Source organism: Eptesicus fuscus, chromosome 11 (assembly GCF_027574615.1).
Source record: "Eptesicus fuscus isolate TK198812 chromosome 11, DD_ASM_mEF_20220401, whole genome shotgun sequence".
In the NCBI taxonomy this organism is placed as follows: Eukaryota; Metazoa; Chordata; class Mammalia; order Chiroptera; family Vespertilionidae; genus Eptesicus; species Eptesicus fuscus.
The window spans coordinates 1,081,379-1,153,110 of NC_072483.1; the positions used below are offsets into that span (position 1 = coordinate 1,081,379).

The 71,732-nt window shown below is 43.0% G+C and overlaps 1 protein-coding gene across 7 annotated transcripts; it reads left to right on the top strand.

Moving 5' to 3' along the window:
• The first annotated feature begins 7,881 nt into the window (after positions 1 to 7,881).
• Positions 7,882 to 53,162, top strand: IWS1 (interacts with SUPT6H, CTD assembly factor 1). 7 transcript variants are annotated; one of them, XR_008557395.1, is made up of 15 exons: positions 7,884 to 7,978; positions 9,634 to 9,749; positions 25,337 to 26,405; positions 27,248 to 27,437; positions 27,993 to 28,050; positions 34,035 to 34,132; positions 35,212 to 35,362; positions 36,670 to 36,752; positions 40,356 to 40,485; positions 41,352 to 41,469; positions 43,304 to 43,415; positions 43,950 to 44,006; positions 45,190 to 45,301; positions 45,646 to 45,842; positions 52,800 to 52,866. XR_008557395.1 is itself a non-coding variant. In XM_054722772.1 (15 exons), exons 1-14 carry the CDS (start codon positions 7,945 to 7,947, stop codon positions 45,772 to 45,774), a joined length of 2,457 nt encoding a protein of 818 aa, XP_054578747.1. In that variant the 5' UTR covers positions 7,884 to 7,944; the 3' UTR covers positions 45,775 to 45,803; positions 52,800 to 52,875. The 7 variants fall into 7 exon arrangements, 6 of the variants coding, with proteins under 6 accessions (XP_054578752.1, XP_054578749.1, XP_054578751.1 ...); XM_054722772.1 differs by having other exon boundaries at positions 45,646 to 45,803; positions 52,800 to 52,875; XM_008158136.3 differs by lacking the exon at positions 45,646 to 45,842 and having other exon boundaries at positions 7,886 to 7,978; positions 52,800 to 53,162.
• Positions 53,163 to 71,732: the final 18,570 nt, after the last annotated feature.

Here is a 71,732-nt window from a genome sequence, read left to right on the forward strand (position 1 = left end):
CTGGAGGCTGGCTGGGGGCCTGGGGGTGGGCTGCAGGGCAGAGAGAAGGAGACACCATTCCGCAACCTGTCTTCCTCCCTCCAGGGACCCCCGTTCGTAATTTTTATAAATATTTCCAAATGGCTTCCTGTAGACGGCTGTACCAATATACTCCCACCAGTGCCTTCTGAGAAGGTCTCTTTCTCCATGTCCCTCACCAATGGAATGTTACCAGATTTTTGCAATCTGAGAAGTGAAAAATAGTATCGATATGATTTTAATTTGCTTTCATCTTATTTATTTTAGGGTGAATACCTTTTCATGTATCTTAGATCTACTAATAATTTCTTTTCCGTGAACTGTCATATCCTTTGCCCATTTTTCCATTATTACTCTTCTTACTGATTTCTAGGGGCTCTATGCTAATTAGGGAGAGATCAGCCCTTAGTCTATGATAGGAGCAGAAAACATTTTTTTAAATTTCCTGTTCATTTATGTTTTGGTTTTGCTAAGCTGTGTTGTCTCTACCATGCATGCTTTTTTTAAGTGTTGTGTTTTTTTTAAAATATATTTTTATTGATTTCAGAGAGGAAGGGAGAGGGAGAGAGAGATCGAAACATCAATGATGAGAGAATCATTGATTGGATACCTCCTGCAAGCCCCCTACTGGGGATCGAGCCCACAACCTGGACATGTGCCCTTGGCCGGAATTGAACCTGGGACCCTTCAGTCCGCAGGCAGATGCTCTATCCACTCGTCCAAACCGGCGAGGGCAAGTGTTTGTTTTTATGTAGTCGAACTTGTCAGTCTTCTATGGTGTTTCAATCTTTGCTGTGAAGTCCTTTTCCCTCCACACTATGAAAGAATTCTTGGCTTGTTTTTGTGTGTGCTTCTTCTTCACCCTTTGGGTGGTCACATAAACAAAGTTACACCATTTATAGCAGGCTGTGACTTTTGTCACTTAATGTATTCTGGACATCCTTCCATGCGAGAGCTAAAGACCCACTTCAGTTGTATTAATAGCTGCATAGTGTGCCATGGCACGTGATTCACTGTCCACTATGGATGGGCTTTCAAGTGAGTCCCTGTTTTCAGTATTAAAAACACATCTTGCTTTTGCCGAAACCGGTTTGGCTCAGTGGATAGAGCGTCGGCCTGCGGACTCAAGGGTCCCGGGTTCGATTCCGGTCAAGGGCATGTACATTGGTTGCAGGCACATCTCCGGTAGGGGGTTTGCAAGAGGCAGCTGGTCGATGTTTCTCTCTCATCGATGTTTCTAGCTCTCTCTCCCTCTCCTTTCCTCTCTGTAAAAAATCAATAAAATATATTAAAAAAAACAAACCAAAAAAAACACATCTTGCAACGGTCCTATGGGTTGTGAGGCTGGGACCTGCGAGGAGGTGGGCGGCCACCAGGGGAGCAAGCGTCCGTGTACTTGCTCTTATCTGTTTCTTCGCGGGCAGCGCCCCCTAGTGGCTCAAGCACAGGAAAAACGTTCAGGCCTTGAAATTTTCTGATTCAACTCCCTCCTTGGACACAGGGGAAACGGAGACTCCGAGAAGGCTGGCTGCTTGTCCCACGCCCCAAGCACACCAAGCCCAGGCCCAGGGCTCTCCGCGCCGGTCTGCACCTGTACCAGTGCCCGGCTGTTTCTCCTACCGTGTGATCTCACACACCCCAGCGTGTTCAGCAAGTGACGGTGTCTCAAAGGCTGGCCAAATACATCTTGCATTCACTTGGGGAAATCAGTCCCTCTGGGTCATCATCAGTCAAGGGAAAGAGAGCACTGGACTGCTGCAAGTTCGTCTCTTCTTTCTCCTTTCTGGCTTTTGTGTCCTCGGTGGGAAAAGCAACCTCCTGTGGGCGCCTCGTCCCCTCCGCCCCCACCAGCATGGCGGAGTGGGAGAGCTCCAGGGCACTGGCAAGATGGCAGTCCTCAAAGTTCAAGGCCGCCCAGACAAAGGAAGGCCTGTCTGTGCTGCGCTAGCATTGCTCAGTCAGGCCCTGAGGGCAGCCAGCTGGTAAAAGGGGCTCTGGGGACTGGCCTGGAGCTGTGTTTGCATTGACAAGCACGTTGCTTTAACGACACTGTTTGTTTCAAAGGTGTGTCCTGCTTCGCTAACAATGGTTGGCTTCTTTTGTACAAAAACTCCTCTGCAGCCTTTCGGGGTCAGCTCGTTGCTGTGTTCGGTCTGCTTCTCTCTCTGTGTCACGGAGGCGGGCCTGAAATGAGGCCCCTAAGCGCTCTGTGACCTGCAGGCTCCTGACTTCGCACAGGAAAATGTTCTAAAGCAACTCTGTGTGAAAGCAAAAGCAGTTTTATTCAGGTGGAGAGAAAGATGCCAGCACGGGTGTTCCTAGAGACAGGTCAGGGAGGAAGCCCAGGACAAGCTGCTGCCACCCACTGTCCCCTGGTGGGGGTGCCGCTGTGCAAGAAGCAAAATGCACCTGAGTGGGCACAGGCGAACTCACCAGTGAGTCGCGCGCTGCAGTCAGTCAGTCCTGGGAGATTACGTGTTTCCAGGGCCGGGTTGTTCCTAAACTTTGTAGTGCCAAGTTCTATTTCTGCCTTCTGGTTGGGAGGGGGTCTTGTTCTAATATGGTCTGTTCTCAAGTGTAATGGTATTCTCCTTCCCCAGTTCTTCTACTTGAGGTGTCAGTTTTCGTTATAATGAGAGTACAACGAATGGGTCCCTGTCTGGTCAATTTTCTCCATCTTGGATGGATCTGGTTTTAGCCAGCGCCCGCTGTGGACTCCGTGTGGCCACCACAGGAACTGCCTGTCGTAAACAGTTCCCCGTTGGTCCTGCGTGGAGTGGGGCTCTGGGGAGAGGACCTAGCAGCTTATCAGCAGGTGTTGTCCAACCTACTTCCTCATTCCACTTGTCAGGAACTTGCCCCAACTTCTTTCTATCCTGCTTTATCTCCACTCTCCAAACCACCAGGACAGTTAGAATCTTTATTTTTAAAATTCACTAATTATTCTCTTGTAATTGCAGTGTTTATTCCAATGTCTTGCATGGCCATTGTTCTTGTGCCTCTGCTGAAATCCAAGATCCTTATTAGCAGGATTTGTCCTGGATTACCTTTCATTAAACCTCTTCCTGGAGTTCTGTCCTATTCACCGTGCCTTATCTCACTCTCTTTAGAAGAGAGCTTCGATCCTAGGCCCTTTTCCATCAAATGGAGAGAAATAAGTATTTATATTTTGTATGTTTGGTTCCTTTCCTTGCTCTTCTGATTCTCACAACAGCCTGATAAGATGTCATTTCCACAGCTAAAGGGGCAGACTTGTATTTCAAAGTTGTTTCCACTCACAGGGCAAGTTATACCCATGAATTCTCTTTTAAGAAAACTAGAGGCCCGATGCACGAAATTCTTGCAGGAGTGGGTGGGTCCCTCAGCCCGGCCTGCACGCTCTCACAATCCGGGACCCTTTGGGGGATGTCCGACCCTCACTACTAACCGCCTGCCTGCTCACTTCTTACCACTTGGCTCACCACTCCTTAGTCCTGCTGCAGAGGCGGGAGAGGCTCCTGCCACCGCCGCTGCACTCACCAGCCGTGAGCCCGGCTTCTGGCTGAGCAGCGCTTCCACTGTGGGAGTGCACTGATCACCAGGGGGCAGCTCCTGCATTGAGTGTCTGCCCCCTGGTGGTCAGTGTGCATCATAGCGACTGGTCATTCTGGTTGTCCAGTCATTCCACCATAACAGTCACTGGGCTTTTATATATATAGACTAGAGGCCCGGTGCACGAAATTCGTGCATGGGGGTGGTGTCCCCCAGCCCAGCCTGCACCCTTTCCAATCTGGGATCCCTCTCACAATCCAGGACTGCTGGCTCCCAACTGCTCGCCTGCCTGCCTTCCTGATTGCCCCTAACCGCTTCTGCCTGATCACCCCCTAACCACTCCCCTGCCAGCCTGATTGATGCCTAACGGCTCCCCTGCCAGCCTGATTGCCCTTAACTGCCCTCCCCTGCAGGCCTGGTCACCCCTAACTGCCATCCCGTACAGGCCTGGTCCCCCCAACTGCCCTCCCCTTCAGGCCTTGTCCCCCCCCCAAGTGCTCTCCCCTGCAGGCCTGAGTCCCCCCCAACTGCCCTCCTCTGCTGGCCTGGTCACCCCTAACTGCCCTCCCCTGCAGGCCTGATTGCCCCCAACTGCCCTCCCTTGTAGGCCTGGTCCCTCCCAACTTCCCTCCTCTGCTGGCCTGGTCACCCCTAACTGCCCTCCCCTGCAGGCTTGATTGCCCCCAACTGCCCTCCCTTGCAGGCCTGGTCCCTCCCAACTGCCCTCCCCTGCTGGCTATCTTGTGGCCATCTTGTGTCCACATGGGGGCAGCCATCTTTGACCACATGGGGGCAGCCATCTTGTGTGTTGGAGTGATGGTCAATTTGCATATTACTCTTTTTATTAGATAGGATAGAGGCCTGGTGCATGGGTGGGGGCCGGCTGGTTTGCCCTGAAGGGTGTCCTGAATCAGGGTGGGGGTTCCCTTGGGGCATGGGGTGGCCTGGGAGAGGGGCCTGTTGTGGTTTGCAGGCCAGCCACGCCCCCTGGCGACCCAAGCGGAGGCCCTGGTATCTGGGATTTACTTATCTTCTATAATTTAAACTTTGTAGCCTTGAGCAGAGGCCAGGGAAGGCCAGGAAACTTGGCTTCCTCCATCGCCGGGGCAACCCAAGCCTCCTGCTTGCTCCGTGGCCTCAGCCATCTTGGTTGGGCGCATTTGCATACTTGCTCCTGATTGGCTGGTGGGAGTGGCTTGTGGGCATAGCAGAGGTACAGTCAATTTGCATGTTTCTCTTTTATTAGTGTAGATTAGTATTTCCAGAAAGAAACCACACCTCTTTCTTCTTTCCCTTCCCATACCCTTTTCTGAAGCCTAGACCTTTGTTCTGCCAGCATGCAAACTGGCTAACAATGGGTTCAAGGATGATTACAGCTGGGATGCGGCTTGACTCAGGGCACTCTGGGAGTTTGCAGCAGAGCTAGCAACAAAGAATCCCCATCTCTCAACTCTGAGGTAGGAGGTGGACCTCCCAGAGCACCAAATGAGGCCTTACAGCAGGCTAGGCATGCCTAGAAATTCCGTCCAAGATGCAAGTCAACTTTGCCAACTAACAAAAGACCCTATTTCTGCAAGTCTGCACCTCCTGGGGAATCTTTGCTTATACCTCCACTGTCCCTCCTCCAATCAAAAGGCAAGAAAATTCTCCTCTTTGTCTAAGACAAAAATAAACAAGTAAGGATATGGATTCTGTTCAGGACATTGCAATAGGGAGAGTACTCCAGTGTGGACGAAAGGGGGCCACATGCCAACCTAACAAGCTCAGGGGAGCCCTAGGTGGAGGCCTTGCAAATTCAGACCTAAAGTCACCCCAAAGGATGGTCTGAAATTAAAACTTTTTAAACTAAAAAGCAGTTTATGGTGGGTAGTCATGTCCTAGGCTGGTATTTTCCCTGACAAGGTGGATCTTTACCTTAGCTGAGCCTTCTATTGTCCTTTTGCATCTACCATCCTATCTAATAAAGAGGAAATATGCTAATTGACCATCACACCCTCACAAAGATGGCGGCACCCACAGCCAATAAGGAGAGACTATGCTAATTGCCATGCCCTCAAAGATGGCAGTGCCCACAGCCACAAGATGGTGGCACCCAGTCCCCTCAGCCCCACCGGGGCGGCAGGCACGTGGCACAGCTGGGCCCGCCCCCAGGCGGGTCCAGCCACTCTGCGCACCTGCCTCCGGAGCCCCCCAGGGCCGGCCTGAGGTGCAGGCAAGCCTCAGATGGCGGCTGCCCAGCCGTCCAGGGCCACCCAAGGCTCAGGTAACCAGGGTCGGCTGAGGTTTGCGCTGTTGGCAGCAGCAGCAGAGGGCTCCCCGACTGTGAGGGGGCAGGCCAGGCTGCGGGACCCTCCAGTGCATGGATTTTCATGCACCAGGCCTCTAGTAACACATAGTTGGAATGTCGTGATTTTCCTTTTTCTGGACCCCTCAAAGCACAGGCACAGCTCTGTGGAGATCACAAACCCCCTCATCGTGTGAGCTAATTGCTGACTGTTAATTATCCTGCACCCACCTGTGTAAAGGAAGTATGTCTATCCTTTTATTTTTTTCCCCAATCCCAGAGGGTTCCCTGCTTTGCCCTGGCCCCCCCCCCCCCCCAACAATCTATCACCAATGGATTTCATGTAATCCACTTACTCTTTTGATTATAATGTATAAACTGTTGAATCCTAAATCAGCGAGATAGATACAAGACACCTTAATGAGCCAATTAATTAGGAGTCATGGATTATTGCATGCAGCCCAGAGGGAGGTGTTTCTTCCAAATCTCTGAGCGAAGACACAGCGGAAGTTTCCCGTTTTATACCTCTCAGGCTCTTTGCCGATTTTACAAAGAGCTCTGTGTGTTATTGTTACAGTTTGTAATCTTGGATATATAAAGAACAAACATTTGGCATAAGAATATGGGAGTTACTATCAGTATTAGTCCATTATGTTAGATGGCTAGCTTGCAAGGTCAGACAGTTAGGTTTTTACCTTTTATTATTTAAACTAAAACAGTTATTTTATGGAATAAGAGACTGGCTAAAAATGACAGAGTTTACAGAACAAGGGACTATCCAACAATAGCAGAGAATTTCAAACAGGAGTTTTTATACAAGATGGAGGTTACTATGCTTCAAAACAAGGTGCAAAGCTGCCATTCTCGGAGCATTTTCTCAATCCATTGTCGACAGTTTGGCTCAAATAAACACACAAAAATTCTTCCCAGGTTTGAATGTTTCCCAGTTAACACCAGACATGAAGATCAGAGCATGCAGGCAGGTGGCTTTCCTTCGGCTGCCACAGGAGGAAGGTGGGCGGTTTGCAGTTGGGATTGTTTTGCAATCAGAACTGTCAGCCGGGTGAGCAGAAATGTCTCTGTCTGTCTATCTTCAGGGGAGCAAGGAGCTCTCATCTCAGCTAATCATTCATTAAAAAAGGCAGGGAGTGGGAGGGGGGTCTGAGAAAAGCAGCGGGTTCAGAAAAAAGGAAAGGTCTTCGTGGCCTTGGTCACGGGTAACCAGGGGCCCTCGGCAATCTCGCGGGCGGCCTGAGCGGCGAGTGCGTCTCAGCGGAGCGCGGGCGGGGCGCGGCGCCCACAGCGGCCTCCCAGCCGCCGGCCGCCGGGTCCCCGGAGCACAGGCAGGGCCACCCCTTCCGTCGGGATCTTTCTGGAAGCAAAACGCTGTACTTCCTGTTGACTACGGCTTCTAGAGACGGACTCTAAGTCGCTAAGGAACAGGGCAGAAAGATGCCCAGAGAGGAGACCTTTGACCAGGTCGCTCAGCGCCGCCTCGCAGCGCCCGGGCCGGGACTACAAGCACCAGGGAGCCCCGCGCCGCGTCCTGGGCGCCCGGGAGGGAGGCGGCGCTGCGGCATCCCGGGGCGCCGGGACCGGGCGGCAGGCCGGGGGGGGCACCCTCCGGGCCTCCGTCCTTCGGGGGAGTAACTCAGAAGTTCCTCCGCCGCGGCGCCAACACGGCCGTCACGTAGCACGCCCACCTCCACGGGCCACCGAGCCGGCCGCCCTCGGGGGGGCCGGGGCCGAGCTCCCGCGCACCTCCCGCGACCCCTTCCGTCTGGGCGGGCGTCCTGCTCGCCGCGCCTTCCCATTGGCCGGCGGAGGGGACGGCGCCTGCGCGCTGCCTCCCGCGGAGGGTCGGAAGCAGACGCCATCTTGGCCCGAGGTGCTTCTGGGAAGTGGAGCGGCGGCGCGCACGCTGCCTCCCGCCGGCCGGCGGCTCTCTTGCCGGGCGCGTAGGCCGGGTCCTGCTCTCCGCACCTTCCAGCCCCCAGGCGGGCGGGAACCCCCGCGCCCCGGACCGCGCCATCGGGGTGGGGGGTCACTCCGCCGGGAAGGAGGTGGCGGGGCGGCGCGGGCGCGGACACTCCCGCCGGGGGCCGCCTGCCATGGACCCGGATTATTACCGCGGCGACCAGTCAGGTGGGGCCGGGCCGGGCCGGGCGGGGGCGCGGGGCGGAGGGAGAGCTGTCTTCCGGGTCCGCGAAGGTTGGGGGGATGGGAGCCCCTCCGTGTGCGGGGTCAGGGCTCGCTGTGCGCGGGGTCGGGGGCGCCGGCGCCGGCTCCGGCTCCGAGCGGAGGTTGAGAACCCGGGCTGGTGGGTGGGCTGGGCGCGGCTCACCTGGGCTCTTCCCCCGCGGCCCCGGGTCCAGGCGGGAGAGCGAGGCGCTGTTGGAGCGCGTACGTGTTTCGGAGTAAACGTCTCGCTGCGTCTCGAGCAGTTCCTGGCGACGGCGCCTTTTCTCCGCCGGCAGGTCTTCCCGCTGCCTCCGCGGGCTTGGTCCCGCACGGCCCGCCCGGGCCCGGAGGTGCCGGGAGGCAGGACCGGGGAGAAAACGCGACGCCGGCTGAGCCGCTGTGCCCCGCCCCACGCGCTGTGCCCATCCAAGAGCCTGGATAATTGTCTGAGCCTCCACCTCCTTCCTGTCTTGAGTTCAGAGAATAGTTAAGACTACAAACGCTTTTCTAAGCATGCACTGCTGCTTTTCTGTAAATGTTTTCAAAATAGTGTTTCAGTTCATTTGAGGTTTTACATTGTTTCTTAGATAAGCAATTGTATGTAATACCTGTCTAAAGATTAAGTGCTGAAAACATGCAAAATAGCAGTTCCCTAACGTTACATTCTTTTTTGGTGTTACCTCCCCAGTCCTGACCCACGCTCTCTCTTGTTGCTCCATTTGTGGGCATTTGTATGGTCTGTTGTGGGAGGACAGAGTTGCATCTTAAGTGCCCTCTTCTCCCCCTGCCCTCACTGTTCAGTGTAATTGTTAAATTTCCAAGTTACTGGTTTATTATGACTACATATTCTTTACTCTTTAGCTGAGTAGCTCTGTATATGAGAGTGATCCCACTCTTCTGCAACTTTTTGTGTTCCTGTAGGTGACTGTTTCACTTAAAAGGATTCGTTTTTATTTTTAATAAACTTCCAACCAAGTCTTCCCATATCCTGCAACAGCCCTAAATTCCTCTCAATACACTTTTAACTTATATTTTTAAAGCAGTGGCGAAAGGGAGGGAGCAGCTCATGGCACATCTGTGAGAGTGTAGTACACGTTTTTCTTGAAGGAGATCACACTGCGGTACTTCTGACCTGCGCTTCCGTGTGCTCTTCACTCACAAGCACACGCTGAGCCTCAGGTACCAGGCAGTCAGGGCTCCAGGACTCCCCAGGGAACCACGTCCCTGCTGTTGTGGCGCTTTCATTCACGTGAGGGAAGCCACACGGAACAAGTCCATTAGGAGGGTAAGTGCTGCGGTCTCAATAGACTCAGCCATTACGGAAGTTGAAGTAGTCACGGAGCACACTGTTATTTAGAGGTTGTTGACTTGGTCCTCGGTATGTTTCTTAAGCTTCACATTCCTTTTATGGTGTATTTTTTCTGCCACGTGTGTCCAGTCCCTGTTATGATTGTTGGTATTTCTATGAGTGTTACACTGTTGTCTTGTTCACGACATTAGTTATGCTTCATCAGAGGTAACCTTTACTCTTATGTTATTCTTGATTCATTGTGTTCATTACACCTGGAGATGTCCTCCATCTTACACCTGAAGTGGGTTTTTGTTTTATTTTTAAGCAGATGATGGTGGCGCTACCCCAGTGCAGGATGAACGGGACTCAGGGTCAGACGTTGAGGAGGATGTAAATGAGCAGCACTCTGGATCAGACACGGGAAGTGTAGACCGTCACTCAGAGGTATTGGCTAAACCACGTCTTCGGGGAGCTTTTCCCGCGCATTATGTGCCATCTGTCTTCTGTAGGAGCGTAGAGACCCTGTCACAGGGCCTAGGCTTCAAACCCGGGGGAACAGAATTGTGAGTGTATAGAGAACTGCTGGAACAGTAAGCAGGGGTACGAGTCACAGGGAATTAAGTTCTGATCGGGTCCCATTTCAGGTGTTAGGCAGTCCTTGGCAGTTTTTGATGGAGAAAATAGGCCAGGCTTTTGATATTTGACTATGCTTCCCCGTTCCCAAAATGATGTCTTACTGGAGCAATGACCATTTGCAAACTGAAGATATTCCTAGTGAAATCAAAAGTTATGAGGGCTATCACCTGGCAAAAATTACATCAGAATTTGGCTTTGAGCTGTTCCAATGTACGAAATAACAAAGCACATGTCATTTAAAAAGCTGTTGTAGCTTAATAATACAGAGTTGTACTGGGTTTTGTGTATAGCATTTCAACATTTTTGCCTATTACATATTTTTCTATTGAGTTAGTGCTAATTTAATTTCTTTCTACAGTATTCTGTAGTATTAAGAGTAAAAGTTTTTTGTTAAACTCTTTCCTAACTTTTATTATTTTTTACTTATTGATTGATTTAAAGAGAGAGAGACATCTCATTGTTGTTCCACTTGTTTATGCATTCATTGGGTGATTCTTATATGTGCCCTGACTGGGGATTGAACCCATAACCTTGGCATATCGGGATGATGTTCTAAGCAACTGAGCTACCCGGCCAGGGGCATACATATTTTTTAAACTGTTTAATTTGCTTCCCTGGTTATATCATCTGTATTGCACAATGTTAACAAAATAAAACTGGGATACTTTTCAGTAAGTCAACTATGAGTTTTTGGTAAACACAAACTGAAACAAACACATAGGAATGATAAAGATGGCCAAATTTTCTTTTAAGAACTGATATGCCTTATATTTTGCTTGATTATGCATGTGCAGAAAATTGTCCAGTTTTTTTTAAGTGGTAGGTATAATTGTTAGAGATTGTATTATTGGCTCTGTTCTTTGACATGTCATTAGTATATTCATATCCTATCTAATAAAGAGGGAATATGCTAATTGTCACACCCTCAGAGACAGTGGCGCCCAGTCTCCTCAGCCACCCAGAGCCACCCGAGGCTTGTGCTGCCAGCAGTGGCAGCAGCAGAGGTGTGATGGGGTATCGCCTTCCCCTGATCGCCGAGTCACCTCCTGCCCCTGAGGGCTGCCGGGCTGAGGGACCCCCCTCCAGTGCATGAATTTTCATGCACCAGGCCTCTCGTATTCAATAAATATTTATTCAGCACCTGTTGTGTCTGGCTCTTTTGACATATCAGTGACTGAGGTCCCACTTTTAAAATTATATAGTTTGTTGGAAGGTAATAAACACTATAGAGAAAGGTAGAACAGAGTGAAGGATGCCAGGAGGAAGGGCAGGTTTTGGTGTTAAATAGGGGGTACAGTAGGCCTTTTTAAGAAAGTGACATTTGAATCAAGACCTGAAAGCGGGTGAGGGAATAGCCACTTGGCCATGTGGGGGAAGGACACTCCTAAGGTGGGACTGTGCTTGATGTCTTCAAGGACTACCCCAGAGCTAGTGTGGCTAGAGTGGAGTCAGGAGCAGGTGTGATCAGAAGGCTAGATGGACTGGGAGAAAGGCTTATCTTTTAGTTATTTTGATAACACTTAATTTTTTTGTATACCCTTAAACACTTAGACTAAATTCTAATTAATATGTTATTTGCTAGGTATAAATTACTTGATAATGTGAATATTGTTGTAGTATATTTAGCATGTAATATCAGAAGTTTCTTTGGCAAACAGTAGCAGGAGCTCCACAGTGGCCTCATGATTCAATTATAACCATCAAAAGGCATACCTTTTAGAACTTTAAGCTACCTGCTTGTAATGAGATGGATTCTAAATAATAAATGTGCATGTTGTCAAAATCTGGAAATTTTAAACGTTTAAAGAGAAAATTAAAATGACCATACTCCTATTACAGAAATGACTGTTAACTTTTTTATATTATTTCTCCTGCATGTTTATTCTCCCTCATGTATATAATAGGTGTATTTGTTTTAATTTACTTAAAAATTTATTATGTATTTACATATTTTGTCTTCTTTTCTGATTAAACCTTAAGTATTTCCCCATGTTATTAAAGATTCTCACTAGCATTACTTATTCAATAATTTTCTAATTTTTTAAAAAATTTAGTCATTATAAGTGGAGCTGCTATGAACATTTTTGAACATAAACATTGGTCCTTTTTTAAAAAATGTGTTTTTTTTGTTACTTATAAATCTGCCAGGAGAATTAACCAGAATAAAGAGACTAAGATATTTCAAAGCTTTTCATAGATATTTCCCTCCAGAAGCATTCTCCTAATTCGTCATAAAACTAGTTAGTAGTTTGAGAGTGCTAATTGTACTCTTAAGTGTTGCGTTCTGGATTAATGTTCTTTTGCCTGTTTAAAATGGCTTCTAAAGAGAAATTGTGGATTGTTTTTAGAAGCTAATGGGATGTTAAAAGAGAACAGTTATGTTCAAGTGAGCAGTGCGGATTACAGGGCCCACACCTAAAAGATGTGTATCGTTTCCTATTGATGTCTTAGAATGTGACACAGATCTTGTGGCTTAAACAACCAGTATGTGCTGTGGCTGGTGTGGCTCAGTTGGTCCCACGCTCCGAAAGGTCGCAGGTATGATTTCCTGTCAGGGCACATGCCCGGTCGCTGGTTCAGTCCTGGTTAGGGTGTGTACAGGAGGCAACCTAACGCTGTTTCTGTCTCACAGGGATGTTTCCTCTCCCCTTTTCTTTCTCTCACCTGAGGGTGTTTTTCCCATTGATTTTTATGGAAGGGAGGGAGGGGGAGAGAAAGAGAGAGAGACATCAATTGGTTGCCTCCCTCACGTGCTGGCACCCTGGGCTGGGGTCAAACCTGCAACCTAGGTATATGCCCCCTGACTGGGAATCAAACCCACAACCTTTCAGTCCACGGGCCAGCGCTCTAACCACTGAGCAACAGCTAGGGCAGATCCTTTATTTTTTAATTGGGCTCTGTTTTTTTATCATGGAGTTGTAAGAGTTGTTTTTTTTGTTTAAGTTTGGATACAAGTCCTTTATTAGATGACTGACTGGCAAATATTTGCATAGCATGATTTGTCTTTTCACATTGGTGTCCTTTAAAGCACTAGAGTTTTAAATTTGAAGTCCACTTTATCCAATTTTTCTTTTATTGCTTATGTTTTTAGTGACATCTCTAACAATCCTTTTCCAAATCCAGGCATGAAGATTTACCCCTCTGTTTTAAGAATTTTATAGATTTAGCTCTTATATTTAGGTATTTGATCTATTTTGAATTAATTTTTATATATACTTTGAGATAAGGATCCAGTTTTATTCTTCTGTACATGGCTATCCAGTTGTCCGCTAGGAAGGTCTTGGCACCGTATTAAAAATCAGTTGGCCTACAGGGGTGATAAGTGGAATGAGATTTGACCTTGGGTTATGAACACATGATACAATATATAGATGATATATTATAGAATTGTACACCTGAAACCTATATAGTTTTATTAACCAATGTCTCCCCAATAAATTTAATAAAAATTAAATTAGTAAATTTTAAATTTAGATGGTAAAAAAAAAATCTGTTGATCATAGGGTGTATGGGTTTATTTCTGGACTTTCAATTGTAATCCATTCATATCTGTGTCTATTTTTGTGCCATAGTGCTTTGAGTACGTTTTGATATTAGGAAGTGTGAGTCCCACTTTTTCCCCATATTGTGTTTTGTCTATTCTGGGTCCTTGCAATTACATATGTGCTTTAGAATCAACTTGTCAGTTTCTGCAAAGAAGTGAGCTGGGATTTTGGTAGGGATTGTTCTGAATCCGTAGAGCAGTTTGAGTGAGTCTTGTCATCTTGACAGTATGAGGTCTCTTGATCCATAATAAAATGTCTTTTTATTTAGGTCTGTAATTTGTTTCAACAATAAATTTTAGTTTTTCGTGTACAAATGTTGCATTTCTTTGTTAAATTTGTCCATAAGTGTGTTGTTTTCTTTAATGTTTATTAGTAGTAAGTGGACTTGTTTTATGAATTTTATATTTAGATTGTTCCCAAACATTTTTCTTATTATTAATTCTAATTTACTTCATTGTGGTCTTGAGGTTTGTTTTATGGCCTAGCATATGATTAATCTGGAGATGTTCCATATGTACTTAAGAAGATCATATATTCTGTCTTTGAATCTACAGTGTTATCTCCTGTGATCAACATATAGTTGGATCATTTCTTTAATCAAATCTCTGTCTCCTGATTGGCTTGCTAAGTTCATTCATGGGTAATGTTATTGATAGAGTTGGACTGTGCCATTTTACCATGTTTTCTATATGTCTCGTGTCTTTTTGTTGTTACTCTGTTCTTTACATTGTCACTAAGTGAATATTTTCTAATGTAGCATTTAAATTTTTTTAGGTCAAATTTCTTTTTATCATTGCAAAATAAGAGATTCTTTAAATTAGAGTAATTCAACTTAGTTATTGAATTTTGTACTGGACAAATAAGCTTATCCATTATGCTTTTTGGGATACTCAGTCCTCTTAAAAAGGTTCAGCCTTGTCAGTATGACTCAGTGGTTGAGCCAACGACCCATAAACCAAGAGGTCCCGGGTTCAGTTCTCAAGTTGGGGCATATGCCCAGGTTGGGGGCTCAATGCCCAGAGGGTGTGCAGGAGGCAGCCAGTGATATCTGTCTCTCTCTCATCAATGTTTCTACTTCTCTATTCCTCTCCCTTCCTCTCTCTCTAAAATCAATAAAAAACATTTTTTTAAAAGGTTCAAATCTTTTTTGAGGGGGGAGGACATGACATATATGCAATTTTTTTCCACCTTTTCTGAGATATGTTAACAAATAAGAGTATAAGATACTTAAAGTGTACATTGTGATATTTGATATACATATACATTGTCAAAGGATTCTTTCCATCTGGTTAATTAATTCATCACCTCACATACTTATCTGTGTGTGTGTGTGTGAGTGTGAGAGAGAGAGAGAGAGAGAGAGAGAACATTTAAGTTCTGTTTTCTTAGAAATTTTCTATTACACAGCACAGTGTTATCAACTATAGTAACCATGTTACACATTAGTTCCCAAGACCTTGTTCACCTTTAGGCTGAAAGTTTGTGTCCTTTACCAACTTCTCCCGATTTCCCCCCCTCCAACCCCGGCAACCACTTTTCTACCTTCAGTTTTTCTCTTTTGACTTCTTTTTTAGATCCTACATATAAGCATATCATGTAGTATTTGTTTTTCTCTTTCTGGCTTATTTGACTTAGCATAATGCCCTCATGGTCCATCCTTGTTGTTAAAATAGGTAAGGTTTTCTTCTTTTTTGGCTGAATATTCCATTGTATATATGTATATACCACATTTCATCCATTCATCGGTTGATGGACACAAGTTGTTTCCATTTCTGGACTGTAGTGAATAATGCTGCAGTAAACCTGGGAATACAGATAGCTCTTCAATCTCCTGTTTTCATTTCCTTAGGGCAGTGGTCGGCAAACTCCATTAGTCAACAGAGCCAAATATCAATAGTACAACGATTGAAATTTCTTTTGAGAGCCAAATTTTTTAAACTTAAACTTCTTCTAACGCCACTTCAAAATAGACTCGCCCAGGCCGTGGTATTTTGTGGAAGAGCCACACGCAAGGGGACAAAGAGCCGCATGTGGCTTGCGAGCCACGGTTTGCCGACCACTGACTTAGGGTATATATCCAGGAGTTGGATTGCTGGATCTTTTTTTTTTTTTTAATAGATTTTTACTGATTTCGGAGAGGAAGAGAGAAATAGAAACATCAACGATGACAGGTAATTATTGATCGGCTGCCTCCTGCAGGCATGCGGGGGATCAAGTCTGCAACCCGGGCTTATGCCCTGACGGAATAGAACCATGATCTCTGGCTCATAGGTCAACACTTAATTTTTTGAGGAACTTCTACATTATTTTCCATCGTGACTATCCTCTTGTTACCTCGCATTTTTTAAAAAATATATATTTTATTGATTTTTTTACAGAGAGGAAGGGAGAGGGATAGAGAGTTAGAAACATCGATGAGAGAGAAACATTGATCAGCTGCCTCTTGCACACCCCCCCACTGGGGATGTACCCGCAACCAAGGTATGTGCCCTTGACCGGAATCGAACCTGGGACCCTTGAGTCCGCAGGCCGACGCTCTATCCACTGAGCCAAACCGGTTAGGGCTCGCATTTTTTATGACATGCACTCCAGCAGGTTTTAGGTGATCTCATTGTGATTTGGATTTGCATTTCCCTAATGATTGCTGATGTGGAGCACATTTTCATGTACCTGTTGGCCATTTGTATGTCTTTGAGAAAATATCTCTTTAGCTCCTCTGCCCATTTTTTAATCCGATTGCTTTTTTTTTTCCTGTTGAGTTGTGTGGTTTTCATATCTATCTTGGTTATGGACCCTTTATCAGATATATTTGCAAATATTTTCTTCCATTCATTATGTTGCCTTTTCATTTTGTTGATGATTTCCTTTGCTGTGCAGAAACTTTGTAGTTTGATGTCTTCCCACTTGTTTATTGCTTGTATTGCCTTAGCTTTGGATGTTAAATACCAAAAAACTGCCACGACTGTTGTCAAGGAACTTACCTGCTGTCTTCTTCTAGGAGTTTTACAGATTTTAGGTCTTAAATTCAAGTTTTCAGTCATTTTTAGTTGATCTTTGTGTATGTGGCTGTCCACTTTTCCCAATACTATTTATTCATGAGACTGTCGTTTCACCATTGTATATTCTTGCCTCCTTTGTCATAAAATAATTGGCCATATATGCATGGGTTTATTTTGGGGCTGTCCTGTTCTGTTCCGTTGATCTTTGTGCCTGATTTTATGCCAATACCATGCTGTTTTGATTATGATAACTTTGTAATATAGTTTGAAATCAGGAAGTGTGATCCCTTCAGTGTTGTTCTTAAGATTGTTTTGTGTGTGTGTGTGTTTCCATGAAAATTTTAGGATTGTTTTATTCCTGTGAAAAAAACGCCATTGGAATTTTGATAGGGATTGCTTGGTAATAATGGACATTTTAACAATCTTAGTTCTTCCATCCATGAACATGAATATCTTTCCATTTATTTATGTGTTTAGTTTCTTTCACCAGTCTTATGGTTTTCAGTGTACAGCTCTTTCACTTTTGAGTAAATTTATTTCTAAGAATATTCTTTTTAGTGCAGTTGTAAATGAGATTGTTTTCTTCATTTCTCTGATAATTGTTAGTAGATTGAAACAGTTGGGTTTTGTGTATTGATTTTGTATCCCTAAACAGTACTGAATTGTTTGTTAGTTCTAATAGTTTTTGGTAGAGTCTTTAGGCTTTTCTGTATGTCCTATGTCATTGGCAAATGGCGACAGTTTTCCTTTTTCCTTTTAATTTTGGAAGGCTTTTATTTATTTTTCTTGCCTAATGGCTCTGTATAGGACTTTCAGTACTATATATTGAATAAAAATGGAGAGAGTGAGCATCCTTGTTGTACCTGCCTGATCTTAGAATGAAAGCTTTCAGCCTGACTGGTTGAGCATCGACCTATGAACTAGGAGGTCATGCTTTAATTCCCGGTCAGAGCACATGCCCAGGTTGCTGGCTTGATCCCTGGTAGGGGGCATGAAGGAGGCAGCCCACCAATGATTCTCATCATTGATGTTTCTATCTCTCTCTCCCTTCTTCTCTGAAATCAATTATGTTGAGGTACCATTCCCTCTATACCCAGTTTGTGGAGCATTTTATCATGCATGGGTGTTTAATTTTGTCAGTGCCTTTTCTGCATCTGTTGAGATACTATTTTTTATCTTTCATTTTATTAGTATAGTGTGCCACATTGATTGAATCACCTTGAATCCCTGGAATAAATCCCATTATATCATGATGTATGATTCTTTGTCAAATTAGGTTTGTTGAGGATTTTTGCATCTATTTCATCAGGAATATTGGCCTGTAGTTTTCTTTTCTTGTCATGTCCTTATACGGCTTTGGTATCTAGGTAATGCTGGCCTCATAAAATGAGTTTGGATGTTTAACTTTCTTGTTTTTTGAAAGGATTGGTATTAACTCTTTAAATGTTTGGTAGAATTCACCAGCCATCTATTCCTGGGCTTTTCTTGTTGGAAGGTTTTTGATAACTGATTAAATTTCCTTACTAGTAATTAGTCTGTTCCGCTTTCTATTTCTTCGTGATTCAGTCTTAGTAGGTTGTATGTCTCTAAGAATGTATTCATTTCTTCTGTGTTGTCCAATTTGTTGGGATATAATTGTTCTTACTCTCTTAAGGTTCTTTTATTTGTGTGGTATCCATTATAGTTGTTTATAATTCTGACTTTCTAGTGGTTTGTAAGCTTTACTGATTTTTTTTTCTATTGTCCTTTTTGTCTCTATTTCATTTATTTCTGCTCTGATCTTTGTTATTTCAATCTTCCTTTGTTGCTGTTGTTTCTAGTTCATTGGGGAGTAAAGTTTGGTTGTTTGAGATCTTTTTTCTTGGTGTAGGCATTTATCGCTGTAACCTTTCCTGTTACAACTGCTTTTGCTATGTCCATACGTTTTGGTATGTTGTATTTTCATTTTCATATGCCTCAAGGTATATTTTCATTTCTTTTTGACCCATTGGTAGTTTAGTAGCATGATCTATCTGTTGTTGAAAATGAGGTATTGAAGTCCCCTACTATTATTGTATTGCTGTCTTATTTCTCCTTTCAAGGATATTAATATTTGCTTTATATACTTAGGTGCTCCGATATTAGGTACATAAATATTTATAAGTGTTAACACCTTGTTGGGTTATATATCATTTATCATTATATAATGAGCTTTGTCTCTTATTACAGTTTTTGACTTGAAGCCTGTTTGTCTGATATAGCCATCCCTGCTTCCTTTTGTTTTCCATTTGTATGGAATATCTTTTTCTATCCCTTCACTTTCAGTATGTGTGTCCTTAAAGCTGAAGGGAGTCTCTTGTAGGCAAAATATAGAGAGATGGGTCTTGTTACTTTATCCATTCAGCCACTGTATGTCTTTTGATTGGAGAATTTAGTCCATTTACACTTATAACTATTGATAGGTGTAGACTTCTATTGCTATTTTGCTCATTGTTTTCTGGCTATTTTATAATTCCTTTGTTCCTTCTCTTGTTCTCTTCCTATGCGGTTTGAAGATTTTCTATAGTGGTATGCTTTGATTCCTTTCATTTTACTTTTTGTCTATATAGGTTTTTGCTTTGTGGATTACCATGAGGTTTACATAACATATTTATAAGTCTATTTTAAGCTGATAACCTAATTTCTAACACAACACACCTTTATATTTTTATTTTATCCCCCCTTTTATGTTTTTGATGTCACACTTTCCATCTTTTCCCCTTGTGTATCCATTAATAAATTATTGTAGTGGTTTTTTTTTATGCTTTGTGCATTTTAATTTTTTAATAATATGTTCACTATGCTTTTTTAGTTCTTTCTTTAATAGTTATTATAGGGTTTGCCACATATATCTTAACTTATCAGCTTTAGATTTCTAGTATTTTAGTTCCAGTGGTGTATAGAAATACTACTTCTATATAGCTTTATTCTCTTTTTGTAATATTATTGTTATACATATTACCTCTGTTAATGTTACAAACCCAACAATACCTATTATAATTATTACTTTACCATCTGAAATAATTTCCTTAGCTTAAAAAAGCTCTGCTACCATCTACCTCCTTTGTAGTGTTATTGGCAAATATATTATACATATATTACATATCTATATATTAAAGGCCCAACTCTCACTATATACATATTACTTGGTGCAGCTACTATTTAAATCCGTTAAAATAAGAAAGGAGAAAACATGCGTTTATACTGTCCTTTATAGTTACACTAGAGGCCCGATGCACAAAAATTCATGCAAGAGAGGGCCTTCCCTCCGCCCCAGCTTCGTCAGGAAGGACATCCGGAAGGATGTCCGGTCTAATTAGCATATTACCCTTTTATTATTTTAGATTATGACTGATGCTCATTGTTTTTTCATGTGTTTTCTATGTTTACCATCTGAAGTCACTTGCTTTCGGCTTGTAAAACTTTATTTCATTTATGGTGGGTCTGCTAGACAAATTCTCTCATTTTATGATTATCTGAGAAAGTTTTCATTTCTTTTATGTGTTTTTAACTTATCCGCTTTAGATTTATAATTATTACTTTTGAAAGGTGGTTTTGTTGGATATAGGATTCTTGGTTGACCGGTTATTTTTTCTTTGAGTACTTTGAATATTTTATTCCACTGCTTCTGGCCTCCATTTTCCTGCAGCATAATTTTATCAACAAGTTAATTCAGTCAAATTCTGGCTCCTTTGACAGAATAGTTTGAGGTCTGTGTTTGGTACTTGTTCTGACACCAGAATAGTTTTTTCCAGCTGTTGTTTTCTGCTTCCCTCCTGCAAAGTAGGTCTATACACGAGTCCTTGCGGAAACACTTCCCATAAGTACCTTCCACCACATCTCCCATATTCTTGAAAATGCCTTAGCCTGAAATTCCCTAGGCGTGGTGACAGATGAAGCCAGTTTATTTGGGGAGGGATTGGGAGCTATCTGTTTTACTGCCTGCTTTTTCTACAGGCAACATCTTTGAGTCCGGGCTCTTGAACTGGTGATGGAGGACAACAGAAAACTTCTCTCTGAGTGAAACCCAGATCTACACTGAGCTCTCAGTTGGAGGTGGAGATTAGATAGTGCCCTTGGCTTACCTCTTCTGGCATGGAGCCACTGTCTCCCAGGTTGAAGCAAGGGCATTCAGGTGTTCTCAGTTTACTGCACCAAGGTAGGGCCTTCTTTGCACTATTGAGGGCTGCATAGGAGATGGGAACCCCCTCGGTTGCATTCTCCTGGAACTTGGTTTCAGAGTAGGTGGTTGCAGCAGGATGAGAAGTGCTGGTGTCCTGTTCCTGGGAAGAAAGCCCTTCACCTGAGAGCTGGAGGAAAGGGTACCCTGTGTCTTGGCTGCAGCACTCTGGAATGGAGGCTCCTCCACCGACCTGTGAAGTTGTAAGGGAGGCGTGGTCTTGGTTCAAATACCAGACTCTTGATTCTCTTAGCCAGTGTTTGTAGCACTTGGAGAGATGCTTCTTCGTTTGTTCTTTGCTTACAGGACCATTTCCCGAGGCTTTCAATGGTGGTTTTTAAATACTTTCAACCAGTTTCACTGGGGAGCAGGCCATTGGAACTTTTCAGGCTGTCAATCTGTGGCTGGAGAAAAATGAGCTCTTTTGCAGTGCCATGAGCACAGACGGTCAGAGGCACACACGTGGAGGAGTTAGAACGTCATGGCAAGATTTTGTTGTGAGTTCAGGGGGATTGCTAGTAATACACCCTCGGGAACCGAGCGGCCGGGCAGGCGGCCGCACATCCCTGACAGTCCTCCATCTGTCTCCTGGTCAGGGAGGACAAAGCCGTTCAGATGGGCCGGCCCACGTTCCTGACTTGCCCAGGCCTGCAGTGGGCTCCTTCCCAGCGAATGCTGGGGGGGTCCCAGGTCCTCTCTCCAACCTGACTCCCTTTCCCCTGTCCCCAGGCTCGGGCCGCCCCTCTGGCTCCTCCCCCTGACTCCCAGGAGCAGGTCCAGAGGCTCCATTACAGCATCAGCTCCTCCTGAGCCTGTGCCCAGCAGAGGCGCCTCCTCCAGGCGCTCTGGTCCCAGACGGGCCTTCCTGGGGAGATGTCCGCTCCCTTCTGAGGATCCGGGCTCCTCTCTGGCAGTTTCCTGTCGTGTGGGAATGGGTCTGCTCCCCGGTCAGCTCGTGGGAATGCTGCCGTCCTGCCCCTGTTGCAGCTTCCCAGGTTATTCAGATGATTTAGTCCCCTTTTGCTCCTTGATGTGAATATCCAGCTATCTGCCTTACATTAATAACTACCTGTGTACGCTGACATCTCCCCATCCAGAAAATGTGAGCCTTTATAATCTTTCTTTTTTAATTAAATCTTTATTGTTGAAAGTATTACATATGTCCTCTTTCTCCCCACATTGACCTTTCTAACCCGTCCCTGCCCCCCACCCCAGGCCTTCACCACCCTGTTGCCTGTGTCCATGGGTTACACATATACGCATACAAGTTATTTGGTTGATCACTTCCCACCAACCCACCCTCCCCTGCCTTCCCTCTGAAATTCTGCAGTCTGTTCATGCTTCTATGCCTCTGCATCTATTTTGTTCATCAGTTTATTTTGTTCATTAGATTCCACATATGAGTGAGATCATGTGATACTTGTCTTTCTCTGACTGGCTTATTTCACTCAGCATGATACTCTAGGTCCCTCCATGCTGTCTCAAAGGTTAAGAGATCCTTCTTTTTTACTGCTGCACAGTATTCCATGGTGTAAATGTACCCCAGTGTTTTTATCCACTCATCTACTAGTGGGCACTAGAGCTGTTTTCCAGCTCTTAGCTATTGTAAATTGAACATAGGGGTGCATACATTCTTTCTGATTGGTGTTTTGGGTTTCTTAAGGTTTCTAGAAGTGGGATCACTGGATCAAATGGTAGTTCCATATTTCATTTTTTGAGGAACTGAGTTGTTGGGTTCTTCACAAGGATTTCTACCTGACTTTCATGTACTACTTTGAAATTTACAAATTGATACTCGCTTTAAGACAGTTTATTATTTACTTTGTAATTTTAAAATGTCACTTATCTGTGTGTGTGTGTGTGTTGTAGCCCTGGTCCATAAGGAGGGTGACTACTACAGTATGTATGCTGCGATAAATGACCAGATTGTTCATATGGATAACCAGCAGCTATTTATAACAACACTGTGAATGATTTTAAGAGGGGAGGTGTGAAGTGTTATAGTCATTTCAGAGTGCTCATTTTCTCTGACAGTGACAATTAGGGGGATTTTTAAAATAATTCCTACTACTGAGTTATTGTATTCATATCTAACTTAAAAAAACTGTACTTTGGATATTTTTAAAACTTTTTTTTTATTGATTTCAGAGAGGAAGGGAGAGAGAGAAACATTAATGATGAGAGAAGATCATTGATCGGCTGCCTCTTGCACGCCCCCTACTGGGGATTGAGCCCACAACCCAGGCATGTTCCCTGACGGGAATCAGACCGTGACCTCCTGGTTCATGTGTCGATGCTCAACCACTGAGCCATGCCAGCTGGGCTGAATTTTTTTAGGTTTGCAATTTAAACTAATTTCAATCTGAAACCAGTCTAAAATGTTTGAATGTTGTTGTTTTTTTTGTTGTTGTTTTTAATCCTCACCTAAGGACATGCTGAGAGAGAGAGAGAGAGAGAGAGAGAGAGAGAGAGAGAGAGATCGGTTGCTTTCCACACACTCCCTGGGTTTGGACCCGCAACCCAGATATGTGCCTTGACCAGAAATCAAACCAGCAACCTTCCAGTGCACAGGATGACAATCAGCCAGCTGAGCCACCCGGCCAGGGAATATTGTTTTGATAACTTGTAATCTTGTATGATTTCTAATGTACTGTTTCCCCAAACCTCATGATGTCACTGTCTAAGTGCATTCTCAAACTCAAGTCTATCAAATAGCACTTTCTTACTGCAGTAATTTCTTAACCCTTTTTCCCCACCATGCCACAAGTAATGGAGAGATTGATTTAATGAAACTCCTTAAAAGTGTTGGGAATTCATAAGTTTTGTAATCATTATCATATGTAATGTCCTTGCAATGGTTGCTTGTTTTGGAAGGCACACGTCATGTGTGAGGAAATCCGGGGTAGAGTAAGTTTTGGGATGATTGCTCAGCTTGTGGTTTCTCTCTGTTTGGGGAGTGGCTCTCAGTGTTGTGCCCATGCTCTGGCTGTAACCCATTGAATCACTGAGTCTCACAGCATCTAGTATTGCTGTAGCCAACTAGATGATCTCTCCCAGATGCTGAAATTTAGCAGGGTTAGCTAGCTCATTTATACGATGCTCTAGTGAAAAGACCCTGGAGTTCCCTTTTCTAAGCTCCCTAAGCTGTCCTACCCTTCCTAGTCTTAGTCATCTATCCCACTTTGATTCTGGAAAGATTGTTCTTTTTTCTGGAGATGGTTCTATTGTTTGCAACTAAAATAGAGTCACAACACAAACACGGTGTTAGAGATATATCAGGGGCATGTCATAGAAAGCATTCCAGGAGCCGGTTACAATTTTACTTTGCCTCTTGCTTCAGTTGCCTCTGCTGGTATCTTTCCACGCCAGTAACCTAGTTAACTTCTTAACTCAGTCATCACAAGCTAATGCAAAACCTGTTGTTACACACCTTTTAGAGCTCACTCTCAGCTCATTTCCTATTGGCTTTCAAAATAATTATGCATACCTTCATAATAGTGGTATGACCTATTTGGCTGGCTCCTCATTAGACAATAGCTCCTGAAGTGGCCGTTAAAGTATAGGTATTGTGAAAACCTGTCATGCCATTTATCTTGTCACTGGATTCTCTTGTCACTTAATTTATTTTATAGCATGATTGGTGGGCATTTACATTATTAAAGACTCTTTGTTCCTTGGAAATTGACCTGTGGTGAGTTCATGTAATATCAGTCATATATTCTAAAGAGAAATATTTAGTAAATAGACTTAGTAAATTCTTAACCCATAAATCCTTTCACTCTTTAAACCGGAATGTTATCACTGTTATTGAAAGATGCTAGAAGGGGGAAATATTCCCCAGATCCTAAAACACTTTGTTATTAGTGTCTTCATATGTTTAATTTTGTATATTTTTCTATGCATTTTAGAACATAGCTATAAAATACATATACTAAGTTCATATATGTTTTCAGGTTACTTCCATATAACATTGTGTCAGTATAATTAGATTAGTCATGTTTTCCCTAAAACTTAAACTTTTCTACCTGGGTTGCTAGATGTATGATTAAGACTGCTCCAATCCTGTTTTCTTACCATGTGAAGAGTAAATGAACTAATAGGAGAGAATCTAACATGGTATCTAGCTTAGGTACTTAGTAAATGTTCATTACACCTCTCCTTGATTGTTTAGATTAACTTGGGAGAACATGCCTTTTTTTTTTTTTTGACCCTTTTAAAGTTTTATATTTATTTTTCTTAAAATAATTTTAACCTTGTAAAATCCCCTTTTAAAAGAAGTTAAGTACATGTTCGTTTGTATTTCTTTGAAAACTATGTTTAGGAGCTAGAACTATGTGAGAAAGTTAGACTTTCTTTCTTTCTTGGCTCTTTAAATTATAAGTCGTCTATGGAGTAATCAGGGGATATGCTTTATAAATGTGTGTTGGAGAAAGCTGGTTATCTCTTTCCCATTTTGGGATTCAAGCCATGTTAGCCATTCTACAGATAGATGGCATCCTTTAAGGTAGGATGTTACTGTGTAGATATAGGACAAGAATTCTACATTTAAGTGTGTATATTCCTACAATTTTAAAAATTGTTGAAAAATTTTGACATTTCACTACCAAACTTTTTTTGCACTTTCCTCATGTTTTTTCTCCCTTTATTTTTCAGAATGAACATAGTGATCGAGAGGATGGCCTCAACAAAAGACATCATGTGACAGACTCTGAGAATGAAGACCCCTCAAATCTTAATGCTAGTGATTCTGAAAGTGAAGAGCTTCAAAGGCAAAAGGACAGCGACTCTGAATCTGAAGAGCATGCAGAGCCTCCTGCAAGTGATTCTGAAAATGAGGGTGTCATTCGCCATGGGAGCGACTCTGAGAGTGAGGAGACCAAGAAATTACCTGTTAGTGACTCTGAAAACGAGGAGCTTCTTAATGGGCATGCAAGTGACTCAGAAAATGAAGATGTTAGAAAGCATCCTGCCAGCGATTCAGAGATTGAAGAGCTCCCCAAGAGTCCGGCCAGTGAGTCTGAGGCAGAGGACGCTCTAAAACCTGCAATCAGTGACTCTGAGACCGAGGAACCTCCCACGCACCCAGCCAGTGACTCTGAAAACGAGGAGCTTCCCAAACCTCAAGTTAGTGATTCGGAAAGCGAGGAGCTTCCTAAACCTCAGATCAGTGACTCGGAAAGTGAGGAGCCTCAGAGGACTCAGGCCAGTGATTCTGAAAATGAGGAGATCCCCAAACCCCGTGTCAGTGACTCAGAAAGTGAGGGTCCCCCAAGGCATCAAGCCAGTGACTCCGAAAATGAGGAGCGTCCCAAACGCCAAATCAGTGATTCAGAAAGTGAGGACCCGCCAAGGAACCAGGCCAGTGATTCTGAAAATGAAGAGCTTCCCAAACCCCGAGTTAGTGACTCTGAGAGTGAGGAGCCTCAGAAGGGACCTGCCAGTGATTCAGACACGGAGGAGGCCTCCAGACACAAACAGAAGCCAGAGTCGGATGATGACAGCGATGGGGACACTAAGGGGGAGGATACAGAAGTGCAGAATAACTCCTTCCATTTAGATAGCCACATAGACAGGAAAAGGTTTCACAGTTCTGACAGCGAGGAGGAAGAGCCCAAAAGGCCAAAAATTGACAGTGATGAAGATGAAGAAAAAGAAGGGGAAGAGGAGAAAGCAGCAAAGCGAAAGGCTGCTGTGCTTTCTGATAGTGAAGAAGAGAAAGCATGTAAGGAACTATTTGGGGCTGTTTAGCCATAGCTTTACTTACCATCCAAGCTTATAACTAAAGCGTTCTGTCTCTTTGTGGAATGTTAGATCTGTCATTTCTTCTGAGTTCTAACAGCATTTCTTAAGTTCCGACTGCCTCAAAATAATACGCTAGACTGCTTTCATTTCAATGGGAATATGAAAGATGTAGTATTTTTTACTGGAAGGTAATATTTCCAAGAACAATGTTTATATGGAAACCCAAGTGTTGACCAGAGTTAGCTGTGAGACCAGCCAGCTAATGCCCTAGAAGCCACCCAGACAGGGACAGGGCTCATGCACGTGCGTGCCTCTATTTAGGGATGCCATGTCTGCAGAGTGCTTTAGTCTTTGCTACCTGACTACCTTTTTATGAAACTTACCTTTTTTGCAAGAACATATTCCCTTCTAACCTGACAGTTGTTCCAAGAGAAGGAAAAAGCACCACACGTGCTAGTTTCTAAGGGAGATGAGCAATTGCAGTAATGATCAGGGGCGATGTGGCTCCACAAAAGAATGTTCAGCCTTTTAACTCTGCTAATACTAAGCCGCGTAGAAGGTGTTCTGGTTAGGTACATCAGCCTTGTCTTATTTTCTCTTCCCCAAAAGTAAAGGTAGCTATTTCATTTTTTACCTTTGGGCCACTTTTTTCTGAACAGTAAATAATTGTAAGGTGACTGAATGAAACTTTTAGTTTTTTTTTATTCTAAAAACTGTCAGGAGGCCTTTGATTTTTGCCACATACTTGCATTTTAAGTACTTGTTCTTAGTCATACAATGACTGTGACAGAATAAGGTCAGTGATGATTTCTTTTTCTACAGCAGCAAAGAAGAGCCGTGTTGTCTCTGACGCAGAGGACTCTGACAGTGATGTCATATCAGACAAATCGGGCAAAAGAGAGAAGACGACAGCATCTGACAGTGAAGAAGAAGCAGGGAAAGAATTACCTGATAAGAAAAGTGAAGAGAAGGATCTGTTTGGGAGTGATAGTGAGTCGGGGAATGAAGAAGAGTAAGTGACATGATAACATGAGTTTTCAAGGCCTCATATAAGGTGATAGAACACAGTTTGTCTTGTAAGTTTTTACACTTGCATTAAAATTTTGTGTTGAGGTATAGTACAATATATCTTGTCTAATTGCATGACATTGGGGGTGTAGGCTTTTAGTTCCTAAAATGTCGATACATACTACAACATAGGTGGGTCTCAAAAATATGGTCTTTCATGAAAGTAGTAAAGAGGACATGTCCCAATTCACTGCTATGAAGTTCAGGAGTGGGTAAAACTAATCTGGTGATAGAAATCAGAATAGTGATTGGCTCCAGGATGTTGACGTGGGAAACTGACTAGCAAGGGCCCCAAGCAACCTTTCTGGGAGGATGGGATTGTTCTCATCTTAATTGGGGTAATGATTACTTAAATGTGTGCTTTTATCAAAACTCACTAAAATGGATATGAGAATGGCAATCTTACTATGTGAAATTATACCCTGTGACAAGAAGATTTTAGGTTTCTATGCAGGTAAGAAAGCAAATGAACAGTTTTTTATATTTTCTTCTCTTCTAGAAATCTTATAGCAGACATATTTGGAGAATCTGGTGATGAAGAGGAAGAAGAATTTACAGTAAGTATAAGGTGGAAATACTTTCTTTGTGACTTTTTTTGTTTGCTTTTATGGTAGTGGTTCTCTAATAGGTGATTCCAATAAATAGGAATAAACAACTATGATATATTCAATAAAAAATTTTTATTTCAAAATTTAAAAATTTTTTTTTTATAGAACTCTAGCCCAGCCAGTGTTGCTCAGTGGTTGAGTGTTGACCTATGAACCAGGAGGTTCCTGGTCAGGGCATATGCCTGGGTTGTGGGCTTGATCCCCAATAGGGGCGTGCAGGACACAACGGATCAATGATTCTCTCTTATTGATATTTCTATCTCTCCTTCTCTCTCTCTGAAATCAATAAAAATATATGTATATACACTGAGTGGCCAGATTATTATGATCTCTGAACGCATAATAATCTGGCCACTCAGTGTGTGTGTGTGTGTGTGTGTGTGTGCATACACACATATATATACATGAGGCCTGGTGCATGAATTTGTGTATGGGTGGGGTCTGGCCAGCCTGGCCAGGGGGAGGGGACATGGGCGGTTGGCTGGCCTGCCTGCTGGTCGAATTCCTGGTCGAGGGGACAATTTGCATATTAGCCTTTTATTACATAGGATATACACTGAGTGGCCAGGTTATTATGCGTTAGAGATCATAATAATCTGGCCACTCAGTGTATATGTTTTAAAACTCTAGAACAAAGTGATTCCGAAAGTGAAATAAAAAGGTCTGCAAAGCATAAAAGAAAAATAACAGGCAATATTGGATTAAGGGAAGGAACACAGTAAGAGATAACAGAAGGCACATTGTAATGCTAAAGAGAAAGATTCACAATAGTTACGGAACTTCTGTCTAGCCAAATGTGTTCATCATCAGAGGAACAAGGTAGCTGATAATTTCTAAGTCAAAACCAGGAGAGATAGAAGCCTAAAGAGAGTAAACTCGGCATGTAAAACTGCTTTTTCTGGGATGTGTGCCTGTTCAGGCTGAGAGGCTGATCATATTTTGGTGTCCTCAAGGCTCAAGAGACAAAATTTGGGGGTGAGGGCCTAGTGATGTTAGAGAACCCTGAAAATACCATGGGTGACCTGTAAGTGAAATAGCCTTTGCTCAGATTTTAGGCCAGCTTTGAGTAATCTAGCAATCTAAGAACCTTGTTCTTAGAAATTTGATCACAGTGATTCTTAACCTGTTGGCTAGTGTTCTTGGGCAACTGGCATATACAAACAGAAATCCTTTTAGGACAAAGGTAACATAATTGTAGGCCTCAAAATATTTCTATAGTTTATGATATACCATCAATAACGTTAAAAAGAAAACACTAAAACAGACAACACAAATAGACTTAGGGGCTCCAGATATAGGAATTTTAGATATTGCCTTAAAATATATATATATATATGGTCAGGGACATAAAAGATTAAAATTTTGACAGTGCAAATAATTTTTTAAGAGATAAGGCAGATTTGGAAAAGAACCAAGGAGAAATTCTGGAACTAAAAATATAGTTACTGAAATTAAAAATTCAGTGAATGAATTTAACAACAGATTAGATGTATTTGAAAAGAAAATGAGTTAACTGGAAGATAGGCTAGTAGGAACTATTTAGAATAAAGTGGGATATATTAGTATGGAAAATGTAAGAGAATAAAACATAATTTATACATGAGGAAGGTTGAACATAGTGAATTGGAATCCCAGAAGGAGAAGAAATACACATTGAAGAAGCAGTATTTAAAGAAATGACACATATAGACTGATCAAGTGATATAAATTACAGGCAGAATAAATAAGGAAATTATCTAAATACATCAGTAAAATTGCAAGAAACCAAAGAAAAGAGACATCTTAAAAGCAGCTAGTGTGGGGAAATTTACATTAAAAAAAAGAGACTACAATTACACTAACAGCTGACTTCTTAACAGAAACAATAGAATCCAATAACTGCAAACTTAGAACTCTGTTACGTTCAGCAAAAACACTTTTCAGGAATGAACATTTCCTCATTTCATCTTAGCAGTGTACCACCAAAGGGCATGCTAAAGGCAGAAAGGAAGTCTCAAATGGAAGGTGAGGGATGCAGGAAGGGAAGAAAGCAACAAGATTATGTGGATAAGTCTAAGTGAGTGTTATCTATACCAAACAAATCATGTCTGGTCTGGTTAAAATATATGTAAAACTAAACCACGTGACAGCAGTAACAAATTGGGAATATACATGGAATTGAAGTGTTCACAGGCCTTTGCAAATGTTTGTAAAAGCCCATTAGACTTTAATAAGTTAGGGTTCCCCTTGTAATCTCTAAATGACCACTGAGAAGATTACATAGTAAGGGAACAGATTTAAACTCTGGTAATGTCAGAAATTACATTAAATTGAATTAAGTGCTCCAGTTAAAAAACAAAGATGAGCCTGGCCAGTGTTGCTCAGTGGTTGAGCATCAACCTATGAACCAGAAGGTTTGATTCCTGCTCAGGGCATATGCCCGGGTTGCAGGCTCAATCCCCATTGTGGAGTGTGCAGAAGGCAAATGATCAGTGATTCCCTCTCATCATTGATGTTTCTATCTCTCCGTCTTCCTTCGCCTCTAAAATCAATAAAAATATTTTTTTAAAGATAAAGATGGTCAGACAGATTTTAAAAAACCTACTGTATAATAATTTCAAGATTCATCTGTAACAAGATAAAAAAAAGTTGAAAATAAAAGGACAGAAAAAGATACTTTATCTGAACATTACCAAAAAAAAAAAAAAAAATGGTAGCTCTATATGAATAGCAAAGAGATAGACTTTAAGGTAAAAAACGTTTGAGGTAAAGATAATCACTTTATACTGGTAGAAGTTTTTAAAATTGTACCTAGCCATGTTCATACAAAACAAATATGTACATACAAAACAAAAATTGATAAACTGCAAAGAGAAATGACAGATGTATAATCTATGTTTTAATGTAACTGAAAGAATAAGCAGACCTAAAAAACTGCAGAAGAGTTTCTCTCTATATATAATCTGGATAAAAATCCTTTGGTGATTATAAAACTTAATAATTTCTTCTATTCTGTGGCTTGCCTTTTTACTTTCTTGGTGGAGTCTTGAGGAACAGAACTTCTAACTCTGCCTAATAAAAGAGTAACATGCTAATTGACCGTACCTTTGTGACGCCCACCAGCCAATCAGGAGTGAGTATGCAAATTAACCCAACATCTTTGTTGGGTTAATTTGCATACACAGGTGCTGAGTGGCCAGGGGCGGGGCGGGACGCAGGCGTTCTGCACTGCCCCAGCCGCTCAGGGCCTCTGGGCAGTGTGGGAAGGCAGGGCCGGAGCAGAAAGGCAGTGCCGGCAGCCAGGGAAAGGAAGGCCCATTCTTGCACAAATCTTCATGCATCAGGCTTCTAGTTTTAATATAAATCAACTTTACCAATCCTTTCCTTTATGTTGAAAGCTTTTTAATTCTAAGAAAATTTTTGCTTGTCCCCAAGGTTATAAAAATATTCTCCTGAGTTATTCTCTAGAAGCTTGATTGTTTCATCTTTCACATTTACTTGTACAGTCAGGTTTTTGTGTCGTAGGTATGAGATAGAGTCAAGATTTTCCCCCATTTGGGATATTCAGTTGACCTAGCTCACTTGTTCCCACTACTGTATAATGCCATTTTTGTCATAAATCAAGTGTCTGTATATATTATCCACTATGTTTCTGCAGTGTCTTTTTATATTTAGTTGGTTATGTCCTCTAAGGTTGTTACTTTTCAAGGTTGACTTGACTTTTCTTGGTTTGCATTTTTATATAAATTTTAAAATCAAGCTTTTGCAAAAAGTACAAAGTATAGACAACGTTTTCTGAATTGCAATGCAGTGAAACTAAAAATTAATAACAAAAATAGCAACCAAAACACCCTTGCCACCCAGAAATTTAAAACTTCCTTGTTAAATAGTTCTTGGGTTACAAAAGAAATCAGTATTTTTATTACTAAAGCAAAAGAGAGTGAAACTAGATGAGTCAGCAAGTATTTGAGAGCCTCTCTGCCAAAGGTGGTTTGGAAATTGCCCTCATGGAGCTTATACTTGGTTAAACAGCATTGTACAAGAATAAGATATCTTTCTCTAGTTTGGAGAGTTAATGTCAACTTTGCTGTAGACTCATTTCATTGAGAAAAATATACGACCCAACAGGCATTGGGAAGTCCTTGCTAGATATGGCCTAAGAGTTAGAAGCTATAAAGCAGAGATTGATCATTTATTTCAATTACATAAAGAATCGTGCCTAGAAAAAACACATCTGATCATTAAAAAAAAAAAAAATCCTGCCTGGAAAACATTACCATAAACAAAAGCAAACTGTATTGGTTCTACAGTTCCTGTCACTTAAAGAGGGCTAATTTTTAAAGAGGTTTTTCATACCAATTAGGCAAAGATCCAATGTAAAATAGCAGAGGATGTTGAGAGTTCACATAGAATTACAAATGGCTTTTAAACATGAAAAAAAAAAAATAAAGCCCAGCCTTACTCATAACAGAATGCAAAGGAAGCTACATAGATGCCTTTGTTTTTTGTTCAGAGATTGGGAAATATCAGTGTTTGATCACCTATGAAGATGACATTGGAAGGAGAGTTTATTGGCATAACCTCTGTGGAAGACAGTTTGGCAAATATTTCTCAAAATTTCAAATACACATATCTAAATGTCAGGGAAATGTATAAACAAATTATGGTTACAGTCATGTGGTGAAATAGCCAAGCCTTCAAAAGAAGGAGGATGCTTTATGCTGATAGGTCTTGGTCTCCAGATTTTATTATACTAGAGGCCCAGTGCACGAAATTCATGCACAGGTGTGGTCCCTAGGCCTGACCAGCGCTAGAAACGCGAGTGTCTGGTGTGGAAGAGCGCAGCATGGGCCTCTGGGCTGCCCGGTGGCTCCGCACGGAAGCTGGGCGGGCAGGGCGCATTCTCCCGGCCGACCTCGCAGACCGGCTCCTGCGCGAACCCACGGGGAGCCTGACCGGCCCCTGCAGTCCCAGCAGCTGTGGCCTGGCTCACCCGGAAGCCCATTGGGAATGGCTGTGCCTCCACTGCTGCCCGCTGCCAGCGCCTCCTCACCGACACCCGCTGTGTTCCGTGCCACCCCATGGTGGTCAGCGCATGCCATAGCAAGTGGTCAAACTCCCAGTTGAGGGGACAATTTGCATATTAGGCTTTTATTATATAGGATGTGGAAAGTGCGTGACGATATACTGTACCTAGTGTGTGTGGTATGCTGCCATCCTATCTAATAAAGAGGGAGTATGCTAATTGACTGTCACACCCTCACAAAGATGGCGGCACCCACAGCCAATAAGAGGGAATATGCTAATTGACTACCATGCCCTCAAAGATGGGCGGAAGGTGCACAGCACGGCTGGGCCCACCCCCACGCAGGTCCGGCTGCTCCGCGCACCTGCCTCCGGAGTCCCCCAGTTCCCTTAGCCCCCCAGCCACCCAGGGCCAACCTGTAGCTCAGGCAAGCCTTGGATGGTGGCTGCCCGGCCGCCCAGGGCCGCCCAAGGCTCAGATAACCAGGGCTGGCCGAGGCTTGTGCTGCCGACAGTGGCAGCAGCAGAGGTGTGATGGGGGCATTGCTTTCCCCTGATCACCAGGTCGCCTCCCAGCCCGGAGGGCTCCCAGACTGTGAGGAGGGGCAGGCTGGGCTGAGGGATCCCCCCTCCAGTGCATGAATTTTCATGCACCAGGACTCTAGTTTGTATAATAAAAGGGGTAAATATAACGTGTAGAAGTGCTTGTATAAATGACTATAATATAACTGGAAGGAGACACAAGAAAGCATAGTAACACTAGTGGCTAAGGTGGGAGGGAGCTTTTTTGCTATATACCTTTTGATACCTACTTAATTTTCATTCTTTGTGAATGTATTGCAGTGAAAGTACAAGAAAAGTAAGAGCAGTTACACAGAAGGAAATCTGTAATGTGGTTGTGATAACTGGCTAATTTACCCTGCTTTTAGGGTTTTAACCAAGAAGATTTGGAAGAAGAAAAAAGTGAAACACAGGTAAAAGAAGCTGACGATTCAGATTCTGATGATAACATAAAGAGAGGAAAACAGTAAGTCTTTCATTTAAAAGGAATTTTTTAAAGAGACTATAAAAATGAAGGTAAAGGCTAACAAGCTTCGTTTTTTTCTTGCGTTGGCTTCTGATTAGGTAGAGGAAGGAATCTGTTCCATTTTCCTCCCTCTGTCTCTCTGTCTACAGTGCTGTCCATAAACTACTGCTCTTGTTAGTTTTGCCTGTGCCCAGCTGTTGTAGTTTGTGGAGTTTTATGGTGCCAGGCTCTTCATTTATATCTCACCACGTAAGCGCTTCCAAAAAATGTGCTTTTAGAAGGAAAGTTGATTTTGGGGTCCTGATGGAAATAACGCTGAAGTCGTAATTGCAAACTATCACTTGATTGTGTTTCACACACTTCTGTCCATCTGTCCGGAACAAGCCCAACATGGAATGACTCAGTAGCTGTTGCTTACAGCTGTAAAGATGATGCTTCCAAAGTATTCGCCTTTTACTCCTGTGACACGCTGACGGGGCTTGGGAATGCCTTTGGAAATCATCACCTAAGTCGCATCTCATTTACCTGACAGTGGCAGAGAGCAGGTTCACTCCTCTTTGAGGGCAAGGATTCAGGTGGAAGCCCTACAGCTTTGAGCTCTCGGCAAGTCTGTAGATGTCCACCTTGATCTCAGTGACCTTACATTTTGAGCTGTACCACTGAAAAGCAGCGGTTTCTTTTCTTTCTTTCTACTCACGCGTAGAAGACAAAACACCCAAAGGAGTGAACACTACTGTATCTCCCCAAAAGGCAGTGCAGCAATAGCGGAACCATGGAATTGCAGGCACTACCCCCTGAACGAGAACTTGGCATTTGAAATGTTCTTTCTCCAGCTGATACATGCAAGTGTTAACATAGTGTGTGGAAAGCTTAGTGTGTAACAATTGGGGTAGTATAGAGGTTGAACATACAAGCCAGGGTCACATGCTCTTGTAAAGGCAAGTTATAAGTACTTGTAATACTTTAAGAGAATTCTCCATTGAATTACAATTAAGAAATTTGGTTCTTAACTATGATCAAAGGAAATGTGTATTTAAAAGGCAGTTTGTATATCACTTGATTTTTGTGTTACTGCTTAGTATGGACTTTCTGTCGGATTTTGAGATGATGTTGCAGCGGAAAAAGAGCATGAGCGGTAAGCGCAGACGTAATCGTGATGGTGGTACTTTTATTAGTGATGCAGACGATGTGGTGAGCGCCATGATCGTCAAGATGAATGAAGCTGCTGAGGTGAGTTGGCTCACTTCCAGCTTAATCTTTCTCCCACTTAATTGGTTCTTTGGCTTTTGGTTGGTTTGTTTTTAGCTTAGCCCTTGCTTACACTATATTTAAGACACTTTGTATTTTGTAATAAAGCACTTACTATTCTAAATTGTAAGCACAGAAAAATTTTTAATTTTTTAGTAACATGCTTAGAAAAAGTGAAAAGACGGAAGTATTAAGTAAAATGCACCTTTTCAGCCTAATGGCTTTGCTGATTTTACGGGGGAATGATTTTCTCTCCAGTTTGGCTGGTTTACCACAAAGTGTAATTTTTCTTCACATATAAAAAGTCATAAACTCATGTTTATTATGTTATAAACCCATGTCATTCTTTTGCCTCTGATTAAGAGATTGCATTTAACTCATTGTGCTTTAAAATTCTGCCCTAGTTTTTTTAATTGACCAAGTATTAATGTTTAAAAAACAGTGCTGATCTTTTGGAAACACTCCTGAAGTATTAATGCATTCAGTGATAGGTGTCTAGGATTTGTTTTGAAATAATTCAAGGTTGAGGGGAAGTATCTAAAATAAGACTGACCATGTGTGTTTAGTTGTTCAACTGTACATAACAGGAGTATATTATTTTGTTTTCTGTTGTGGAATTCGAAATTTTTCATAATTTAAAAAATGCCCAAGTAAAGACTGAAATTCTCCTTTAATAACATCCCATTATTATACAAACCTCTCAGCTGGAAAGTTATTTCTGATGATAAACCAAATTTTCCTAGGTATAATTTTGTGCCTTACATGAACTCTGAAAACTTTACAATTATGCCAGTATTTTGAATTAAAATTGTTTTCTCAATTTGTAATTGTTAAAGCTATTTTAATGGCTTTATGGGTTTGATTGACATGGACAGATACAAAATTTGGGGCTATACACAAAAGTCAATTTTTAAAAAATATATTTTATTGATTTTTTTGCAGAGAGGAAGGGAGAGGGATAGAGAGTTAGAAACATCGATGAGAGAGAAACATCCATCAGCTGCCTCTTGAACACTCCCCACTGGGGATGTGCCCGTAACCAAGGTACATGCCCTTGATCGGAATCAAACCTGGGATCCTTCAGTCCACAGGCTGACGCTCTATCCACTGAGCCAAACCAGTTAGGGCAAAAGTCAATTTTTAACTTAATTTTTCTTTCTTATAGGAAAAAGTATAGGGAAATTGCTGCTTTATTTTAGACTCTAAATTACTAGTATAGTGGTTGAAATTCATTATTAACAATGGCTTTATTTCTTTTTTATTTTTTTAATCTTTTTCTTCCTGGATAGGAAGACAGACAGTTGAACAATCAAAAAAAGCCAGCACTGAAAAAATTAACATTATTACCTACTGTGGTTATGCACCTTAAGAAGTAAGTATTGTTTTATTGAAAAAGTTTTTTCCTTTTAATGGAATGATAGTCAAACTATGTATTGGTGTTCCTAAGATATTAAAGAATGATTGCCTTCTGTCAATTCATAGAACAATAATGAATAGAATTTCCTAAGTTACGTTATCTTCTTACGAATTTCTTTTAAACCTTGATTCCTGATGCAAACAGAACAGATAGCAAACTGATATTAATGAAAGAAAAACTTGGAAACCACTAATATTGTTCTTTATAGACAGTTTTCAATCTGGTAAATTGACATCTGTTTCCCGAGTGTGAGTGAGAACAGAGCAAATTACGGGAGAGGGAAGCACATATCGTACAAGGCTGATGTGGCCTGTTCTGTCATGAACTATGTCATTGGTACTTCTGGAATTAGGGTCCTTTCTTTTTTATATATTTTTTTAATTTAATAAATCTTTATTGTTCACATTATTACAATTATTTCTCCTTTTTCCCCCCATGGTTCGCTCCACCTGGTTCCCACCCCACCCTCTGCCCTTACCCCCCCCCCCCCCACTGTCCTCATCCATAGGTGTATGATTTTTGTCCAGTCTCTTCCTGCACCCCCATACCCCTTTCCCCCTGAGAATTATCAGTCCACTCCCTTTCTATGCCCCTGATTCTATTATATTCACCAGTTTATTCTGTTCCTCAGATTTTTAATTCACTTGATTTTTAGGTTCACTTGTTGATAGATACGTATTTGTTGTTCATAATTTTTATCTTTACTTTTTTCTTCTTCCTCTTCTTAAAGAATACTTTTCAGCATTTCATATAAAATCTGGTTTGGTGGTGATGAACTCCTTTAGCTTTTTCTTGTCTGTGAAGCTCTTAATCTGACCTTCCATTCTGAATGATAACTTTGCTGGGTAGAGTAATCTTGGTTGTAGGTTCTTGCTATTCATCACTTTTGAATATTTCTTGCCACTCCTGTCTGGCCTGCATAGTTTTTGTTGAGAAATCAGCTGACAATTGTATGGGTGCTCCCTTGTAGGTAACTAACTGTTTTTCTCTTGCTGCTTTTAACCCTTTGCACTCGCTTGCTTTTTTCTCAATACCTTTATTCTAATGCTAACCGTGTCGAGTCACACTCGACATCCGAGTGCAAAAGATTAATATTCTCTCTTTGTCTTTTGCTCTTGGCATTTTAATTATGATGTGTGTTGGTGTGGTCCTCTTTGGATTCCTTTTGTTTGGGGTTCTGTGCGCTTCCTGGACTTGTAAGTCTATTTCTTTCACCAGGTGGGGGAAGTTTTCGGTCATTATTTCTTCAGATAGGTTTTCAGTGTCTTGCTCTCTCTCTTCTTCTGGCACCCCCATAACTCTGATGTTGGTACGCTTGAAGTTGTCCCAGAGGATTCTTACACTATCTTCAACTTTTTGGATTCTTTTTGCTTTTTGCTTTTCCGGTTGAGTGTTTTTTTTGCTTCTTTGTATTTCAAATCTTTGACTTGATTCTTGCATTCCTCTAGTCTGCTGTTGGGTGTTTGTATAATATTTTTTATTTCAGTCAGTGTATGTTTAATTTCTAGTTGGTCCTTTTTCATATCCTCAACGTCTCGCTAAATTTATCGGCCTTTTCTAGGAAATTCTTGAAAAACCTAATAACCGTGGTTTTGAATTCTATATACAGTTGTTTGTTTTCCTCCATTTCTTTCGTTTGTGATCTGTTTGTGTTTTTTTTTTTTTTTTGTCTCCACATTTTCGCTGCTTCCCTGAGTTGATAGAGTGGCTTTGTGTGCTAGGTGTCCTATATGGCCCAGTGGGTCAGCCTCCCCAGTTACCTGAGGTAGAGACTCTTGATGTACCCCTTTGTGGTCTGTGTGTGCAGCCTTGTTGTAGTTAAGTCTTGATTGTTGTTGGTATCACTGGGAGGAATTGACCTCCAGGCCAATTGGCTGTGAGGATCAGCTGTGTCTATGCTGGGAGACCTTCTGTGCTGGAGACAGCCTTATAGGATTAGACTTGCAAAATGGCAAAAGCCTCTGAACTCAACTTGAATGGGGCGGAGTCTCAGGGCTGAGCAGACAGTCTTGGCTTCCCAGCCCTGCCCTTGCTCGCGCGCCTCCATACCTCTGCCTTCCGCGGCTCCCCTGAGTTTCTGCCTGACAGTCCAGATTTCCCCCGTAAAAGCATGGGTCCCCAGGGGCTCGCCCAGAACTGGGGTTCAGTGCAGTCAGGAGCTTCCGACTCCCTTCCATTAGGGAAAGCCTGCAGCAACCTCCACAGTCAGTCTTCTCTGCATGCACTCTCTTGCGCGCCTCCAGGCCCCTGCCTGCCACGGCTCCCCCGAGTCTCCGTGTGCCTTTCTCTCTACCTGACAGTCCAGACTCCCTCCGTATGAGCCTGGGTCCACGGGGTTTCGGCCGGAACTGGGGTTCAGTGCAGTCAGAATTGGGGTTCAGTGCTGTCGGGGGCTTCCTTCCCCCTCCCACCAGAGAAAGCCAGCCAGGCACTCAGCCGCCCTTCCTCTCTGCGCGCGTGTCTCAGCTCTTTGCAGCTCCTCTGATTCTCTGAGAGCTTTTCTCTTTCCTTCTAGTTGTAGAATTTCCACTCAGCCAGCTTTCCTGTGGTTCTGGATGGTGTCCGTTCTGTCTTTTAGTTAGAGTTTTGAAATGGTTTTGCGAGGCAGCAGTTTAGGTGCTTACCTATGCCGCCATCTTGGTTTCTCTGCAGGGTCCTTTCTTGATGAATCATTGTTACCAAGGTCTTTCATTGTTTTGTTCAGGTGCCTTAATAATTTTTTAAAATATATTTGTTATTGATTTCAGAGAGGAAGAACAAGGGGGAGAGAGATAGAAACATCAGTGATGAGAGAGAATCATTGATCCGCTGCCTCCTGCACACTCCCCAATGAGGATTGAGCCCACAACCTGGGCATGTGCCCTTGGCTGGAATCGAACCCAGGAACCTTCAGTCCACAGGCCGACACTCTATCCACTGAGCCAAACCAGCCAGGGCGATGCGTGAACAATTTTGATTTCACCTTGAACCCAGCCATAGCCTACTTTTTGATGGCTGTAGAGAAATGCACACCAGTGCACCAATAGCATGGTCTAGGACTTTCTACTAGAAAATTGCTACCTCTGATATTGTCATGTTGTATATTAACATAATTGATTCTAGTACATAAAATGAAATTTAAATGTCAGTAATTCATTGGCAATTTTTTCCTGCTAAGCGAATGCTTTTCTCCCTGGTATCTTGCATAATTCTGAGTTTTCTTTCACCCAAAACAGTTTGAGAATCACTGTCCTGACAGATTAAGCATTAATTTTATAGTTGTAATAATTGGAGCTCATTATCCTTACTGTCTGTACCATTTATATTAACATTAACCTGACTTGTGTAATTTGGGTTTGTTTTGTTTTAAACAAACCATCTTAGCCTCTCCAGTGTGCTTGTGAAAATGGGATCTAAATGTCCTGTTGCTCTGAAACCTGCGGAGAGGGGCGTAAACAAGAGTGCAGGCCAACTCTGGGAGGGGCTTTGAAAGCATCACTAAATACATAAGAAAATCCAAAGGGAGCTATAGTAGAACCAACATGTACAGACGACTTTTTTATTTAATTCTTATTGCAGGCAGGACCTTAAAGAAACATTCATTGACAGTGGTGTGATGTCTGCCATCAAAGAGTGGCTCTCGCCTCTCCCGGATAGGAGCTTGCCAGCACTAAAGATCCGAGAGGAGCTGCTGAAGATTCTACAAGAGGTTAGAGGCAGTGATCTGGTTGTTCGCGCATCGTTACTTATTTAATGTGTCTTGTGTTATTGCAGTCTCTGTATTTATCTTACCTGGTATTTATATATTCTCTCTGCCATAGCCTGCCAGAAGAAGGGTTTTCTTCAGTGTGTTTTTTAGGAACATAGCAAAATAAAATGAGCATAAATGAAGGAGGCCCTGATAAACTTTATGTGCCTCTGGCATTGAAGGAAAGAGATCCTGGAGTAGCTGTGGTTTCTGTGTAGAGTAGTACAGTAGTGGGCATGTTTGGGGGAGGAACGAAGTAAAAAAAACCAACTTCAGCGTCAGGTAAGCCTGCATTGGAATCCAGCTGGCCGCTTTTACATCGCTGTGACACCTTGGGCAAGCGACTTGACTTCTAAGGGAATTCTCGAGAACCCTCCTATGTGCTAGGTGTTCTTATTCCTCACAGCAAACCTGCAAGGTGGGTGTATTGTCTCCATTTTACAGATGAGGAAGTTAAGACTCAGAGAAGTTAAATGACTTATCCAAGGTCACATTGCTTGCAGATGGCTGTGCTTGGCTTCAGACTTAGGTCTATTTGATTCTGGGCCGGTGCTGCATCTTGTGTTAAACTGTTAACCTCTGAGTATGCATGGTTCACATTTTCTCCCGTTGTTAAGTTTTACTTGGACGCAGCACTAATACTGAACTCTCAACTCGAGATGTGAACACAGAATACATTTGTGTTCAATATCTGTAGATCCTGAAAATGGAGGTTTTTGTTACTTACCCTATTGTGAATGAGCCAGGTCTCAGAGGCTCCTCTAGAATAGACCGGCAGGACCCAGTTCTGCGTGATTAATGTTGTGCGCATGTGCTTATGTCCTCAGCTGCCCAGTGTGAGCCAAGAGACCCTGAAGCACAGCGGGATCGGACGGGCAGTGATGTATCTCTACAAACATCCCAAGGAGTCACGGTCCAACAAGGACATGGCAGGGAAACTCATCAGTATGTACATTTTGTGTTTGTTGTGTTTATGGATATATAAAAGGTAACTACATTTGTACCAATATATATTTAAAATGAATCAATAAAGTAGAGTAGAAAAAATGTTTGGTGCCTTCTTATAGGTACCAGCTTTTTCCCTTTACACTTAAAAGGCTTCTCAGTATATTTAAGTATATAATTCAGTATTAAGTTCAGCAAGTAAAATGATGCATTTTCTAATCAGGGACCAAGAGCAGGTCGTGAGAGAGGTGCTGGAATGCTGGTCCTGCCATTAGTCCTCCCTGGTTTCAGATCCTGGATGCACCACTTGCCTTACTGCGTATCCCTAGGCTCCTGCTTTCAGCTCCAGGCCCTGGTTTTCTCCTCTGCAAAATGGGGAATTGTGTGCTTGCTTTGGGTTTTTTGTAAAGATTAGAGAGTATATATACAGCCATAGATAACATACACACATATATACTCCTCAGGAAATGTTAGCCACTGCTGCTGTCATTGTTACTTTTATAATGGGCTTCCAAGCCTTCATCTGATCAGTTGCTGTAATGTTTATAAAATCCTTCAGTTTTAAGAATGAAAAGCGAGCATTTTCATCATTCTCTTTGACTTGCTGTGCTCCATGTTGGAAAGGAATTTTTAAACTTCCAAACTAGACCGAAAAAGCAACTACTTCTGAAGATAGTAATTATTTTTCTATTGAATCGTTTAAGAGTATCAGAAGTTTTTTAGGGAAATTTAAATTTTTTAATAAATTTAAATGTTTTATATTTTTTATCTTGTTTTAATAATTTGTAATTTACTACCTATTAAATAATAAACTTTTGATGCTTTTGTGCAGTCTTTCTCGACCCTCTTTTTGCCCTAGACTGAGAAAAGCAGAATATTCCCAGTGATTAAGTCCTTTCCACTAAAAAAATAATACTCATTACTCATTTTCACAGTGATTCTGAATCCAGGGGAGGGGCTGGTGGGTCAGTTTTCAAAGATATTTAGACCACCTCCTCTGAGACTCCTGCTTTCTTATTAGTTTGACAACATTGATAGCATATTAAATGCAACAATAGTCTACACCATGTTTCAAAATAAAAGCACCTTTAGACTTTTACTAACTAAACAGTGGGCCTATAGTACTTTTTTTCATGTTCATCCTAGCAGCTTTCTTAGATTTAATGAACCTACACTATTAAAATATAATTTTTAAAGATCTAGATCATTTTGACAAGTAACAAGGGAACTTTATTTTAGAATGAGAAAGTAGAAGAATTTCAAGATTTTTCTCTGTTTTAAAATATATTTTTATTTATTGATTTCAGAGAGGAAGGCAGAAAGAGATAGAAATATCAATGATAGGAATCATTAGTCGGCTGCCTCCTGCACACCCCGCACTGGGGATTGAGCCCTCAACCCAGGCATGTGCTCTGACCAGGAATTGAACTGTGACCTCCTGGTTCATAGGTCAATGCTCAACCATAGAGCCATGCCTGCCGGGCCAGATTTTCTCTTTTTTAATAGAGTAAATTAGAAATTAGACTGTCTTTATGAAATGACAACACAACTTGTTGTTGACTGTTAAAGTGGGTCAGGAATTACTCTCAAACATCTGGTGATTATAGATTTAAATGACCTTTTTATACTGAATTTCCTGAATCAACTGGAGCTAATTGTAATGTTGGTATTAGGCTGCGTTTATCCTATGAATGGTCCTGAGATAATGGTATCTTTAAGGAAAGAATATTCTAAATACCTAGAATATAGCGTAACACTAGGGTGTGGCTATTTTAAGACATGGTAGGAGGAATGCAACTCTGTGGGCTAAATAATTGCCTTTTCCTGGTGACAGATGAATGGTCTCGGCCTATATTTGGTCTTACCTCAAATTACAAAGGAATGACGAGAGAAGAGAGGGAGCAGAGAGACCTAGAGCAAATGCCTCAGCGACGAAGAATGAACAGGTATGAGGGAACAGGCATGAGGAAGTGGAGTAAATGTTACTGTTACAGCAATTCAGCTTTTTTGTAAGTAAGATCATTAGGAAACCTGCTAAGATGATAGGATTTTGTCTTTCCTCTCGGCTTGATGTGTCCGTGTTGCTCATAATACCCACTGATTTCTGTGGCCAGTGTGTAAGTGGAGGCCCACACCCTCCCAGACTCCGGCTTGGTCTGGTGGAGTGTGCTCTGCCACAGTCTGGAGGTTGCTTTTCTTGTCCTGGCCACTTGCAGAAAAAACTTTCTTTCCAGTCCCGTTTCCAAATTCTTAGGAGAGAAAGAGAATATGGTTCAGTTTGTATCAGTAAGCTGGATACAGTTGTGTCCAGGGCAGTCACCATTCACCCATCATGAGCCCTGGCATGCAGGATCGAGAAGCATTTTCCGTTGTAAAGGGCGTCCTTGTGGTCTGCGTTTGGTGTCCCACTTTGCTCTTCTTTTCTTGTAAAGTTCAAGATTCCACCGTCCCTAACAGTTCACTGATGACTTTGTTCCCAGCGCTGGTGGTCAGACGCCCCGAAGAGACCTGGAAAAGGTGCTGACAGGAGAGGAGAAGTAAGAATTCTGCAGCAGTTTTCTTTCTTGGACGGTAGAGAGAATGTTCTGTTTGCTGCTTTGTTTTAAGAAAAATAGCAAATGAAATGGTGTATGTTCACATTGACAAGAGATGGTTTTTCAGTTTAACATTCATTGAATAGTCACAGCGCATTGTATTGGGTGCTCTGGAGGACATAGGAAGATTGAGAAACGGTTCATTCCGTAAAGATTGTAGCCCTGGCCAGTGTAGCTCGGTTGGTTCAGGGTTGTCCTGTATACCAAGGGGTGGCAGATTGGATTTCCAGCCTCAGGACACATAACCAGTTTGGGGTTTAATCCCCGGTCAGGATGGGTGCAGGAGGCAGCGGGTCAATGTTTCTTAACTCTACCTCCCTGCCTTTCTCCCGAATCAAATTTTTTTAAAGGCAATAGTCTTAAAAAAATAATAATATAGATTTTATTGCTGCTTGCTATGTACTAGATTTCTGCATTAAGCTCTGGAAATACAGAATTGAATGTAAAATAGTCCATGCTCTCAAAAAGTTTTTAGAGGGATTATAGACAAAGGGAGGGCTTAAGGCTGTGGGGTAAGTGTGTGCAAGGCCTATTTTAGGAATGGCCATTGGACTGGAGTGGTTGGGCAGTAGGTGGTACCTGGGATGCTGGAAGATAAGGTTGGAAATGTAGATTTGGACCAAATTTTGAACAGCTTTAAATCTAGATGAAGACTTTTCACTTCTCCTCTCATAGAAAGTTTTTGAGCAAGGACATGAAGTCATCAGATTTGATTTGGGTGCTGATGGTGTGTGCAGGATGGGTTGGAGGGGAGTAACTGAAAGCAGTGAATAGCTAAACTGAGAAGGCTGTGGGGAAGCAGAAGGTTGAGAAGCCTTTGCAAGGGCAGAGTTGCTGGGAGTAGGTGACGTAGTGGGGGAGGAGTTGGCTAGGTTTGAAGACACCAACCAGAATTTTAGCCTGAGTAGCTGAGAGGATGGCAGTCACTAAAGGAGAGGAGGCAGCAGGCCCTGGGAGGGAAGCTGAGGGGCCCATGCAGAAATATGAGTGATGATGAGGCCAGCTGAGACGGGGGCGGGGGGTGTGACCTTGGGAGGGCAGAGGAGGTTTGAAGCTGGCTTTTATCTGAATGGGATGGGCCCAGATGTGGTTGGCTCCGTAAGCAGCATGCTCTTCTTACTCTCAGGGCCCTCAGACCTGGAGATCCTGGATTCTGTGCCCGTGCGAGGGTGCCAATGCCCTCAAACAAGGACTATGTTGTCAGGCCCAAGTGGAATGTGGAAATGGAGTCGTCCCGGGTAAGCAAGCAGGGCAACAGCAAGGTGGCTCTCATGCCAATGACTACTTTACTTTAGTTCACGTAGCAGCATTATCAAGTCAAGTTTTTTCTTATTTATCCCTTTATTTCAACCAAATCTTGGAGCCTTAGTATTTTGATACGGTCATTTCTTTTTTAACTCGAAGAATCAGAACTCGCCTGCTGCTGCAGTGTCCCCTTCCTTCCTCTCCACTGTTTTAAGTAACTCTGTTGTGAAATATGTAGAGGAGATACTTCCTCTGTCATCACTGTAAATACTGCTCAGTGATCATCATTGCTTTTTAGTAATCTCTTTTTATTCTCCATTCCAACCATTCTTTCTAGCCTGGTATTCTTAAAAAGGGCCTAAACCGATTGGAAAAGCATAAGAGGCGGTTTGCCGAGCAGAAACGACTCAGCAGAGTGCACCGTGCTGTCAAGTTCAGCATTGAAGGCAACAGGATGCCCCTGTAGGCCTGGCCCTGCCAGAGCGTGTCCAGGAGGTATCCCCAAGGAGGCGTGCTCTGTGCATGCGCTTGAATGTCAGTAGCTAAAGTGAGGAGGAGCGCGCGCGCACGCGTGTGTGTGGGTGTGTGTTTAACCAGACAAGGCCAGGTCCACTTTTAGTTTCTGAAATAATGACCCTCACAGGCACTTGGTGACATTTTAGGTCTTCCTGAACATCTGGAAATTGGCATTGGCATGGAAGTGGACTCCTCCTTTACTGGTGCCCTAGAGGCCCACAGATATTCACTTCCCTGAGAAGCATTTTGGTCTTCTTGACTGCGCCCATTTTTATTAAAAGGGCTTTTGTTAAGGCCTAGGACCATAGTAGTCTGTGTCCCAGGCATATAAGCCAGTTAGTAGCTTCTTGGTGGGAGGGATGTGGCTTCTTTTGCTACTGTCAGTGGCTCAGCAACATGCCTTTGAGGACTCATCACTTTATATTTAAGAGATGACTTATCTGATGACTATATATTCGATATGTGGTTGGAAATGAAAGAGACTTTGGAACGTTCGTAAAGCCGGTCTCACTGACCTGCCGCACTCTGCGAGTGACAGCACCTTTATCGCAGTATGTTCTGCACAGTCGGAGGATGCTGGGTGCCTCCTGTGACTTCTCCATGACCCCACTTTGGCAGCTACTTCATGATTTACACTCACCTTCCTGCCACTTGACTTCTTTGCAAAGCTAATGGCGAAACAAAGCCTACTTTGTATTTGTTAGAACAAATAGCGGGTAGCAGAGCACTAGCTCAGGGCCACGGACTTCTTCATCTGGAATGCCTTCCCTTTTTCCTTTCATCCGTATCCATGCTCCTCGATATCCATTCACTCCTACCTTACCTTTTCTCACTGCCTCTTCCCTCTTTTCATCCCTGTCTTGCCTATTTTTCTCTTCCCCAGCACACGCCTTTGTGAGAGGGAGAATTATGATGTGGCAGAGGAAATGTCTTAAGCAATCTGTGTGACCCTCTTCTTTGGAAGCCTGCCTTTCGTCCCGGGGGGATGCGCCTGTCTGCTGCTGTTGATGGTTCTGGTCCTGCCTTCCCTGTGGCTGATGAGGTGGTGGGATGAGGGAACCCAACCTCTGCTAGAGCAGACAGGTGACCTGCGTGAGGAGAGGGAACTTCTAGTTCAGTTCCTTTCCTTTATCCTCAACAATCCCAAGATCATAATGTGCTGGCATTTATCTAGGCCTGAGTCTGGCTTATAGAGCTCTTGAAAAAAATGCATGTTTTGGGGCTGGTGGTCTCATTTTACTTTTCAGTATATTGTCCTTAAGCCATGTGGCTGTGTCCCTGCTCAGGAAGGGTTCCTGCATGTTCACTCGGGGCGCACATTGCACCACCACTAATGAGTATTCATACAAAACATTGTCCACGAAGACAATTGGAGTGAGTCGATGGCTTTCAAATGGAAGTGTTGAATAAAAGTAGGTTTACAGTTGTTCAAATGAAAAATAATACAATAATGGATAAATGCTAATACAAAAATAAGTCTATTTTGTGTACTCACAACTGTAAACCTACTTTCACCCACTCCTGTATGTCATTTTTATTTTTGAAATTATATAAATAAACATTAAACACCGTAGAATAAATGGGTTCCCAAAGTCCTGTCCTTCCTCTAAGTCACCACTGATAATAGTTTGGTGTGTTAAATGTATTTCCCGAAATGCTTCAAGCTTAGTTTTTTCTTTTCTTCTTTTATTATTTATTTTATTTTAATCTTTATTGTTCAGATTATTACAGATGTTCCTCTTCCCCACCCTTCCCCCCATAACTCCCCTCCACCTGGTTCCCACTCCACCCCAGGCCCTCGCCACCCCACTGTCCGCATCCATAGGTACTGCATACATGCATATAAGATCTTTGTCCAGTCTCTTCCTGCACCCCCCCGACATTCCCTGCCCCCCCCAAGAATTGTCAGTCGGCTCCATTTCCATGCCCCTGATTCTATTTTATTCGCCAGTTTATTCTGTTCATCAGATTTTTTTACTCATTTGATTTTTAGATTCACTTGTTGATAGGTATGTATTTGTTGTCACTTTGCTGTTCATATTTTCTATCTTTACCTTTTTCTTCTTCTTCCTCTTCTTAAAGAATACCCTTCAGCATTTCATATAATACTGGTTTGGTTGTGATGAACTCCTTTAGCTTTTTCTTGTCTGTGAAGCTCTTTATCTGACCTTTAATTCTGAATGATAACTTTGCTGGGTAGAGTAATCTTGGTTGTAGGTTCTTGCTATTCATCACTTGAAATATTTCTTGCCACTCCCATCTGGCCTGCATAGTGTCTGTTGAGAAATCAGCTGACAGTTGTATGGGTGCTCCCTTGTAAGTAACTAACTGTTTTCCTCTTGCTGCTTTTAAGATTCTCTCTCTGTCTTTTGCCCTTGGCATTTTAATTATGATGTGTCTTGGTGTGGTCCTCTTTGGATTCCTCTTGTTTGAGGTTCTCTGCGCTTCCTGGAATGGTAAGTCTATTTCTTTCACCAGGTGGGGGAAGTTTTCTGTCATTATTTCTTCAAATAGGTTTTCAATATCCTGCTCTCTCTCTCTTCTGGCACTCCCATAATTCTGATGTTGGTACACTTGAAGTTGTCCCAGAGGCTCCTTACACTATCTTCAACTTTTTGGATTCTTTTTTCTTTTTCTTCTTCCGGTTGGGTGTTTTTGCTTCCTCATATTTCAAATCTTTGACTTAATTCTTGGGATCCTCTAGTCTACTGTTGAATCTCTGTATATTATTCTTTATTTCAGTCAGTGTATGCTTAATTTCTGACTGGTCCTTTTCCATTTTTTTTGCATTCTCACTAAAATCCTTGAAGGTCTCACTAAGTTTCTCGGAGGTTTCTAGAAGATTCTTGAGAAACCTTATAACCGTGGTTTTGAACTCTAAATCCAGTATTTTGCTTTCTTCCATTTCTTTCATTTGTGACCTGTTTCTTTGTTTCTGCATTTTTGCTGCTTCCCTGAGTTGATAGAGTGGCCTTGTGTGCTAGGTGTCCTATAGGGCCCGGTGGCTCAGCCTCCCCAGTCACCTGAGGTGGACTCTCTTGGTGCACCCCTTTGTGGGCTGTGTGCACAGTCTTGTTGTAGGTGAGCCTTGATTGCTGTTGGTATCACTGGGATGAATTGACCTCCAGGCCAATAGGCTGTGGGGACCAGCTGTGTCTACACTGGAAGAGCTGCTGTGCAGGAGACACCCTTATGGGGCAGGTCTTGCTTCAGTGGGGCTTTGGTGCTCACTGAGTCTGACCCTTGAATGTGTCACTTATGGATGTGTAGAGTTGTAATCTGGTATGGTCTCACACTGACCACTGGGTACACTGGCTCTAGGGCCTCCAGAGAGGTGCAAAGTCAGCCACTGCCTGGGGCCACCCAGCAGGACCTACAGAGAGATCTGCAGATTCCTCCTCTTTTTTTCTTTTTTTTTTAATTGATTTTTTTACAGAGAGGAAGAGAGAGGGATAGAGTTAAAAACATCGATGATCGATCAGCTGCCTCTTGCACACCCCCTACTGGGGATGTGCCCGCAACCAAGGAACATGCCCTTGACCGGAATCGAACCTGGGACCCTTGAGTCCGCAGGCCGATGCTCTCTCCACTGAGCCAAACCGGTTTTGGCAGATTCCTCCTCTTTATATGGGGTTTGGAAGTGCCCAGAGGAGTCCAGCTGTGAAGCAAGGAAGGCTGCTGCTGGTGCTAGCCTTGGGCCTTCTTTTGATAGCTTTGGGGCTCCCTGGCCCAGCTGCAGCTTTTTTGAAGGTTTTAGGCTAAGAAAGGACAGGCCATTCATATGCAAAAGCCGCTGCACACAGCTTGGGTGGGGCGGGGTCTCAGGGAATCTCCAGGGCAGAGCAAACAGCAATGGCTGCCAGTCAGCCCTGCACCGGAGAGGTCCCAGCACAGGAACAATGACCACTGCGAGCACCTCCGTCTGGAAGAAAGCCAACCCCCGCCCCCCCATTCCTGCCCCATAGCAGACAGTCCAGTTTCTCTCTGGGTCCCCCAGAATCTCGCCCAGCACTGGAGCTCAGAGCAAGCGGGAGCTTGTATATTCCTCCCGATTAAAAAAGCACACCTGGGTGCCCGCCCGTTCCACGCCTCCGCACCTACTACCAGTCTCATGCGTTTTCTTCTTTACCTCTTTAGTTGTAGTACTTCCACTCAGCCAGCTTTCCCGTGGTTCTGGATGATAGTTGTTCATCTTTTGTAATTTTGATGTGGTTGTGGGAGACAGCAAGTACGGGTGTTTACCTATGCCGCCATCTTGGTTCTCCTTAGTTTTTTCTTGTTATAATTGTAGAAAATGTGTAGAGGTAGTGAAGAGAAAAAGCACTCACTATTCAAAAGCACTTGGTTGTAGTTTTTGCCTTTTTTCGGTTGCTATTTCAATTAAAATTATGCTTGTATATAATTTTGATCACTTCTCCTTAAATCACCTTATAGATTTATAATTTATAATGGCTGCATAATAGTGTATCATGTGAATATGTAATTTGCTTAGTCACTTCTATAGTTTCTGATTTTTCCTCCTAAATAATGCAGTAGCCTACACTACATTGTATGTTTATGTGTTAGTTTATTCCATGTAGTGCTTTTAAATAACATTAAAATGACAAAAGCAATACATGCTTTTATGTAAACTTTTAAATAGAGAAAGCACAGATAAAAATTAATGTTACTCATAAATCCACTGCACCTTAACATTAACATTTTGAGTTACTTCTTTTTGGTCTTTTCTAAATGCATACATAAACATGATTGCTGGTTTTGGGTTTTTGAACTCTTAAGCAAAATCTTGATCATATTGTATTCCTTGTTGGGTTTTGTCTTTGACTTAGCATGGTAAAAATTCTTTTTAGTAAACATTCTTTAGTGACATTGTGTCACTAAATATAGTTTTACCATAATTATTTTTAAAAAAATATATTTTATTGATTTTTTACAGAGAGGAAGAGAGAGGGATAGAGAGTTAGAAACATCGATGAGAGAGAAACATTGATCAGCTGCCTCTTGCACACCCCCTACTGGGGATGTGCCCGCAACCAAGGTACATGCCCTTGACCGGAATCAAACCTGGGACCCTTTAGTCCGCATGCCGACGCTCTATCCACTGAGCCAAACCAGTTTCGGCTACCATAATTATTTTAAGCAAACCCATCTTGCTAATCTTTTAGGCTACTCTTGGTTTTTCACTGGTAAAGCTGTGATAAAACTGTTCACCAGTGCATTGCAGTTGTACTATCCTAAGGAAGTGGTGTGGAGTTGATGGATCAGAGATTAGTTTGTTGAATTTAGTGTGTTAGGTACAGTGTTCTGTGTGATTTCAGGCTTGGGGTCACTAGGCATCTGGCAGCTACAATCCTTCCGAGCGGTAACTAGCTGTAGATCAGCATGACGTGGGTGTGTGCATTTCAGTCGCTGGGATGGGGGCTCAGACTGTGGAGATCTGGGAGTGAGCAAGGAGAAATCTAGGCTGGCAGTTGGGTAGTTGGCGAGATCTGAGCTGGTAAGACTTCCAGTGTGGACTCACTGCAAGTATATAAATCGGGTTACATTGTCTGAAAGGGAGCAGATACTGGGGACTCTTGAGGGAATCTGAAGACAAAACCCCAAGGTCAAATGGCTGATGTTCAAAAGTCCCCTCTCTTCATCCCTCCATCCCTCTTCCCCCAAGGGGGTATTCATTAGAGAGGGTAGCACAGCTCTTTCTCGTCTGATAACGAATTTGTATGCTAACTCGGTATTAGTGCCACATGTTCAAGTTGATATGAAGTACTATTTAGAATTGGGATATTCCTAGAAAATCTAGGGTTGATGATCAGTATGATTCTTTTTCAAGGGGGTGGGATAGCGACTGGGGAGGCTCCCGACACAGGAGCTTCCCCCACCAGCACTGACCCTGGAGTGCCTCCCAGGCTCTGCCTTCCTTTAGCAGCTTTGCCTTGAGCTTCATGGGTAACTTACTAGTCAGCATGGGCAGGAGTGGGGATTAGGAAAACCCATCTCTTTTTAACCACTCAACGTTCTTAAGAGGTTGGAATTATTGGCGACCCTAGAGTCAGCAAGAAGAGTTCACCCTGATCTTCGACATGAAGGGCAGGCCTTTTCAGCACTTCTAAAAGGTGTCAATTGCTTGGCGACCACATCTTTTTAAAACATGTAATATTTTCAATATCAAAGTAATAACCAAACCTTTAGACATAAGGGACAAGCAGGAAGAGGTGTAAGAAATAAGCCCCCTGGATTGACTAAATTTTCTTTTCTTTTTGTGTCAGATATACTTGTTAAACCTAAGCCTAATGGATTGCTACTAGGAGTAATAATAGTCATGGTGACATTTGAGCATTGGCTCTGTCAGACCCTCCTTCTGGCTGACAGTGTTTTCTCATTTACGTCTCCCAGCAGTCCTGAGAGGAGTGCTGACCCGGGGCGTGACCGGCCAGGGTCACAGAACCTGCCGAGCAGAGCAGGGGTCCCCCGGGTGTGAAGCCAGAGCTCTGCTTCAGGGGTTTGCCTTGCTGACCCTCTGACCACAGCCGTCACACTCACAGCTCTTTCGCAGATGACTCTCCTTTTCCTCGAAGGTCATCGTTCTTGATGCCAGCACTGTTGGAAGGTGCATCTGTCAAGTGATCAACTCCACGTCAGTCTTTGAAAGGGAAAAGCATATAGGCAAGATGTAATCTGATGGAATTGGGGGGTTATAGTTTCTATTTTTCCTCCTTTCACTCATCTAGGAAATTTCCATGGACTGAGACAACATTTACCAGTAAGGCACAGACAGTTATTCTGCACGGAGAGTGTCTTGTGTTTCCTAACATTCTGTGGACCCTTGCTCTGCTGCTCCGGAAGTCACCACAGCATGTCTGGTTATTCCTGAGCTAGGAGCTCTCCTGGCTGCTAACTTTCAGATAAACGAAGATGAAAGCTAAACTAGGGTCATGGATTTCAATGATGGCTCTTTAATTTTTATCCCACTTGTAGTTTCAGGGGACCTCCAAGAAGGGTATCAGTCGACTGGATAAACAGATGAGGAAGTTCACAGACATCAGGAAAAAAAGCCGATCTGCACACGCAGTGAAAATCAGCATCGAGGGCAACAAAATGCCGTTGTGACCTTCCTGGGTCCCCGTCCTGCGCTAGGAAATGCGCAGTGGACTCTTCGGAGAAAGATGGTATTTTAAATTTTTTAGTGTATCTGTAAATGGTTCAGCTTGTATCAAATATTGTCCTAGCACTTGCCTTTCTCTCCGTTGTATTTAAAACCATTGGTGTGGGCTTTGTACAGAGGAATAAGTAGCCCCCCTTCTGTGGACTTTCACAATAAATGCCAGTCTGGTTTTGGGAGGCTGTCTTCATTTTCTGGGAGGAGTCATCAGTGGGGTGAGAATTGGTTCTTGGTGAGTGAAAGAGAATCTTAGCTATGACAGTGGTTTGTGATCTTTCAGAGTTCAGCCTGCCTACTGTCGTATAACAGGGCATTTGCCCGGTCTCTGTCCTGGGTTCCTGACCAGGAGCTTCGGAAGCCTTTGGGTGTCCTGGGTGATGGCAATACTGTGATTCTAATGAGGTGACTTGTGACCCGTATGTGGCTGAAGGATGGGTCAAGTCACCGGGAAGACCCCAGAGCTCTATTGTGGAGGATTGGGGCTTCGGGAAGGCCTGACCTACAAAGTGCTGAAGACTGAGTAGCCGTTCAGTCGCATCGATTGATTTTTGTCAATCGTGCCTAAATGGTGAGGCCCTAATTAAGAACTCCAGGTACCAAAACTCAGCGGAGCTTTCTGATTGGTGAGCACACTGACGTGCTGAGATGGCGACGTGCCTGATTCCACCACGAAAGGGTGGGAAGCGGTTTCCTCCCAGACCTCGCCCTCTGGGTCGTCTTTGGGCTGATCCTCCTGACTTGAATCCTTTATAATAAAACTACAAAGGTGGTGCTTTTCTGATTCCTGGGAGCCATGTTAGTGAATTCTTGAACCAGAGGGCTTCATGGGAGCCCTCAGACTTGTATGCAGTCAGCGAGGGTGGATGGGCTCCACCGGCAGCTGGCGGCGGGAATGGACAGTCTTGTGGGGTCTGGGCCCTTCAACCTGGGAAGTCTGGTGCTAACTCCAGGTTATTGATGTCAGAATTGCAGTATCTTAGCTGCAGTGAAAACAACCTACCAACAACATTTTGTTTCTTAGTATCTCTCTTGTCAGGGAAATTTTCATTCTTTTGATTTTTTTTTTAATATATTTTTATTGATTTCAGAGAGGGAGAGATAGAAACATCAATGATCGGCCGCCTTCTGCATGTCCGCTGGGGATCAGCCCGCAACCTGGGCATGTGTCCTGACGGAATCAAACCTTGCCTCCTGGTTCATAGGTCAATACTCAACCACTGAGCCACGCCGGCCAGACTTGCCTTTAATTGTAGCCACACCTCAGAAATATTGCAGGATCAGTTCCAGATCACCCCAATAAAGCAATCACAGGAGCTTTTTTGTTTCCCAGTGTATATAAAAAGTTGTTACACTACACTGTAGTTTGTTAAATGTGCATACCTAAATTTAAAAATACATTATTGCTAAAAAATGCTAACCATCACCTGAGCCTTCCGCAAGTCATAATCTCTGCTGGTGGAGAGTCTTGCTCCATGTTGATGGCTGCTGACTGATCAGGGTGGCATTTGCTGAAGGTTGGGGGGAGCTGTGATGATTTCTTAAAATAAGACAACAATGAAGTTTATGCATTAGTCGACTTCCTTTCACAAACGATTTCTGAAAGATAACTCGCCATAGTTCACCATAACAGATAGTAATGAAAAGTTTGAAATACTGCAAGAATTACCAAAATGAGGCAGACACAAAGTGAGCAAATACAGGAAAAATGGCACTGATAGACTTGCACACACTGGGTTGCCACAGACTTTCAGCGGGGAGAACATATCTAAAGTGCAGCAAGCCGGGCCTCCCTGTGGGAAGAACCATGAGAATGTGTTCTTCGTGGGTGGTGTCCAGCTGGAGGTGCGTGTCCGCTGCCCAGTGATCCCCGAGGCTTCCTCTGTCCTCTCCCATCGCCATAGAGAAGTTTTGCTGCCCCTGGTCCAGCTGCTCTTCCTGGCACCTAGTCAGACGCTGCCTGGGCCTGTGGGTCTGCTGCTCCGCCTGGGCTCGGGGCTGGGAACTCCGCGTGGGAGAGAATTCTGACCAAATGAACCCAGAGCCTGGGCGGAGCGGCCATTGCTGGCCAGGAGAGTGTGGCTCCTCTGTCCACACCCAAGAGTTGATTGGGGATTTGGAGGAGTTGGACAGGCTTGTGCCTTGAGAATCAGGCGATTCTCAAGCCTCTGAGCCCTGGCCAGTGTGGCTCAGTGATTGAGCCTTGATCCCTGCACCAGGAGGTCACCCATTCTATTCCTGGTCAGGGCACATGCCTGGTTGTGGGCTCAATCCCCAGTGTGGGGTGTGCAGGAAGCAGCCAATCAATGATTTTCTTTCATCATTGATGTTTCTATTTCTCCCTCTCCCTTCCTCTCTGAAATCAATAAAAATATATTTTAAAAAAAGAAAGTGGAGTGCAATAAGACAATATATGTCTGCAATTTAAATTGTCCTTTGGGGATGCTATAATGAAAAAAAGATTGTGAAATACTGTCCTAGAGGAAGTGTGAATACAATTTAGCATCACTATACCAACTGCTTCTAGCAGGCAGGCAATTGAGATAGAGATCATTATAACTTATGGCTACATCCTATTCTGGGGATACTTTTAAACTATTTTAAGTCTGCAGATTTAATTAGAAAACACTGATTAGTCCAGATGGTTAAGTGAAAGAATCAGTAATTCATTTTCATTACAGGAATTCTACTCTGAATTTGGTGTAGGCTTCTGGTCAAGATGACAGTGTAGGTAAACATGATACATCCTCCCACAGCCACGTGAAAATTACAACTAAATTACAGAACAACCATCATTGAGAACCACCTGAAATCTAGCTGAACAAAAGTCTTACAACTAAGGAGACACAGAAAAAGCCACCTCAAGACTGGTAGGAGGGGTAGAGATGCTGAATGAGCTGGTCCCCCACATGTGGGGTGGATAAAAATTGGGATATCTCAGCTGCGAAGGGCCCACCAGCCCTAGCTGGTTTGGCTCAGTGGATAGAGTGTCAGACTGCAGACTGAAGGATCCTGGGTTCAATTCCAGTCAAGTGCATGTACCTGGGTTGCAGGCTTGATCCCTGGCCCTGATCAGGACACAAGCAGGAGGCAGCCAATCTATGTGTTTCTCTCACATCGATGTTTCCGTCTCTCCTATCCCTTCTCTCTCTAAAAGAAAAAAAAAAAAAAGTAAAAGCAATGGGGAAATATCCTCAGGTGAATATTATTAACAACAATAAAAAAAGGTCCCACCTAAGGAGCAAGAGTTCCCAGACCCACATCAGAACCTCCAGCCCAGGATTCTGGTGCCCGGAAGAGAAGTCCCTATAACTTCTGTCTGTGAAAACCAGCAGGGATTTGAATGAGTTCCTCTTAAAGGGACCATACATAGATTTACTCAGATTGACTCGCTCTGAACTCCCAACACTGGGGCAGCAGCTCGAAAAGTGCCTTGGACAAACAGGGAGGAACTGAATTGTCTGGCATCAGGGTGAAGGCTGGGGGCACAGCTTTATTCCAGACAGAAGTGCTGGAAGAGGCCATTCTTCCTTTGCTGAGCCCTTCCCCACAGAGCTGGGCCTTTGGGTGCCATGTTTCAGTCTCCATCAACCTAACACTGTTCGCCCTGCCCTGGTGATTACCCGAGACCCCCAATTCCAATTTGTGGACCCATCAAAGCCATTTCCAGGAGCTTTCCCATACAACTGACCTCTTGCCTCAAGCTTGGGATGTTTCTAAAATCTCTCAAGCAGCATCTGGTCTTTCTGTACCCCATACCTCTTGCTAAGGGTAAATCCCAGTGATGTCAGCAGCAATCCAGGTTCAACTACAATAGGATTGTGCACTCAGCCCACACGGGTGCACCTGGAGCACCCAGCTCTGGTGACTGTGGAGGCTAAACCACTGGGCCCTACAGGACACCTACTACACAAGGGCAGTCTACTAAGTCCAGGAGACATAGCAGCTCTACCTAATACATAGAAACAAACACAGGGAATCAGCCAAAATGAGGGGATAAAGAAACAGGTCCCAAATGAAAAAAAAAGGAGAAATCTCCAGAAAAATAATTAAATGCAGGCCAACAACCATACAGATTTCAAAACAATGGTTACAAGGATGTTCAAGGAACTTAAGTGAGAACTTCAACAGAATAAAAAGGAACATGAAACCTTAAAAAAGAACCAGTCAGAAATGAAGGATACACTAACTGAAATGAAGAATAAACTATAGGGAATCAACAGTAGTGTAGATAAAGCAAAGAAATAAGTGATTTGGAATATAAGAAAGCAAAAAATACCAATCATAACAAAATGAAAAAAGAATTTTTAAAAATGAAGATACATATAAACAAATTGAGAGACAAAAATCACATAATCATATCAATTGATGCAGAAAAAGCATTTGACAAAATCCAACACCCTTTCTTAATAAAAACTCAGCAAAGTGGGAATAGAGTGGTCATACCTCAACATAATAAAAGCCATATGTGACAAACCCACAGCCAACATCATACTCAATGGGCAAAAACTAAAACCATTTCCCCTAAGAACAGGAACAAGGCAGGGATGCCCATTTTCACCACACCTGTTCAACATAGTACTGGAAGAGCTAGACATAGCAATCAGACAAGAAGAAATAAAAGGCATCCAGATTGGAAAAGAAGTAAAACTGTATTTGTAGATGACATGATATTGTACATAGAAAACCCTAAAGACTCCCTAAAAAAAAAATAGACTTAATAAATGAATTTGGCAATGTAGCAGGATACAAAATTAATACCCAGAAATCTATGGCTTTTTTATACACCAATAACGAACTCACAGAAAGAAAAAAACAATCCCATTTACCATTGCAACAACAACAAAAATTAAGATACCTAGGAATAAACTTAACTAAGGAGTTAAAAGACCTATAATTGGGAAACCACAGGACATTGAAAAAGAGATAGAGGAAGTCATAAACAAATGGAAGAATGTATATTCTATGTTCATGGGTTGGTAGAATCAACATCATTAAAATGTCCATACTATCCAAAGTAATCTATAGATTCAATGCACTCCCCATGAAAATACCAACAGCATATTTCACAGACCTAGAACAAACTATCCAAAAATTCATATAGAATAAAAAAAGACCTGAAAAACCACAGCAATACTGAGAAGGAAGAAGAAATTTAGAGGGATCACAATACCAGATATCAAGCAATATTACAAAGCCACTGTTCTTAAAACTGCCTGGTACTGGAATAAGAGTAGACATAGACTAATGGAACAGAACAGAGAACTCAGAAATCGATCCACGCCATTATGCTCAATATTTGACAAGGGCAAGAGCATACAATGGAGTCAAAATAGTCTCTTCATTAAATGGTGTTGAGAAAATTGGACAGAAGCATGCAAAAAAGTGAAATTGGAAAACCAACTTACACCAGACACAAAAATAAATTCAAAATGGATAAAGAACTTAAATGTAAGATGGGAAACCATAAAAATCTTAAAAGAATACATAGGCAGCAAAAATATCAGACGTATATCATAGCAACATGTTTACTGACACAACTCCTAGGACAATGGAAACTAAGGAGAAAATAAACAAATGGGACTACATTAAAATTAAAAGCTTCTGCACAGCAAAACAACAAAAAACAAAACAACAAGAGAGCCCACTGCATGGGAAAACATATTTACCAATGTTATATCCAATAAAAGTTAAGTCCCCCAAATTTATAGGGAACTCATACAACTTAACAAAAAGAAGATAAACAATCCAATTAAAAAAAAAAATGGGCAATGGACCTAAATAGACACCTTTTGAAAGAGGACATACAGAAGGCCAAGAGACATATGAAAACATACTCAAAGTCACTAATCATCTGAGAGATGCAAATCAAAACAACAATGAGGTACTATCTCACACCTATCAGAATGGCTATCATCAGCAAATCAACAAACAACAGTGAGGATGTGGAGAAAATGGAACCCTCGTGCACTACTGGTGGGAATGCAGACTGGTGCAACCACTGTGGAGAACAGTATGGAGTTTCCTCAAAAAATTCAAAATGGAACTCCCACTAGTCCCACTTTTAGGAATATATCCCAAGAAATCAGAAACATCAGTCAGAAAGGACATATGCTCCCCTATGTTCATAGCAGCACAATTTACCATAGCTAAGATTTGGAAACAGTGTAAGTGCCTGCCCATCAGCAGATGAGTGGATTAAAAAAACTGTGCTACATCTACCTAATGGAATACCACGCTGCTATAAAAAAAGAAGGAACTCTTATCAGTTGCAACAGCATGGATGGACCTGGAGAGCATTATGCTAAGCAAAATAAGCCAGTTGGAAAAGATAAATATCATATGATCTCACTCATTTGTGGAATATAATGAATAACATAAACTGATAAATAGATTCAGAGATATAGAAGCATCTAACAGACCATCCAACTTCAGTGGGAAGGCAGGGGAGGAGGGGGGTAAGAGATCAACCAAAGGACTTGTGTGCATGCATATGGGCATGGCCCATGGACACAGACAGTAGGGGGTTGAGGGCATGTGCTGCAGGGTGGGAGCAGTCGGGGAGAGGCCAATAGGGGAAAAGGAGACATATGTAATACTTTAAACAATAAATTTAAAATAAAAATATTTTTTAATCTAAAAAAATAAAAAGAAAAAAAATGAAGATACTGTAAGAATATTCTGGAACAACTTCAAGTGTACCAACATTCACATCATGGGGGTACCAGAAGAAGAAGAGAGAAAGCAAGCAATTGAAACCTATTTGAAGAAATAATGATAGAAAACTTCTCTAACTTGGTGAAGGAAATAGACATACAAGTCCAGGAAGCATAGAGTCACAAACAAAATGAACCCAAAGAGTCCCACATCAATATAAGTGATAATTAAAATGCAAGAGGTTAAAGACAAAGAGAGAATCTTAAAAGTGACAATAGAAAGCCACTTAGGTACCTATAAGGGAGCACTCATAAGACTGTCAACTGATTTCTCAACAGAAACTTTCCAGGCCAGAAGGGATTGGAAAGAAATATTCAAAGTGATGGAAAGCAAGGACCTATGACTTATTACTCTACCCAGCAAAGCTATCATTTAGACTCAGAAGACAGATAAAGAGCTTCCCAGACAAGAAAAAGCTAAAGGAGTTCATCACCACCAAACCAGTAGTACAGGAAATATTAAAGAGTCTTCTTTAACAAGAAGAAAAAAGATTTGAAAGTGAAAAATAAAATGATAATAAATACATAGCTATAAGCAATTGAATCTAAAAAACAAAATAAATGAACAAGCAGAACAGAAACAGACTCAGATACAGAGAATATTTGACAGTTGTCAGATGGGAGAGGGTTGGAAGTTGGGTGACAAAGGTGAAGGGATTAAGAACTGCAAATTAGTAGTTACACAATAGTCATGGGGATGTAAAGTACAGCGTATGGAGTATAGTCAATAATCTATACATATAAAGAGGTAATATGCAAATTTGTCTGGGACACCGTAATGGTCACAACCAGACAAATTTGCTCATTGGCTAAGCTCCCTGTATGCTACTTGCAGTGTTCTTGATAACTTCAGTAATAAGAATCCAAGAAGGTGATCTAGGATTTTTCCACCTCACTCCTGGAGGAAAAAACAAAGGTCTGCTGCTGGAGGGGATAAGAAATGTCATATCCTGCCCTAGCCAGTTTGGCTCAGGGGATAGAGCCTTGGCCTGCGGACTGCAGGGTCCAGGTTTGATTCTGATCAAGGTCATGTACCTAGGTTGCAGGCTCCTCCCTGGCCGGGGCCCAGGTCAGGGCTCATGCAGGAGGCAACTAATTGAAATGTCCCTCTCACATTGATGTTTCTCTCTGTCTTTCCCTCTCTCTTCCACACTCTCTAAAAATCAATGGGAAAATATCCTCAGGTGAGGATAAAAGAAAAAAAGAAAAAATGTCATATCCTATGAAAGACACATCTTGAAAATGCCTGAAGAAAGTTGTCATTTTTTTCATGGTGAAGGGACAGGAGTCCATGTTGATGAAAACACCTTGGCAGCCAGTAGTGGCAGCAGCAGCAGGGTGATGGGATTGGCACCTTCCCCTGATCAGCCTGCATTGGGAGGCCAGACTGTGGGGAGTGGACCTAAGCCATCAGTAGGACATCCCCTGAGGGCTCCTGGACTGAGAGAGGGCAGGCTGGGCTGAGGGACACCCCCCCCCCACCCAGTACACTAATTTCGTGCACCGGGCCTCTAGTATTCTAATAACTATATGTCATTTCAGACAGCTATGGGATTTATTGGAATAATCACTTCTAAGTTATATAATGTCTACTTGTGGCGTGTACACCTGAAATAAAGATAATATTTTATGTCAATTGTAACATGGTGGAGGCCTGGAGTGGGGCAGGAACCAAGTAGATTCTAAAAAGCAATATAAACAAAACAAACAGAGAACCAAGATGGCGGCATGGTTAAACAACTAATCTGCTGCCTCGCACAACAATTTCAAAAATACAACTAAAAGATAAAACGTCTACCACCCAGAACCACGGGAAAGCTGGCTGAGTGGTAGATTTACAACTAAGGGGAGAAAGGAGCACAAACGCTGAAAAGCTGAGGTACGGAGGCGCTCGAATCGGGCTGGCGGCGGGTGACTGGGTGCGCGGTTTTTCTTCAACCCACAGGGAGACAAGCTCCCGATCACTCTGAAATCCAGTTTCTGGGGACACGCGGGGGACCCAGACGCCTACGAGGAGAAGCTGGACTCTCAGCCATTGGGTAGGAAAGTGAGAGTGACTTTTTTGCAGAGGTGTGCCCAGCAATCATTGTTTTACTGCGCTGGAACTCAGGGCGCAGGGACTTGGAAACGTGGAAAGGCAGAGAGGGCTGACGGCAGCCATCGCCGTTGGCCACGCCCCAGCCTAGTGACGCCCTGAGACCACGCCCCGCACATTCTACAAACCCGCCCAGGCTCCACACATCGGCTTTTGCATATAAATGGCCTGTTCTGTGGCAGCTTAACCAAATAAACTGCAGCTCCAGTCAGACTGCTCCAAAACCGCCCAAGCAAAGGAGGAGAAAACTAGTTCTTGCTGTAGCTCCTGCTGGGGGACACACAGTACACAAGGGTACACCAAGAGTGTCCACGTCAGGTAACTGGGAGGCTGACCCATTGAACCAATAGGACATCTAGTACACAAAGCTACCCTACCAATTCAGGGACGCAGCAAAAATGAGGAAGCAAGGAAACAGATCACAAACCAAAGAATTGGTGGAGAACAAGCGACTGGACATAGAGTTCAAAACCACGGTTATAAGGTTTTTCAAGAATTTCATGGAAAAGGCCGATAAATTCAATGAGACCCTCGAGGATATGAAAAAGGACCAACTAGAAATTAAACATACACTGACTGAGATAAAAAATATTATACAGAGACCCAACAGCAGACTAGAGGATCGCAAACATCAACTCAAAGATTTGGAAAACAAAGAGGCCAAGGACACTCCTCCAGAGAAGCATGGAGAGAAGAGAATTCAGAAAGTAGAAGATAGTGTAAGAAGTCTCTGGGACAACTTCAAGCGAACCAACATCAGAATTATGGGGGTACCAGAAGAAGAGAGAGAGCAAGATGCTGAAAACCTATTTGAAGAAATAATGAATGAAAACTTCCCCCACCTGATGAAAGAAATAGACTTTCAAGTCCAGGAAGCACATAGAACCCCAAACAAAAGGAATCCAAAGAGGACCACACCAAGACACATCATAATTAAAATGCCAAGGGCAAAAGACAAAGAGAGAATCTTACAAGCAGCAAGAGAAAAACAGTTAGTTACCTACAAGGGAGCTCCCATACGATTATCAGCTAATTTCTCAACAGAAACCATGCAGGCCAGATGGGAGTGGCAAGAAATATTCAAAGTGATGAATAGCAGGAACCTACAACCAAGATTACTCTACCCAGCAAAGCTATCATTCAGAATTGAAGGGCAGATAAAGAGCTTCACAGATAAGAAAAAGCTAAAGGAGTTCATTACCACCAAACCAGTATTATATGAAATGCTGAAAGGTATTCTTTAAAAAGAGGAAAAAGAAGAAAGATAAAAAATTATGAACAACAAATGCATATCTATCAACAAGTGAATCTAAAAGTCAAGTGAATTAAAAATCTGAGGAACAGAATAAACAGGTGAACTTAATTAGAATCAGAGGCATAGAATGGGAGTGGATTGATAATTCTCAGGGGGAAAGGGGTGTCTGTGTGGGGAGTATGGGAAGAGACTGGACAAAAATCATACACCTATGGATAAGGACAGTGGCGGGGGGAGGTAAGGGGAGAGGAGGGATGGGAACTGGGTGGTGGGGAGATATGGGGGGGGGGGAAAGGAGAAACAATTGTAATCTGAACAATAAAGATTCATTAAAAAAATAAATGAAATAAATAAATAAAAATCAATAAAAACATTAAAAAAAAAAAAAAAAAACAAAACAAACGGAAACATTCTCAGAGATACAGAGAGCAGGCTGATGCTGCCAGAGGAGGGGGGTGGCAGATGGGTGGAAAGGTGAAGGGATTAAGAAGTACAAGTTGGTAGTTACAGAATAGTCATGGGTGTAAAGTACAGCACAGGGAATATGGTCAATAATACTGTAGTAACTATGTAAGTATATGATTGTCAACCCACGATGCAGTCCACCCGAAACTAATACAAAATATTGAATGTAGTAGTGATTTTAAAAAACTAAAAAAATACAGTCAAACCTCAGTTCTTGAAACTCTCTTCTTGAATATTTTTGTTTTTGACCACATTGTTCATGGAAAATGTCTCAGTTGTTAAACAAAACTTCGGCTCTCAACTGGACAACCCTTTCATGCTGATACCTGTAGGATCAGTCACACTTCCCTCAGGCAGCAAACAAAGGAGAGAATTTGCAAGTATGAGTCAGTTTACCACTAAACCTCACATTAACATATCATGAAATTGTGCAGTGAATAGTTGCATATTCTTTTTTTCTTTTTGTTGCTGCTTATTATTAAATACATACAGTAAGTCACCATGGATCCTCAGAAGGTTAGCAATAACAGCAAAGTGAACAGGAAAGTTGTGAGAACATCAATAGAGCTTAGACATGTACTGTATATAAGAAAGATTAAAACGGAATCATTTGGGGGTTTGGAATAGATTAATTCAATTTACGTTATTTCTAAAAGGAAATAATGATTCGGTTTTCATGCAAATCACTTCTCGAACAGCCTTCCAAAATCAAAAACTGAACTTAATTCCACTGTAAACAAAAATAGCATTGAGATTACTGAAGGCTTATGAATAACTGACATTGACAGCTACAATTACTGGGAGAAACTAAAGAATTCCTAAATAAGATATATATTGTGATCATGTTTCACAATTTTTAAGATGTCAGTTCTCCCCTAAATTTATCAATAATCTTATTGCAATAACAATAAAAATATCAGAATTTTTGTAATATTTAACAAGCTGATTCTACAATTTATATGAAAATAAAAAGGACCTAGAATAGCAAAAACAACTTTGAAAAAGAATTAATGTTGAATTTTTGTTTTTCTTTGAAAAAGAAAAAGGGGTGGCTTACATTAATTACATATTTTAAAGACTTATAGAGCTGCAGAAATCAAAACCATGGTATTGCTATAAAGAGAGACAAATAGATCAATGGAGCAGAATAAAAAAGAGTCTAGGACTTTTGCCAAAGTTTCTGAGACAATTCAATGAGGAAAGGATCATCTTTACAAGAAAGAAGTTTTTATAAGTACTCCAACCCACTGGACATGCAAAAAATTAAACCTCACATCTTACCTCAGACCACATACAAAAAATAACTCAAAATTGATTGTAGACCTAAAAGTAAGAACTAAAACAATATTTTTGGAGAAAATCTTAATGACCTTGAGTCTGGCAAAGATTTTTTTTAAACATGACAGATAAGCACACACTATAAAAGAAAAAAATCTATAAATTGGGAGCGCCCGGAGTTCCCTGGTTCAAATCTGCTGAGATCAGCTGGGCGCGCCTCCCAGGGGCCTATCGACATCCCCAGGCCCCAAACCTGGCCCACTCACCAGAGGCCAAAAGGCCAGCGCAGTTAGTCCTTCTTAGTCAGGGAACAGTGATGTTCCAGAAGACCGGAGAAAAAACAAGCAACGCTTAGAGAAACGGAGTTACACTGCTCTATTTAGGCTGGTGGTCTCAGTGGAGTCACCTCCAAGAAAATCGAAGCAAAGCGAGATGGTGGGAGCTTTCCTTTATATTCCATTGGTCTCCTTGTCCTCCAAATATGGGTTTTTCCAGACCTTACATTAGATGACTAGCCTACAAGGTCAGATGGCTAATCTTATCTTCCCTATTATTCAAGTAAGCTAAAAGCAAAGTTAATTTACAAAACAAGGGACCGTCTAAAAATAGCAGAGTTGACTCACAGAATAAGGGATCATCTAACTAGCAGAGAATTTCAAACAGCAGTTTTACAAAATAGAGGTTACTATGCTTCAGGTTGACAACACAGTTTGGTTCTGCTTCTCTGGGAAGGCTTCAGATGTTGAGAGAATTAGCCTTTAGCCCCCCCCCTTTTTTTTTTTTTTTAATATATTTTATTGATTTTTTACAGAGAGGAAGAGAGAGGGATAGAGAGTTAGAAACATCGATGAGAGAGAAACATCGATCAGCTGCCTCTTGCACACCCCCTGCTGGGGATGTGCCCGCAACCAAGGTACATGCCCTTGACCGGAATCGAACCTGGGACCCTTGAGTCCGCAGGCCGACGCTCTACCCACTGAGCCAAACCGGTTTCGGCAGCCTTTAGCCTTCTTATTCCCACCTCCCCCCCCACCCACACACACACACACACACACACACACACACACCTGCCCTTGTCCCACAAGCTTTTCTTAGCCTTGTGGTACAACAACTACGGGATGTTATGGTGAACGGGGGTGACAACCGTTCTTTAGCTGCTTCCTGCTGATAAGGGGTGATGACCAAGGGGTTAACATCCCATTTCTTCCTCTCAGAGAGGTTTGTAGGGAATTCTGGTTTGTAGGACCATTTGAAGTTTAAAGGCATCTAGGCTAGATGAGATAAAGCGAGTTAAAAGATTTAGAAGGCATGGTCCTAAGGTTACAGCTGTGAGTAGTATTAACTGGTCCTGTCTATGGAAGGAGCTATTTCTCGACACCCCCCTCCCCCCACCATGTAGCCTAGGACTCGGATAACTTCTGTCTTCTTTTTGAAACTCGATCAGCTAGTTTCTTGGCCTCATCCCTTGTAATACCAGCCTGGTTAGCATAAAAACAGCACTCTTCCTCAAGGAACAGGCACAGCCCTCTTTTCTCTGCTGTGAGAAGGTCTAGTCCTCTTCGATTCTGGAGAGTAACGGCTCGCAGTGAGTCAATCTGATCCTGTACTGTAACAATACTTTGGGCTATTTCTTCTAAGCTGTCAGCAAGGTCTTTGGATAGGCTCCAATAGTAGGAGAGGGAAGTTGCCAGTCCCCCTATTCCAGTGCTAACCCCTGCTGTAATGCAGAGTGTTATAAGGAGAGGGAAAGGCAAAGCCAGCACTCGCTGGCTAAGGTGGGTTGGTCTGATTTAAGAGGGAGAGGGTGAGGTTAAGCGTTCGGTAAAGATAGTGAGGACTTAAGAGGCTCTCAAGAGGCAGAGTGTAGACCTGAGGGTGGTCGAGATTAAGAGAGTTCAGTAACAGTAAAAAAATTAGTCTCATCTTATTCCTTTGCTGTGTAGGCAGTAGTAATTTTATGGTACTTCTGTGTCCTATCAAGGGCAGAAGAGTTTTCCTCCTGGTATTAGTCTCGGTCCCGGCAGCACTCATAAAAAGACAAAATAAGAATTATTAGAAAGATAAAAACAATGATTATCCAGAAATACCAGAGCTTTAGGTGAAGATAAGATTAGTGTTAGGGAGAATTCAGCAGGATGTTATCTGAATTCTTTGGAGCAAGTTGATCAGCCAGGTCTGCTGTCTTCTTGAGGGTGATCCGCAGGGGGTGTTTCTGGTCAGAAGTCACCTTCCACTCAGACTGGATGTCACTCAGCTGGTGGGCTGCTTTTACCCAGGAGTGGTGGATCCAGGTGTTCAGTCCTGCAACCTTGAGAGCTGTGGGGGTGGTTAGTATGACTGGATAGGGTCCCTTCCAAATTGGCTTAGGGGGCTCCTTTTTCTAGGGGCTCCTGGTCTCCAGGTTTATAAGGGTGTACGGCTGTTCCTAGAGAGATGGGTAACCGATCAGGAACCCATCTGTGGACATTTAAGACAGTTTTTCCAAGTCCTTGTAGTTTCTTCTGGATTTCCAAGTTTCCAGTTTCCCCCAAATCTCCCGTTAGCCAAATTAAGGGAGGGGGTCTACCATATAGAATTTCAAAGGGAGAGAAACCTACCCTGGCCCTTGGGGCACAGCATACCAGCAGGAGTACAAGAGGCAAGATATCTGTCCAGGGTAGGGTTGTCTCTTGGCATAGCTTAGCCATAGCCTGCTTTAGAGTCCGGTTCATGCGTTCCACTTTCCCTGAACTCTGAGGCCTATAGGCTGTATGTAGGTTCCATTTAATTCCTAAAGCCTTAGCTACCTGTTGTACTATTTCTGCTACAAAGGCTGGGCCATTATCGGACCCTATGGTCAGAGGCATTCCATACCTCGGAATTATGTCCTTCAGCAATGCCTTAGTGACTTCTCTTGCCTTTTCAGTGTGAGTGGGATATGCCTAGACCCAGGTGAAAACAAAAACTAGCAGGTATTTATTCCCTCTGCTAGGCCCTATTTCTGTAAAATCTACTAAGTCCTCAAAGGGAGCTTGCCCGCAGCGCTGAACTCCTATTGGTCCCACAGGACCCTGTTTGGCATTGTTCTGAGCACAGAGGAGGCAACGCTGAGAGACTGAGGCCCACAAGGAGGGAAGACGGGCAATTAGGTAGTACCTGCCTAACAAAGCTTCTAGGGCAGTCTTCCCTAAATGAGTGAGTTCATGCTGCTGGAGGACTGCCTTATGGGCTGACTGTTCTGGGACATAGACCCTATGATCTGGGAGTATTTACTAACCTTCCTTTGTTCTTTTGCCCCGTTCTTGCTGGGCCCATTTCTCCTTCTGAGGAGTGTATTTTGGAGGTTCAGGTAATTCGGGGGCCAACATGATCCGTGACGGTGCTACTTGTTCTTTAGCAGCCAGCTTGGCTGCGGCGTCAGCACGTTGGTTTCCTTCTGACACTGAGTTTTTCCCTTTCTGGTGACCTTTGTAATTGATGATGGCTATTTCCTTGAGCTCCTAGACTGCTTCTAATCATACCCGCAGATTTTTATATAGGAGCCCCTGATTCTGGGTCATCCAAGCATGAGTCAGCCAGTGCTTCCCCCTAGCTTCCATTAGGGTAACAACAGAATGAGGTATTTTACATTGTTTTGTCCCAGGTAACCTTATCCACTTCTTTGACTAATAATGCTGTGGCTGTAATGGCCCTGGGACACAGGGGCCACCCGGAGATAACCAGGTCAATCTGCTTGGAGAGATAGGCTACTGGTCTTTGCCAGGGTCCAAACTTCTGGGTTAGAACTCCTAGGGCTACCCTGCTGTTCTTGTGAATGAAGAGGTTAAAGTCCCATGTCACATCTGGTAGCCCTAGTGCTGGGGCCAGTGAGCTTTGCCTTTATGGTGATGAAAGCCTTCTTCTGCTTGGGACCCCAGTTGATGGGTGCCTTCTTTTCCTTCTTTTTTTCCACCCTGTCTTGGTTAATGAAAACCTTGTTTGCTATCTCTAGCAGCTCAGTATATTTTTTTCTTGCAAATCCTTCCAGCTTCTGTAATTTTCTTCTTATATCAGCTGGGCTTGGCCTACAAAAGCTGTATTTACCATAGTTTGAATTTCCAGGGCCTCAGGGTTAAAGGGGGTGTAGATCCGGTATGCCTCACATAGTCTTTCATAGAAAGCTGCTGGGCTTTCATTAGGCTTCTGGAAGACCTTGGAGATTTTAGCCATATTGGTGGGCTTCTTGGCTCCGGCCATGACCCCCTGGAGGAAGGCCAGCCAATATCTTTCTAGCCTGGCCCTTCCATCTTCTGAGTTCGGGCTCCAATCGGGTTCCTCATCTGGGAAGGCCTCCCTGGCCCATCTGTCTGTATCTAATATTCCTGCCAGGGCCTGGGTCTGGAGCCACTTCCGAGCCTCTGATACTACTCTCATGCGCTCCTCAGTGTTAAAGAACGTGAAAAGGAGCTGCTTGCAGTCCACCCAGGTGGGCTTCTGGATCTGGAAGATTATTTCTAGATCTCTCATGGCCTGAGGTTTTTCAGAATAAACTGGGGTATGATGTTTCCAATTCAGGATGTCACTTGTGGTAAAGGACTGATAATAATAGACTGGCCCTCCCTCCTGTAAGGTCACATCTTCGCCAAGCATTTGGGCATCCCGAATCTCCCTGAGAGGCATCTGATATGTCAGTTGTGGTTTGGGCTCCCTGTCGGCTGAACGCAAGCACCGCCCAAAGGCTCTGGAGAGCCCGGTTGAGGAGAGACGGAAGGGGGCGGTGTTTCTAGACTTTTCAGACCTTCCAGACCAGCAGGGGGAGCACTTGGTGCTGCCTGTGGCACATATGGAGGTGGTAAAACTGGCGAGACTTCCTCAGGGGGTTCCTGTAGAATAGGGGGCTGAACTTCCTTCTGAGGGACCTGTTTCTTTTCTCCTGCCTGCTTCTGCCCTGCCTGCTGCTTTTCTCCTGCTACTAAAACCTTACTCTGTCCCTTCTTACACACGCAGAACTGGACCCAAGGCGGCAAGGTTTGAGCAATTTCTAACCAGCTGTCTATGTAGGGAAACTGATATGGGTGTCCTGGGTCTCCTGTGACTACATTCTAGACTGCTTTTACAAGCCCGGGATCGAAAGACCCCGTGTCCGGCCAGCCCACTCCAAATTTGGGCCACTGTGACTCTCATAAAGTCCTTAATCTTTCCTTTGAGAACTTTATGCCATATACATTATCTGAGAAACCCTCCTTGAAATGACTCAGCATACATTTCAAGGGTGTCTTAGCCATGCTGGGTCCCCCTCCCATTGTGAAACAGAGGGAAACAACCCCCACTGAGAGGAGGAGAAAAAAACAGGAACTTCGGAGAAAAATGACTTTAGTTGGGCAAAGAAGACAGAGGAGGAGAAAGGTGTACAGGGAAATTTCTAGTGGATTGAAGTCCTGGAGGGTCCCCTGATAGAAAAGATCTTCAGTAAGGAGAAACCAAGATGGCGGCATAGGTAAACACCTAAACTGCTGCCTCGCACAACAATTTCAAAACTACAACTAAAAGACAAAACGTCTATCACCCAGAACCACGGGAAAGCTGGCTGAGTGGAAGTTCTACAACTAGAAGGAAAGAGAAAAGAGCATTGAGACGTGCACAAGCGCTGAAAAGCTGAGGTATGGAGGCGGGTGAATCGGGCTGGTGGTGGGCAATTGGATGTGCTGCTTTTTTTCAACCCGAAGGGAGACAAGCTCCTGATTACACTGAACCCCAGTTTCTGGGGAGACACGTGGGACCCAAACTCCTACGGGGAGAGGCTGGACTGTCTGCCATCAGGTTGGAAAGTGAGGGTGACTTTCTTAGAGAGGTGCACCCAGCAATTATTGTTTACTGCGCTGGAACGCGGGACGCGAGGACTTGGAAATGCGGAAACTCAGAGAAGGCTGACTGGCAGCCATCACTGTTTGCCACGCCCTAGCCTAGTGATGCCCTGAGACCCCACCCCGCACAATCTACAAATACACCCAAGCTCCACGCAGCGGCTTTTGCATATAAATGGCCTGCCCTATCGCAGCTTAACCAAATAAACTGCAGCTCCAGTCAGACAGCTCCAAAACCTCCAAACCCCAAGCAAAGAGGAGAAAACTAGTTCTTGTTGTAGCTCCTGCTGGGTGGCCTCAGACAGTAACTGACCTGCACCCCATTGGAGATCCAGAAGCCAGTGTATCTAGTGGTCAGTGTGAGAGGACACCAGATTTCAACTACTCTCGTAAGGGACACATTCAAGAGGCAAACTCAGTGAGCACCAAAGCCCCACTGAAACAAGTCCTGCCCCATAAGCGTGTCTCCAGCACAGCAATTCTTCTGTTATAGACACAGGGGGTCCTCACAGCCAATTGGCCTGGACGTCAATTCCTCCCAGTGACACCAACAACAATCAAGACTTAACTACAACAAGGCTATACACACAGTCCACAAAGGGATGCACCAAGAGTGTCCACCTCAGGTAACTGGGAGGCTGAGCCACTGGGCCCTATAGGACACCTAGCACACAAAGCTACCCTACCAACTCAGGGAAGCAGCGAAAATGAGGAGAAAAGAAACAAAGCACAAACAAAAGAAATGGCGGAAAACAAATGACTGGATATAGAATTCAAAACCACGGTTATAAGGTTTTTCAAGAATTTCCTAGAAAAGGCTAATAAATTTAATGAGACCCTCGAGGATGTGAAAAAGGACCAACTAGAAATTAAATATACACTGACTGAAATAAATAATATTATATAGAGACCCAACAGCAGACTAGAGGAACGCAAGAATCAAGTCAAAGATTTGAAATACAAAGAAGAAAAAACACTCAACCAGAAAAGCAAAAAGAAAAAAGAATCCAAAAAGTTGAAGATAGTGTAAGAAGCCTCTGGGACAACTTCAAGCGTACCAACATCCGAATTATGGGGGTGTCAGAAGAAGAGAGAGAGCAAGATATTGAAAACCTATTTGA

Excerpts from the sequence above, each read along its gene's own strand:
- IWS1 (XM_008158136.3), top strand. The coding sequence starts at position 7,945 with ATGGACCCGGATTATTACCGCGGCGACCAGTCAG. Across the intron at positions 40,486-41,351 it reads TGCTGAAGATTCTACAAGAG|CTGCCCAGTGTGAGCCAAGA; the intron begins GTTAGAGGCAGT and ends TTATGTCCTCAG. Across the intron at positions 43,416-43,949 it reads CAGCGACGAAGAATGAACAG|CGCTGGTGGTCAGACGCCCC; the intron begins GTATGAGGGAAC and ends CTTTGTTCCCAG.